At 38.0% G+C, this 72,089-nt stretch overlaps 1 protein-coding gene across 1 annotated transcript; it reads right to left on the bottom strand.

Moving 5' to 3' along the window:
* Positions 1 to 11,844: 11,844 nt before the first annotated feature.
* On the bottom strand, positions 11,845 to 50,612 carry UPRT (uracil phosphoribosyltransferase homolog). Its single transcript, XM_004480887.4, has 7 exons — positions 50,070 to 50,612; positions 31,259 to 31,301; positions 19,155 to 19,224; positions 18,012 to 18,074; positions 16,161 to 16,322; positions 15,411 to 15,509; positions 11,845 to 13,026 (listed from the first exon to the last, which is right to left on the bottom strand). Exons 1-7 carry the CDS (start codon positions 50,444 to 50,446, stop codon positions 12,920 to 12,922), a joined length of 921 nt encoding a protein of 306 aa, XP_004480944.1. The 5' UTR covers positions 50,447 to 50,612; the 3' UTR covers positions 11,845 to 12,919.
* Between the last annotated feature and the right edge of the window lie 21,477 nt (positions 50,613 to 72,089).

Here is a 72,089-nt window from a genome sequence, read left to right as displayed (position 1 = left end):
GATTTCTGGTACCTTGCATCAGCACCCCTTTGGCTGACTAATGCACATACAAATATCATTCAAAGGAAAGTTGAAATGTTTATATTAATGTCAACAAATATTGTCAGGGGCAAAACGGTATATGTCACAATGAAAAAGTCAATCCTTCAAGAGGACAGATCAGTCATAAAAGTTTATGCACCTAACAAAAGAGCTTCAAAACAAGTGGACTTGGCCCAGTGGTTAGGACATCCATCTACCACATGGGAGGTCCGCGGTTCAAACCCCAGGCCTCCTTGACCCATGGGGAGCTGGCCCATACGCAGTGCTGATGCGCACAAGTAGTGCCATGCCACGCAGGGGTGTCCCCTGTGTAGGGGAGCCCCACACACAAGGAGTGCGCCCCATAAGGAGAGCCACCCAGCACAAAAGAAAGTTCAGCCTGCCCAGGAATGGCGCCGCACACACAGAGAGCTGACACAAGATGACGCAACATAAAGAAACACAGATTCCCATGCCGCCGCTGACAATAACAGAAGTGGACAAAGAAGAAGATGCAGCAAATAGACACAGAGAACAGACAACCAGGGTGGGGGGGGGGGGGGAGAGAAATAAATAAATAAATCCTTAAAAATAAATGAAACAAAAACTGATAGAACTGAAAGGAGAAACAGACAAATTCACAATTTGTCAGAGACTTCCACACTTCTCAATAATTGATAGAACAAGAAGACAGAAAATCAGCAAGGAAACAGAAGACTTGAACAACATTAACAACCAACACGATGTAACTGACATTTACAGAACACCAAAAGGCAACTGGACACACAAACTTTTGAAGAACACTCATAAGATTTACCAAGAGACCATATTCTGGGCCACAAAACGAGTCTTGATAAACTTATATGGATTCAAATCATATAAAGTATATTACACAATGGATTTAAATGAGAAATAAATTTGTGAAATCCTATAAATATAGGAAATTAAGTAACACATTTCTAAATAAACCTGGATCAAAGAAGAAATCAAAAAGGAAATTAGGAGGACTTCTGGGAAAATGGTGTTGAATAGGTAGGCAGACTCTGACCCTTGCACAAAAAAAGGAGAGGGAAGGAAGGGGCCTATCTAAAAGAGCTGCTTTCGATATATATAGAATGGGTGGGCGCTCTGACTCATCTAGGAGGGTAATGGAAAGATAAAGAAGCCAAAGGAAAACTAAGTTGCTTGCCCCTGCAGTTGGAAACAGCACATATACCTTGCCCTCGGGACAAGTAGCCTTTGTGCCCCTGGCTCACTGCTGCCCATGTACTGGGAAGGGGCATTCCCTGTGAGGAAGAGGCATCTGGCAGAAGGTGGAGAGGAGTTTCTTTGTAGTGTTTCACCAGCTGAGCCTTCTTTGAATCTTGGAAGGGATCCCAAACCGACTCCGAGAGAAGAGGGGAAATCAGCCCCCGAAGGCTGTCACACCCAGCCACCCAGGGAGATAAAGCAATTACAGAGGGTGTGGGGACAGGCACCTAATCAACAGGACTCTAGCAAGCTGTAGAAGTATAAAATACCTGGGGAAAAGGGGGCAGTAGCTCTCTCAAGACTAATTAACCTAAGGAGACAATTTAACTCACTGGAGGAATTCCTGACTTGCATATATGATTCCCCAGGTTTGATTCCCAGGTTGGTTAAGAGAGCAATCCATCTGGTAATGAGGCAACCAGATGATACTTTATGACAGGGAACATATACACATTCTTCTTGTTTTAGGCTTTCTTGGATCGTTAATTTTTTTAAAGGTTCCTTATTTTATTTTCCATTTTTATGTTAATTGCCAAAATCTGCAGAGGTAAGGCTGCATGGTGATTGAATGATGAACACGTGTAGCCTAAGAAGCATCTTAGGGTCTTAGGGGTCTAAGAGGGAAGACTGTTTTTGTGTTTTTGTTTTTTTTTTTTTGCTGTTTTATTTCTTGTATTTTCTTTTACCAATTGTTTTCACCTATTTTCTTTCCTTCATTTTTCTGTCTTCTGTTTTCTGTTCTTTTTCAGTCATTCCACCACTTTTTGTTTGGTGTGCAATTCTTTTTTATTTCGGTCACTTTTTTCTCTTCTTTTTCCTTTTTCTCTTCTTTTTTTAAATTTTCTCTCTTCTCATCATTCCAGTCTTTTAAGCCATTCTACATATTTTTCTCTATTTTGTTTCTCATTTCATTTTTTTCTATTCCATTTTTTTGTTCTTATTCCTATTTTTCCTTTAATTTTTTTACTCATATGAATTATTTCACTAGATCTTGTACAGCTCCTCTTTTGCCATTCTTTATTATTTTTTTTTTCTATTCTTATGTCTTTCCTTTTCTCTGTTCCTAAATTCTTTTCAAGGGACATAGACAAGAGCAAGGAAATAGGATAAGAGAATGAAGTGTCAAAGTGAAACCATACCACACACACAAAAACAACAACCAAATAAAATCCTAGAGTAGAAAGAGTAGTGAACCAATCAAATAAACCCATCAAAATAAACAGATGCCTATACAACAACAAAAAATTACAAGCCAAAAGAAAAAACAGGAAGACAGGACCAGGTATAACAAACTAAAAAACAAGAGGAGATGCAGAACACAGAACAACTAATCAAGAGATGTCCAAACAAATATCATGAATCAACTTAATGAATGAAGGAAGAGACTAAGGATATTAAAAAGACACTGAGAGAACATAACAAAGATATTGTAAACATACATAAAAAGATAATGGATATGATGGTGATGAATGGCACAATCCAAGAAATACAAAATACACTGGAAACAAAAAAAGCAGATTTTAACAGGCAGAGAAAAGCAGCAGCAATGTGGAAGACAGTACATCTGAAATCGGATAGTAGAATAGATAGATAAAAAGACAGAAAAAATCCAACAGGGATTTAGGGACTTGAATGACAACATGAAACATGCAAACATATGCATTATATGCATCCCAGGGGGAGAAGAAAAGGGAAAGGGAGCAGAAGGAGTGTTTAAGGAAATAATGGCTGAAAATTTCCCAATTCTATTGAGGGACATGGCCATACATGTCCAGGAAGCACAGCACACACCAAACAGTATAAATCCTAACAGGTCTACCACAAAACATATAGTTGTCAAACTGTCCAATGCTCAAGACAAAGAGAGAATGCTGAAAGCAGCAAAGGAAAATAGATCCATCACATACAAGGTAAGGTTGCTAAGATTAAGAGCTGATTGCTCATCTGAAACCATGGAGGCAAGAAGGCAGTAGAATGACATAGTAACGGTACTAAAAAAAATTCCAACCAAGAATTCTCCATCCAGCAAAGCTTGCATTCAAAACAGAGGAAGAGTTCAAAATATCAACAGATAAATTATAATTTAAGAGAGTTTTTCAATAAAAAACACTGCCCTTCAAGAAATAATAATAGAGTTCTGAAGGTTGAAAGGAAAAAAATAGGTGAGAAAGGGCTGGAGGAGCATGTAAGAATAACTAAAAAGAAAAAAAGCAATAAAAACTCCTTGACAGTACTAACACTGAATGTTAATAGCTTAACTTCTCCAATCAAGAGACAGAGATTGGGAGAATGGATACAAAAATATGACCCATATGCTGTCTACATGAAACTCATCTTAGACACAGGGACACAAGGAGGTTAAAAGTGAATAGTTGGAAAACAATTTTACATGCAAACAGTAACAGAAAAAGGGTGAGAATAGCTATACTACTATTGGACAGAAATAGACTTTAAATGCAAAACTATTGTAAGAGACAAAGAAAGCCACTATATACTAATAAAAGGAGAAATCTATCAAGAAGAAAGAAAAATCATAAACATTTACACACCTAACCAGGGCACATCAAAATACACGAGTCACACAACGAAAAAACTAAGAGGAGAAACAGATGCCATTACAGTTATAATGGGGAGATCTAATACTCATTTATAACCATTAGATAGAACATCTCAACAGAGAATCAATAACGACAGCCCTTGAATAATACATTAGAGGATCTGGACCTGATAGACAAGTACAGAACATTATACCCAAATACAGTGTGATATACATTCATCTCAAGTGCACATGGATCAATCTTCAAGATAGACCACATCCTAGGTCATAGAACAACTCTCAACAAATTCAGAAAGATTGAAATCAGATGAAGTAATTTATCTGACCACAATGGAATGAAGCGGAAAGTCAGTAAGGGGCAGAGAAGCAGAACTAAGCACAAAGATATGAAAGTCAAACAACACACACTTATATAATCAGTGGGTCAAGAAGAAAATTCCAAAAGGAATCAGTAACTACTTGGAAACGAATAAAAATGACAACAAAACGTATCAAAACCTATGGGATGAAGCAAAAGCAGTGCTAAGAGGGAAATTCATATTCATAAATTCCTACATTAAGAAAGAACTAAAATCAAAGACCTAACTGCGTACCTACAGGAAATAGTAAAATAACAACAAACTAACACCAAAGCAAGGAGAAAGAAGGAAATAAAAATGATTAGAGCAGAGCTAAATAAAATTGAAAATAAGAAAACACTAGAAAAAATAAACAAAACCAAAAGCTGGTTCTTTGAGAAGATTAATAAAATTGACAGACCCTTAGCTAAATTAATAAATAAAAAAAGAGAGAAGGTACAAATACATAAAATAAGAAATGAGGAAGGGGATATCACCACTGACCTCAATGAAATAAAGAGTATCATAAGAGATACTTTTAAAAACTGTATGCCAACAAGATGGATAATTTAGAGGAAATGGAGAAATTCCTAGAAAAATACAAGCAGCCTACATTGACGAAAGAAAAAAATTGATGAATAGAGCAAACACAAGTAAAGAGATTTAATTAGTTATCAAAAATTTCCAAAATAAGGAGAGCCCAGGACCAGACTGCATCAAAGTTGAATTCTACCAAACATTTCAGAAAGAACTAACACTGATCATGCTAAAACTCTTCCAAAAAATAGAAGTTGAGGGAACATTGCCTAACTCATTCTTATGATGCAAACATAACCCTAATACCTCAACCAAAGAGGCCATGAAAAAGCAAAACTATAGACCAATCTTTCTAATGAACCTAAATGCTAAAATCCTCAACAAAATACTTGCTAATCATGTTCAACAACACATCAAATGAATTATACACCACGACCAAATGGGTTCATCCCTGGTATGCAAGAATGGTTCAACATAAGAAAATCAATCAATGTAATATATCACATAAACAGATTGAAAGACAAAAAAAAATCATATGACCTTCTCTATAGATGCAGAAAAAGCACTAGACAAAATGCAGCACCCTTTCCTGATGAAAATACTTCAAAAGACAGGAATAGAAGGAAACTTCCTCAACATGATGAAGGGTATCTATGAAAAACCCACAACTAACATCATATTCAATGGTGAAATCCCAAAAGCTTTCCCTCTAAGTTTTGGTACAAGACAAGGATGCCCACTGTCACTGCTCTTATATAACATTGTGTTAGAAGTACTTGCTTGAGGAAATAAAGGGCATCCAAACTGGAAAGGAAGAAGAAAAATTTCAATATCTGCGGATGACACGATCTTATACCTCAAAAGCTCTAAGAAATATACAGCAAAGTTTCTAGAGATTATAAATGACTACCATAAAGCGGCAGGTTATAAGATTAATGTACAAAAATCAGTAGCATTTCTGTACACCAATAATAAGCAATCTGAGGAGGAAATCGAGGAAAAAATCCCATTTACAATAGCATCTAAAAAAATCAAATACCTAGGAATAAATTTAACTAAAGATGTAAATGACTTGTATGTAGAAAACTATACAAAACTGAAAAGGAAATCAAAGAAGACCTAAAAAAATGGAAGAATATTCCCTGTTCATGGATAATAAGACTAAACATCATTAAGATGTCTGTCTTACTCAAACTGATTTACAGATTTAACACAATCCCAATAAAAATTACCACAGCACTTTTTCCTGAATTGGAAATTCTAATGATGAAATTTATTTGAAAGGGCAAGGGGCCCAGAATAGACAGACATATTGAAAAGGTGAAATGAAATCGAAGGACTCATATTACCTGACTTTAAAACATACTACAAAGCTACAGTGGTCAAAACTGCATGGCATTGGCACAAGGATAGCCATACTGACCAATGGAACTGAATTAAGAGTTCTGATATAGACCTTCACACATATATTCAACTGATATTTGGCAAGGCTACTAATCCCTCCAAAGTGGGAGAGAATGGCCTCTTCAATAAATGGTGCTTGGAGAACTAGATATCCATATCCAAAAGAATGAGAGAGGAACACCATCTCACACCTTATATAAAAATTAACTTAACATGGATCAAAGATCTAAATATACGAGCAAAGACCATAAAGATCTTGAAAGATAATGTAGAGAAACTTCTACAGGATCTTGAGTTAAGAAATTCTTTCATGAACTTTACACCAAAAGCACGAGCAACAAAAGACAAAATGGGAACTTCTCAAAATTAAAAACTTTTGCACCTCAAAGGAGTTTTTCAAGAGTGAAAAGGCAGTCTATTCAAAGGGGGAAAATATCTGGTAACCAAATATGTGATAGAAGCCAAACATCAAGCATATATAAAGAAATCATATATGTTGAAAATGAAAAAAAAATTAAAAATGGATATTTGAATAGACATTTTTTCAAAGAATAAAGACAAATGGCTAAAAAGCACATGAAAGATGCTCAGCATCACTAGCTATTAGGGAAATGCAAACTACAATGAGATATCATCTAACATCCATTAGACAGGTGGCTATTTAAAAAGAACACGGAGGGCTACAAGTGATGGAGAAGATGTGGAGGAATGGGAACCCTTATCCACTGCTGGTAGGAATGGCGAATGGTGCAGTTATTGTGGAGGACATTTGGCAGTTCCTCTGGAAGCTAACTATAGAACTGCCATATGATCCAGCAATCCCACTGCTGGGTATATACCGAGAAGAACTTAAAGCAGGGACATAAACAGATGTATGCACTCCAGTGTTCATAGTGCCATTATTCCCTATTGCCAAAAGTAGGAAATGGATAAATTGTGCTATATACATACAATGGAATATTACTCAGCTGTTAAGAAGGAATGCAGTATTAGTACAGGGGATAACACGAATGAATCTTGACATTATGTTGAATGAAGCAAGCCAGGCACTGAATGAGAACTATTACATGACCTCACTGAAGAATTAAGCAAATTGAGCAGACTCGCAGAGCTAGAGTCTGGAAGATAGGTTTACAGGAGACAGAAAGGCAGAAGGTTGTGAGCCAATGCCCACATGGACAAAACTTATAAGGTGGAAGGGCATAATTGGGCAGTGGACGGACATGACGGTGGTGCTGGTTTGTGAGGGGTTAGGGTGGGGAGGGTGGGTTGCACTGCCCTTGGAACTGGGGGAAGTTTTGGAGGAGGGAGCAAGTGAACTCTGGGTATTTGTGGGTATGTGGTTGAAACAACTTTGTGAATGTTCTTTTGGCAAAAATGGCAGGGCAGGGTTATTGGATTAGGGTGTTGGATATGGGGGGCATTCAGAAAAGTGTGCACCAGGGGCAGTCTTCTAGAGCGTGAGTGTTCATCTTTGTCATAATGTGTTCTATTAGTGGGTGGAGACCCACATAATGAGCAGGAAGGTGTTGGACTCCCATCCTGGAGAGTCATTAAGTTCTCAAATAGAACAATGAGAGTCTCTTGACAGCATAGGCAGTGCCTAATAGGGGAGGACAGGCCAGTATGTCAAGCTCTCAATGTTGTTGCAAGGAACTATGAATCATGTTCTTCAAGGAGTGAAGCTTGGTGGTTGCTCTGGGTCCCGAGGGGAGGAGTAGGAAGGACTAGAATAGATGGAAAATGGGGCATTTTTGGAGCAATGGAATTATTCTACATGATCTTGCAATTATGGACACAGGCTATATTAAATTTCATCAACATTTGTAAAAGTGTATGGTCCAAAATATAAACCAGAATGTAAATCATTGAACATGGCTAGTATCAATGTTTCAATATTTATACATCAGTTGTAAAAAATGCAGCATCCACATGTAAAATGTTATTAATAGGGGAATGGGGAAAAGGGGAATGATGTTGGGTATACAGGAATCCCCTATATTCTGTGACTTTACTGTAATGTAAGCTTCTTTGAAGACAAAATGAAAAAAAAAACAAGATGCTGGGGATATAAATGGAAGAAAATGTCAGTGTGCATAAAATACAACAGATCTACAGTGATGAAAGACATAATGTCAAAAAAATTTCATATATTTTTTATTTCAAATTTATTTTTAATTTTTTCTTATTTTTCTTTAAACCATTCTACATTTTCTTATTAATTGTATTTGGTTATTTTGTTGGCTTCATTTTAAAAGAAGTTTTGGATTACAGAAATGTGACAACTGTGGCAGGGGAGGATCATTGGTATGCAGGGTCAGAGATGGGGGATGCATGGGAGGAGGTTTACCTGGGGAATACCTATGAGGCATATGAATGTTTTCAAGTGTTCATGGGCATTGTCACTATGTGTGGAGGGTCACACAATAACCCTAAGAATATTGAATTCCCATCATGGGGAGCTGTATTAGTCAGCCACAGGGGTCTGATGTAAAATACCAGAAGCCTGCTGGCTTTTATAAGGGGTATTTATTTGGGGTAGGAGCCTAAGTTACTTCCCTCAACAAAGTATTTTCACATGTTGGAGAAAGCCGGCTGCCAGCATCTGCCTGGATTCAGCCTTCATGGGCTCCTCTCCTCCCAGGTCTTGCTTCTGTCCAGGCTCAGGTCCTCTGTTTTCTCCACAAGGTCAGCTGAAGACTGTGAGGCTCTCTAGGCTTTGTCTCTCTCCACAAGGTCAGCTGTAGACTGTCAGGTGAATAGCTCTGTTCCTTTCCCTGGGGTTCCTGCCATGTCTAAGGAGCCATCTCTATTCCTCTGTGTTCTTCTCCTGGCTCAGGGTTCCTCTCTTCATGGGGATTGTTTCTCTTTCTTTTGTGTACTTACTTCCCTAGGTTCCAGCTCAAGACTCCAGCATCCAACTCCAAATCAAAACTCCAACATCAAAATCTCCAGCATCAAAAAGCTCCAACTCTGTCCTTTGCCATAATTTTTATCTGTGAGTCCCTGCCCAAGGGGACTCACACTCTACTGATGTGGCCCAATCAGAGCCCTAATCATGATTTAATCATGCTCAGGTAGAGATCAGTTTACAAACATAATCCAATATATATTTTTGCAATTCATACCTATATAAAACTTCTACAGGAGCTCTGCCACATTCTCTAATGGAACAGCAAGTATCCCCTGAGTACAAGGGGTCATTTCTAATGAAGGAGGTTGGACCACTGACAGTCCCTTGACATTTATGACTGTACTTGTGAACCTTTAGGAAATAGAAACTTAGCCTAGTACTGTAGGGTGCCTTAGAGTTAACTCCTGAGAGCCTCCTTGTTGTTCAAATATGGCCTCTCTCTAAGACAAACTCAGCATATAAATGCATTATTTTCCCCCCAGCATGGGACATGACTCCTGGGATGACCCTCTCTGGCACCAAGGTATTACTACCAACTAGCAATGTAACTAGAGAAAGACCTTGACCAAAAGTGGGAAAGGGTATAGACAAACGAGTTTATAGGTTTAAGAGACTTCAAAGTGAATCGGGAGATCATTCCAGAGGTTATGCTTATGCATGTCTCAGCAGGATCTCATTGATTGCCAAAGTAAATACTACCCCAAATAGTGGGGCTCCTGAGGGCTCTGGCGACATCCAGATCCTATAGTAAGAGAAGACAGCTCAGGAGTTTGGCACCCTGCCAGTGTGCCCTACTTTGGAATTTATTCTCCCCAGTGTGACTGAGTAGACTCAGTGGTTTCCCTACACATGGCTCTTCTGACCTTTCTATTTGAACCTATAGTTAGTAATAGAGTTGATAGATACATGTCAAAGAGACTTACATCTTTGGGTTGTTCATGTGCCAGCTGGCCCTGAATCTCAATAGACTTGCAACACCTACTCTCCAGTTCATTGGATTTGCATAGGACAACTAACAAGGAGATGATGATGGATAACAGCCATCCCAAGGAACAGAGGGTCTGGAACTGCAAGCAAGATAGTCCCATCCATCTTTCCCATGGGACCTAAGCCCCCTCTGAATTAGAGGTGGAGTGAGCATCACCATCCCAGAATCCTCAAGATTGGGGAATGAATGAATGGACTAGAGTAAACTTACTGTTATTCTACTATAGACTGATTGTGATTCTAGCAATGGAAGAACTCTTATCATTGATGTGGAGTCAGTGCCCACTGGAGGTTCTGAGGGCATGGAGAGGGAAAAATCGGTGTAATATGGGGTCATTTTTGGGACTTGGGAATTGTCCTGAATGATACAGCAACGACAGATATAGGCCATTATACATCTTGTTATAACTTACAAAATTGTGCAGGACAGAATGTAAACTACAATGTAAATTATAATCCACACTTAGTGGCAATGCTCCAAAATGTGTTCAATTGTAACAAATATACCACACTAATGAAGGATGTTGTTAATATGGGAAAATGAGGGAGCAGGGCATATGGGAATCCTCTATATTATTCATGTAACATTTATGTGATATAGGTATCTTTTAAAAAATATACAAAAAATTAAAAAAGGAAATGAGATTATTTTGACATGAATGAAAATTAAATATATCAAGAAATGTCTGAAATCAAAGAATAGTTCCCAGACCAGCAAAATAAGCATCACCTGTGAACTTCTTAGAACTACAAATCCTCGGGCCCTATCCCAGACCTACTGAATTAGAATCTCTGTGGGTGAGGCTCAGCATTCTGTAACTTCACAGAGTTCACCTGCTCCCTCCCCCAACTCACCCCCCATTTCCATAGACAGGGCATCCCACCCTCTCCACCCTAACCCCTCACAAACCAGCATCACCCAACCCAATAGTATCACAGTATCAATGTCATGCCCATCCACTCCACAACCACACCCTTCCACCTTATCATAGATTTTGCCCATATAGGCATTGGCTCACAACCTTCTTCTGCCTTTCTGTCTTCTGATGCACACTCAGTTTTGCAAATCCCTGGTTTATGCTCATATTTGAGTGTCATTTTTATTGCATTATGGTTTCTTTCCTCAATAAAGAAAATATACAGTTTACACTGCTTTGAAGTTCATGTCATTAAAAACAATCTTGTTTGAATATTCTGTTAATCTTTTGTCAAGATTAGAAAATTTAGAAAGTTTCCCAGACTCAAAGGCAAATGATTGCAATTGCCCAGGCCCAGGCAAATGATTAACACTACAAATAATGCTTCATTTTCTAAAAATATGTAAGTTTCAGAAGACACAGTAGTTATAATTATTCTTAAAACCTACAGTGGGGTAGAGGTCAAATATTAGTGGGGACTAGGACTATAGTGAATAATTTCTACTGTCTTTGCTAGGACCTCAATGGGGGAACCAACTGTAGTCAATTCCCAATCATGTTCACTGATAAAAAGGAACAGAGACATTAAATCCAGTATGATTAACAATATAAAAATAATTTGCTTGAAATGCGGTTTTGTACCTACCTTTGAATAGGAAGGTTCAGGAAAGTCATTTCAAACAAAATAATGAAGCCCTAGCATAAGTAGTAAAGTTGTTCTTCATTCCTAGGCTTCAAATGGAAAATGTAGTCCTAGAAGCACAGGCTTTCCTTCCTCTTCCTCAATCTTTGTTGACTTTCTTCAGTTTTGGTTCTTCCTAAAACACAGCCTTCTGTTCTAAAAGAACAGACACACACAGCAACTGCCTATGGTGCTATGAGGGTATAGTTAAGCAAGTAATCAGACAGTCCAGCCACCACTGTTAAAATGTTTTAATATCAATGTAAAATAAGATCAGGGCTTGCTATACAAGCAGGTTTCAGAATACAAACTTTGGTTTCTAAAATTGTTTCTCTCCCTTTCAGAAACCTAAATATGAACACATAAACCACAATAATTTTTAAAGCATAGTTTTCTCATTTTAATAAATCTACAGTTGACAGATGTGCAAAATAATTCCAAGTCAAAGGCTTCTCTAGTCAAAACATCCAAATAAAAATGGGCTTTTAAATTTACTTATTGGCCATCAAACCCAGCTGAAACCACCCTGTCCCGAAAATCTCAGAAAAATCACCATGAATTCCTTTCCAGAGGATTGATAACATTATAGTACTTAGCTCTCACTTCTCAGCATCCTGGCATCCCTCGTTCAATCTCTGTAAACTAGTGTTACAGGTCCAGTTCCTGAAAATGCCCCATCTTCAACTTCACAGCAATGTAGTCTGGCAAGGAACCTACCAACAATGCATCGTTTGAAAAATGAGCCATGAAGAACACAATGTCTGACTTTGAAGAGTTAATCATACATCCTGACAACTGAATTAATGGAAATATAAAATTCCAAGAGTAGAAAATTCCAAGTTACTGGTATGTACAGTACTGGAAAGGTACAGAGGAAAGTGACAACAGCCACATGCAAATTACCTAAAAGAGTTAAAAGCAAACTAAACAAAATGCAAACTATATTGGACAAAAAACGGATTCTCATTTAGGTTTTATTTGTAGCTGCAAGCAAACTCTAAACTGAGCAGTTCACAGATTAAGGAACAACTTCAATGCAGTGGGGGGTCTGCAATTGGCATAACCATATTATTAAAATTTTTCTTTTTTCTAAGAGTTCTGTATGGTTCACTGAATGTAGTGCCAATGATCAAGAAATAACTAAATAAAATAAGCCTCATATATTTCCTTTTTATTCTACCCACTTCCAAAATTAAAAAGCATCTCTAACAATTTTCTCTGCCATTCCTCAACCAAATGAGTAAAACAAGAAGAAACTCAGAACATAACTATAATATTAAACAAGATGATAATTCATTTTCCTTCAAAAACTTAGTCTGTTCCAAAGTATTTCTGTCCAAAATGTGTAGGTGCAACAGGATGAACTTCAGTAGTTAAAATTGTGATCTCTGGAAACTCCTGAATGATTGATTTGGCACCTTTAAAAAATAAAAGAAAAACTTTTGTTATGCTAGGAGTGTTTGCTAGCACTAATTGAAATTCAGGAATTTTATGGTCAGTCACTAGGTCTAATATTGACAGAGGACAGAGAGCAATGACCTTTGGATACCTAGTTAGTCTCAGTTAATCTGCACTTAGTTTTATTTAATGCATGTGAAATGCTTTGATAGTAGACTACACCTACTCACTAATAAATATTTAGAATCAAATTTATATCTAAGATTTGAAAAATATAGTTATTTAATTATAGCAACGTTATCCCTGAAGAGAGTATTTTTGTTTTGTTTTATTTTAAAGATGGCTGGAATAGAGAAAATACAGTTCTTTCTGGAAACAGGATCATACACAGGATGATGGTTTCCCAGCAGGAACAATGAAACAAGCATAAAAACTTCTTTACATGCTAGCTTTTTAGAAATCATGACTCCAGCTTTGGGAAGGGAAGTAGGAAGGAAGAGAATTACGGTTAGCAGGGATCTCAGTCAAACTGAAAAATCACAGTAAGACTGCCACCTAATAAGATTTTTTCAGCTAAATGTCAGAGAATAGTATACTATTGAAGGCAAAAGGAAGCCTTCTCATCCAATATTAAAAAGGCTACTTTCCTACTCCCAAAGGCAGAAATCTCTAAAATTGTTTGGTTGTCTCAATGTTTTCAATACCATCTATGTTACATATAAATGGAAATTGGCAACTCACCCTTTGTTAGCATCAACATTTGAACTACAAGTAAATTTGGTTATGACACAGCAAGTAATCAGAAAGGCCACAATTTCTATGCAAAGGCTTACTGAAAGCAGCCATCTCAAGGAGATACTATGTACCCTCTTCAGGGTTGGCTGAGACTTAGAACCTTTGGACACGAGAAAACACCTTGGCTATAAGTCATATATTTCACTCTATTCTCAATTATAAAAGAAATACAAATTTGTCATAGAACATTTTGAAAATATTTAAAATTTTTCACAAAAATGAAAATAAACTGGGATCCCACCATCTAAAGACAACCACTATTAATATTGTATGTGCTTTAAAAATAATAAAATAATTTCAATAAAATTGAAATAATATTTTACATCTGTCTAGTCTTTCATTCTGAGGAAGGCTTTATTTGGCTCCACGTTAAATCCAAATTTGATTTTGCTAGTCACAAAAGTCCTAATTTATATTTATAATCTCTTAGTATGGATAATATTTTACACCATTCTAACACTGTTATTTTTATCCTGCTTTTTATTTTTACATTTGCCACATATATTTTTGATGTTACTAATTTTCAAAAGTATTATTTAATATTTACATATTACATCCTTTGAATATATATAATTTAACTATTTCTTGTTGTGGGTCACTTATACACATTCCAATTTTTTCTTAAACTAAATAATTCTACAATGAACAACCTAGAATCTAAATTTATACATGTATCTAGGACTATTTTCTTAGGATATGTTCCAAAGAGTATATAAACTCGTAACAATATTCCTAGATTATATGGCAAAGAACTAAGGTCTTAAATTTGACATACCTCTCTGAGAAAACAGAGAACACACAGTTCTACTACCATACCCTTTGAGCAGATGTCTACCTTAATGAACTGCAAAGCTTACTTCATGAAGACCATAGGGCTAACCAGAACCTGGAGTTTCTTGCTATTTGGGAGCAGTTATCAGGCACAAGTGCAGAATGAGGAGAAATAGGAATATTTCAGCTATTTGCATGCCCTATCCAAACAGGGCCACTAGGAAAACAATTGCAATCCCTTTCAATGGGGTCAATTCATACATTTCCATTTAAAATTTAAAAGACCACTGGAATGGTGTGAAATATTACCACCAAGCTTAGAGATGACAAACATAATTTATAACTACCAAAATTAGATTTTAAACAAATATGGAAGTGAATACATTTTTCTTCAGGATGAGAGGCTAGACTAGGGGTTCTTAACCAGGGTTCCATGGAAGGTTGTCAGGGGGTCTGTGTCCTTGAATTGAAAAAAAATCAAGTTATTATCTTTATTTTCTCTGACCTCTAACTGAAATCTAGCACTTCTTTCACTTATGAATGTATGCAATAAATTACAGTAGTATTCATTTCCTATCACATTACAGTTGTTGCATATCTTGAAAAATTGCTTACAATCATCCGTACTTTGAAATTATGGTAGTTGATAGTCCCGATGTTAGTTAAGTATCATAAAACTATCTGCTGCTACATTCTGATAAGGGGTCCATGGTTTTCACCTGACTGACAAAGGGGTCCATGGAACAAAAAAGGTTAAGAACCCCTGGGCTAGACAGATGTATACTCATCCATCCCATGATCACCTGGAGCCCCAGTTACTGCATCATGCTGAACTCACCATGAGGAGTGGAGAATAGACTGAGTAGGATGATAACATTAGGTTGAACTCCATGTTCTATAAGAACTTTTACAGCTTCAATTACAGTATTTCCTGTGCCTGAAATAAAATTATAACCAAATGCATTGCCAATGTAAAAGTTTATATCAAAGTGTTTTTGAAGTAGGGATAGCTTAGTAATCTAACATAAAACAACACAAGGCAAAGCTTTGTTTGAAGATGTCTGTTCCTTATTAATAATGTTATTTTCAGTAATGGATATGACACATATACTTTTCAGTTATCAAGGCACAAGTCCTAAATTAATGCAATATTTGAGATATCAAAATTAAATCCCACCTTGGGAGAACGTACCATTGTGATCTGAGTAACTTATTAAACAGAACAGACAAGGAAAAAAATATTACCTCCAGAGAGGATAAATCCTTGAGAAAATCACTGCTCTACTCATTTGGTTAGAGAGGGGACATATTTCAATATTCTGTATCCTACATATTTTGCCTCAGTAGATACTTGAATCAATGCATTCATTGCAAGACAGAGTTCTTGAGGCTAATAAATTTGACTAATGTATATTCTCTTATCACACAATAAAAATTCTCCAGTGAAGCACCCAGGGCACTCTAAATTGAAGTGAGAAAAACACATTTAGAAACGTTTTTGCCTTTATATAAGGATATATAGGAGATAGGTACTAAGTTGAGTTTAAATGCTAACCAAATGATTATAAATTAAACTCAAGCCACTCACTGAGAATTGGATACATCAGAAGGACTTTTCTCCGGTAAATGTCTGGGGGGAACTTGGCATAATACACTTTGGCTCTTTGTGTCTCCTCATCACTCTGAATCAGGATCTTTCCAATTCGTATTGATCGACAACAGTCCCGTAAACCTTGTTCCATTGCCTCACCTTGCAGGAAAAAAAAATTAGAAAAAAAGGAAAAAAAGGTTGGTGGGAGATAGAGTGAAAGTCCAAAAATGGACCAAAGCAGAGTCCATGACTATTATTAATACAAAAAGGACATTGTCAAGAAGGCTGCAATTAAACAACTTTAACTTTTGATATGTTCATGCTTATACTTAGGGCTGAACTAGCTCAAGGAATAGCCAATGAAACTAGAGTAAGCTATTTTTATTGCTGGCTCACAAGTTTAGAGTTGTTATACTTTCATGATTACAGAAAAAAAAGTGTTTTATTAAGCTATTCCCTGAGGTTTTAAATATCAGCAATAGTTTTACTCCTATTATTTTAAAGAAGTTTTGGAAAAACTTTGTAAAGAAGCTTTGTAACCACCTAAATTTGAGACTCAATGTCCCTTTCATGTGAAAAATAAATAAATAAATGATTTGTGGAAGAATAGGGGCTTGAAGACCAAAGGATCTCCTTTTAGATCAAGATGGCATCATAAGACTTCACTGAGCTCAGCACTGAGTTCTATGGCAGGGGCTTTGCTGGCAAACAGCAAAAAAAAATGTAGCATATTGTTCTCTCTCCCTATGGTAAAGAATCACAACCACCAGCGCTACCCACTTTGTTTCTGAACCCAGAGCTATTTTTGAGTCTGAATTCCTTTAAGGAAGTGTCTTTAAGGAAGTGATTCTCATACCATCTCCTAGATTTTAGGCCACATCGGAATTCTACCTGTACTATTATTTACTTTAAATTAACCATTTTACTTTAAATTTAAGAGGAAGCTTTATAATACTACTATAAACATAAAGCCAGTTTCTTTCTAATAAATGAAAAGTAAGTAACTATTAAGGTTAAAAACAACTCTGTGCATCACCCTAAGTCATCTGGTATACATTAGGGATGCAAGGACCACCATTTGAAAAAGCTGTTTTTAATAAAAAAGAATTCATCTGTTTCTAGTGCAAGAGTGGGGCTTCCATCTTACCTTAAAACTTGTGTAAAATTAATTAAATTGTTAAATGGAAAAAATGGTCCCCATGTAAAAGGTATAGGCCCTAATTTCAGGCGTGTGATTTGACTGCACAAAGGGTGGTCTAGGAGGGTAATCAGTTGGACTCGAACACAAATACATTTATAAGACCAGACATTGGAAATACCTAGAGTTAATCAGAGCTAAGTGCTTTTGCCTACATGGTCACATAGATATCAAATATAAAATGGAAAATTACTAAACAAGTCATATCCAGTCTAGCTCTTGTCAGGATAGGACTGTTCCCTACAACAGAAATGAAACAAAAACAAAACAAAACAAATATCTACTCCCATTAGATATTCAAAGTTCTGCAGGCCTGAGTTTATGCCATATTTCCTCAGTCTTCAAGCTTTCCCATTCTCCCCCAGACAGCATCATCGCATCCTCTTATCCTCCTACCCTACCCTGTAGGTTTTTGAAAGCTGGCTTGCCAAAGGGGGCAGGCCACTAGGAGAAGATGCTCTGTAGTCGAAATTAGCCAAACTCAGCAACACACCAGCTATGATTCCAAGGCACTATAAGGACAGTCAACATAAGTGCTAAGATTTAAACTAAACCGTGCTGCAAATATGACAGATAAGGTTGCCTCCTTCCTGAAAACAGCATTGCTTCTATGCATGCAAAGAGACAAAATTACACATATGCAAACTTACCACTTCTCATTATGCTGACGCCACAATTTCCCTTCTCAAATTTCACTCCTTCATACTTGTACCCTGTTGAGGAGAAATAAAATGACAAACTTTATCCATCACTGGAGTAACCTACTTATTTTATAAGGTGCCTATGGTTTCAAACAGATGAGTACAGAGCAACCCTTCTCCATACAGGCTGCCTTAGGTTCCTTGTGAAAGAAATGAAATTAGCCATGCGTTTTCATAGCTATTTCTTAATTCTTCATAAGAAACCTGTGGAGATAATTCAGAGAGGGGACTTTAAGTGGAAACTGGACTTAACATAAAATGATATTCACATACACTCTCTTCAAATTGAATTCACTGGAGAATTCCAAGAATGCTATAAGCCCCATCAATTCAAAATGGGGCCCCACTGTGAGCCACAGCAGAGAGCTTCCTCATTCTATCCCTTTTTATGAACCTCAGTACTCCCTTAAAAACAAAAGGCAGAGGGTGAAGTAGTTACCAAGACATGCTCAACCTTTGGTCTCATCATGAATTTGTGTATATTTTGATGCAGCAAGCTCAGGCCTCAATTTTCATAAAGTCAACATTTTGAATAGAACAGATTTCAATTATTTACTAAAGAACAAATGAAATAGAGATCTGTCTTAGTTTGCCAGAGATGCTGTAACAAAGTACCGCAGTCTAGAGGGCTTAAATAAAAGTAAATTATTGACTTATAGTACTGGAGGCTCTAACTCCAAAATCAAGGTGTTGGCACGGCCATGCTTCTTCTATTAAAGAGTAAAACAAAACACCTCCAATTCTCACTGAGTTTGGTTTTTTTTTTCCTGCTTCAGTCCTCATATTTTCACCTGGCATTTCAATACCAAACCAATAAGCTGTCAGCAGTTCTTAACTAGTCCTAATGGATCATCATCAGAGGCAACACCAACATGCTGAATAATATCATTAACCTTTAACTGAATTGACAAGCAAGCCATTAACAAAGAGTCACCCACAAAGATTGCCTTACTGTTTCGAGTTTAAGATGTCAAAAAGAACAGCTCCACCTAGACTCCTTCATTTGCACATAGATTTTACTCAGAATGCTTTTCTCCCAGTTCCATCTCAAAATCTTTATGAAGAAAATATGACAGTAATGGTTCTGGTTACCTGTTGGAGTGACCACCATACATTCCTTATATGGCAGCTGATTCAATCCCTCTTCCACAACAAGTCTGATCTGGAGGATCAAAGGAAGAATAAATCAAGAACCTGCTGAGAAGATCCTGTAAGCTGTTAGTCTTAGGAGCTGAACATTAGGCAGAAAGTCAGTGCTGTGGTTTGATATAGTTATGAATTCCAAAAATACATATGGGATTATGTTTGTGATCTGGTCTGTACCTGGGTGTGACTGAGTTATGACTGGGGCTTTGATTGGGCCACGTCATTAAGGTGTTGAGTACCCACGCCTTGGTGCATGGGGACTCACAGATAAAAGACATGTCAAAGGACATACCTGAGGGTTTCTGATGTCGGAGTTTTGATGTTAGAGTTTGATGCTGAAGCCTTAAGCTGGAGCCCTGGAAGTAAGCTCACAGAGAAAAGAGAAGCCAGCCCCAGGAAGAGATGAACCCTGAGTCCAGGAAGAAGCAAGCCCTGGGAAGGAAGGGACCTTAAACCCAGAGAGATGCAAGACCCTGGAAGGGAGGAATCCAGGAAGCCTGAACCCTTGCAGCTATCTGCAGCCATCTTGCTCCAACGCATGAAAATAGACTTTGGTGAGGGAAGTAACTTATGCTTTATGGTCTAGTATCTGTAAGCTCCTACCCCAAATAAATTCCCTTTATAAAAATCAACCAATTTCTGGTATTTTGCATCAGCACCCCTTTGGCTGACTAATACAGAATTTGGTACCAGGAATGGGGTAATGCTTTTGCAATTACCGAAATGTGGGAACAGTTTTATAAATGGGAAAGGGGTATTTTTTGGAGGAATTGTGAGATCCATGATGGAAAAGCCTACATCACTTTGAAGAGAGAGACTGTTGATAGCAATAAGGATGCTAAAGAGACTTTTTATGATGTCTTAAAGTAAATGATGAGCTATTATTGGAAATTGGAGGAAAGGCAATCTGTGTTTTAGAGCTGCAGAGAACTTAGCAAGATGAACTTCTGGTGTTTTATGGAAGGCAGAATTTGAAAACGGTGAGACTTGGCATTTAGCTGAAGAAATTTCAAAAGTAAACCCAGAGAATATGGCTTGGCTTCTGCTTGCATCTTATAGCAAAATGCTAGATGAGAGAGATATACTGAGGACTGAACTGTCAGGTACAAAGAAAAGAGAAACTGATTCTGGAAATTCCTAGTTTCTGGAAATCAAGATCCCAGATGAAAGTGCCCCATTGGAGGACTTAACTAAACTTGGAACTTGTAAATCAGGATTGAAGATGCAGTTATCTCAGAAAGACTTATGGAAGCTTACTGTCTGATGGCTTGGACCCCTGCTTCTTACATGCTAAACCAACAAGGTTTTTGAGAGAACTGTATGAACAAAACCAGTCAGCTTGGACTAAAAGGGACATGGAAAAGAGAGATTGAAGGAGAACAGCTTTAAGAGAAAAACCATGTAAACTGAGATCTGGAATTAGGACATTACCTTGGGCCAAGGGAGGAAACCCACCCATGTGTAGAGAGAGGGTGTGTTTGCCCTAGCAGTTTAAGAGGGTGGACATTCCTCTCTATGTTCTGGGAAAGTTTTGCTGCCCCAGGGTACAGAGAGGGTAGAGCACATTCCCTAAAGATTAGCATGGTTAAGGTCAGCACCCCACAGGTCTGAGTAGGGTGGACCTGTCTCCCATGGATTAGGGAAGGCCAGGTGGTCAACTTGTTGCTCTGAGAGGGTTGAGCCTGTATGACAAAGGTTAGGGAAGGCCAGGTGGTCAATTCATTGCTCTCAGTGGGTTGAGCCTGTTTGCCAAAGGTTAGGGGGGATGCTGTCTTCATGTCACTGTACTAGGGGGGTTAAGACTCTAACTCAAAGATTGGGTAAGGTGTTGCAATCACCCCAACACTCTTGGAGTGTGAGGTCTGGAGCTTGGTCGACACCCAGATGCTTGATGAGGGTAGAACCAAGAAAATAGCCATTGGGCATTATCAGTATCTGAAAAGAAGAAAATGGAAAAGGGGCAGAAAGAATATGACTGAAAACATACCTACCCTATGAAAGATATAAACGCAACTATCAAGGACAATGTACCCCAAAGAGAATAAATCCAAATAGACCTACCACAAAACACCTACAATTCAAATGACAAATATCAGAGATAAAAGGAAGATTCTGAAAGCAGGAATAGAAAAGCAAAGCATCACATACAAGGGAAACTCAGTAATATTAAGTGCCAACATCTCATCAGAAACCATGGAGAAAGTGGTAAGATGCATTTAAGGCAATGAGAGAGAAGAACTGCCAGCCAAGAATTTGATATCCAGCGAAGGTGTCCTTCAAAAATAAAGGGTAATTCAAAGTCTTCACAAACAAAAACTGATAGAATCTGTTATCAAAAGGCCAGAATTACAAGAGATATTAAAGGGAGTGCTGAAGCATGAAAGGAGAAGCACAGGGGCAAGAGATTTAGAGAAGTGTATACAAATGAAGATTATTTTTGTCTTTATTTTTTTAATGATACATTCAAAAAATATGAGGTGTCCATATACCCCCCCCCCCTTACCCTACTCCTCCCATAACAACAACCTCCTCTATCATCATGGGATATTCATTGCACTTGGTGAATACATCTCTGAGTACTGCTACACCAAAATGGTCAATGGTCCACATTATAGTTTACACTCTCCCCCAGTCCACCCAGTGGGCCATAGCAGGACATACGATGTCCAGTAACTGTCCCTGTAGCACCACCCAGGACAACTCCAAGTCCTGAAAATGCCCCCACATCACATCGCTTCTTCCCACTCCCTACCCTCAGCAGGTACCATGGCCACTTTCTCCACGTCAATGCTACATTTTCTTCAATTACTAATCATAATAGTTCATGAACAGAATATTAGTAAGTCCACTCTAATCTATACTCTATTCCTCCGTCCTGTGGACCCTGGAATGGTTATGTCCACTCCACGTCTATATCGAGAGGGGGCTTAGATTCCACCTGGATGATGGATGCAATTCTCCTGCTTTCAGTTGAAGGCACTCTTGGCTCCCTGGTGTGGTGGTTTAGAAAGTGTAAATAAAAGGGTAAAAAGATAAACAATAGTATGATATGAAAACAGAACAGCACAGGTCAAAATGGATGAGTAATTAATGCCTTTACATTAATAACATTGAATATTAATGGCTTGAACTCCCCAATCAAAAGATACAGACTGATAGAATGGAAAAATATATATATAAGCCATTTATATGTTGTCTACAAGAGACTCACCTCAGATGTAAAGACAAAACCAGGTTAAAAGTGAAAGGATGGAAAAAGATATTTCAAGCAAATAGTAACCAAAAAGAGCTGGAGTAGCAATAGTAATATTGGACAAAATAATTTTAAATGAAACTGTTGTGAGGGATGAAGAAAGTCATTATATATTAGTAAAAGGGGCAATTCAGCAAGAAGATATAACTATACTAAGTATTTATGCACCTAACCACATTGCCTCAAGAAACATGAGGCACAAACTGACAAAGCTGAAGAGAGAAACAGATGTCTCAAAAATAGTAGTTGAAGGCGGCGGACTTGGCCCAGTGGTTAGGGCATCCGTCTACCACATGGGAGGTCCGCAGTTCAAACTCCGGGCTCCTTGACCCGCGTGCAGCTGGCCCACGCACAGTGCTGATGCGCACAAGGAGTGCCCTGCCACGCAGGGGTGTCCCCGCGTAGGGGAGTCTGACGCACAAGGAGTGCACTCTGTAAGGAGAGCCGCCGGGGCAAAAGAAAGTGCATCCTGCCCAGGAATGGCGCTGCACACAAGGAGAGATGACACGGCAAAATGATGCAACAAAAAGAAACACGGATTCCCGTGCTGCTGACAACAACAGAAGAGGACAAAAGAAGATGCAGCAAATAGACAGAAAACAGACAACCGGGGTGGGGGGGGGGGGAGGGAGAGAAATAAATAAATAAATCTTTTAAAAAAATAGTAGTTGAAGAATTCAATACACCACTCTCACTTCCGGGAAGAACATCTGGACAGAGGATCAATAAAGAAACAGAGAGGTTGAATAATATACTAAATGAACTAGGCAAACAGACATCTATAGAACACTGCACCCCAAAATACCAGGATTTTTATTATTTTCAAGTGATCATGGAACTTTCTCCAAGATAGATCGTATTTTGGGTCAAGGAACAAGTTGCAATGAATTTGAAAAGGTTGAGATTGTACGAAACACTTTCACTGATTATAATGGAATGAAGCTAGAAATCAATAATGGATGGAAAAGGGGAAATTCAGAAATGTATGGAGATTAAACAACACACTCTTAAATATTCAGTGGGTCAAAGAAGAAACTACAAGGCAATTCAGGAAATATCTTGAGATGAATGAAAATAAGAACACAACATATAAAAATCGATGGGATACTGCAAATGCAGTGTTGAGAGAAATTTATAGCCCTCAATGCTTACATTAAAAAAGATCAAAGAGCTAAAATTGAAGACCTAACTGCACACCTGGAGGAACTAGAAAAAACAGCAAACTAATCCCAAACCAAGCCAAATAAATGAAATTAAAGATAAAGTTGAAATAAATAAAATAGAGAACAACAACAACAAAGAGAGAATCAACAAAACCAAAAATTGTTTCAGAAGATCAAAAAAATCAATAAACCTTTAGCTAGACACTCAAAGAAAAGAAGAGAGAAAATGCAAATAAATAAAATCAGAAATGAGAGGCTGGACATTACCACTAACCCAGAAATAAGAGAGATCATAAGACGATACTATGAACAACTCTATGCCAGAACACTAGAAAATGTTGATGAGATGGACAAATTCCTATTAACATACGAACCAACTACACTGACCCTAGAGAAATAGAAGACCTCAACAAATCAATAAGAAGTGAAGAGATTGAAACAGTCAACAAAAACCTCCCAAAGATGAAAAGCCTGGGATGAGATGGCTTCACAGGTGAATTCTACCACTCATGCAAAGATGACCAATCTTCAAGTTCTTCCAAAAACCTGAACAAGAAAGAATTCTCCCAAATTCATTCTATAAGTCAATATCACCCTAATACCAAAACCAGAGAAAGATATTACAAAAAAAGAAAATTACAGACCAATAACTCTAATAAATATAGATGGAAAAATTCTCAACAAAATACTTGGCAAACAGAATCCAAAACACAGTAATAGAATTATATACCATGATCAAGTGGGTTTTATCCCAGGTATGCAAGGGTGATCAACACAAGAAAATCAATTATTGTAATAAACCACATTGATAAATTAAAGAAGAAAAATCACAGGATCCTCTCTATTGATGCAGAAAGGCATTTGACAAAATAAAACACCCTTTGTTGACAAAAATACTCCAAAAGATAGGAATAGAAGGAAGCTTTTTCAATATGGTAAAGTGCATATATGAAAAACCTACAGCTACCATTGTACTCAATGTGGAAAGACTGAAAGCTTTCCTGCTGAGATTAGGAATAAGACAAGGATGCTCACTGTCACCACTATTATTCAATATTGTGCTACAAGTTCAATTTAGAGCAATTAGGCTATACAAAGAAATAAAAGGCACTCAAATAGGGAAAGAAAAAGTAAAACCTACACTATTTGCTGATGACATGATCCTATATCTAGAAAATCCTGAAAAATCCATAACAAAGCTACTAGAATTAACAGATGAGTTCGGCAAAGTGACAGGATACAAGATTAATATGTACAAATCAACAGTGTTTCTATACACTACTGATGTGCAAACTGAGGAGGAAATCAGGAAACAATTCCATTTATAATGGTGATGAAAACAATCAAATATTTAGGAATAAACTTAAGCAAGGATATAAAGGACCTGTATTCATAAAACTACAAAAACGTTGCTAAAAGAAACCAAAGAAGATTTAAATAAATGGAAGGGCATTCTGTGTTCATGGATTGGAAGAATAAATATCATTAAGATGTCAATTCTACCCAAAATGATTTACAGATTCAAAGCATTCCCAATACAAACCCCAACAGCCTTTTTGTAGAAATGGAAAAGCCAATAATCAAATTTATTTGGAAGGGTAAGGGGTCCCGAATAGTCAAAAATATCTTTAAAAAGGAGAACGAGGTTGGCCAACTCTCACTTCCTGACTTTAAAGCCTATTACTTAGCTACAGTGGTAAGAACAGCATGATGCTGCCATAAGGACACAGAGATTGACCAATGGAATCAAATCAAGAAGTCAGAAATTGATCCTCACTTCTACAGTCAAGTAATTTTTGACAAGGCTGTTAAGCCCACCCAGCTGAGCCAGAACAGTTTATTCAACAAATGGTACTGGGAGAACTGGATTGCCCTATACAAAGGAAAAAAAGAAGACCCTTATCTCACACCTTATACAAAAATTAATTCAAAATCGTTCAAGGACCTAAATAAAAGACAATCATCATAAAACTCCTAGAAAAAATGTAGGAAAATACCTTCAAGATCTTGTGGTAGGCAGTAGTTTCTTAAACTTTGCACCTAAAGCATGAGCAACAAAAGAAAATAGATAAATGGGACTTTCTCAAAATTCAACACTTTTGCACCTCAAAGGACTTTGTCAAAAGGGTGAAAAGGCAGCCAACTCAATGGGAGAAAATATTTGGCAATCACATATCTGATAAGGGTTTAATATCCATGATATGTAAGGAGATGATATAACAGTAGGAAGACAAACTATCCGATTAAAAAATGGGCAAAAGCTTAAAAAGACAATTACCCAAGGAAGAAATACAAATGGTGGAAAAACACATGACAAAAATGTTCAACATCATTAGCGAATAGGGATATGCAAATCAAAACTACAATGAAGTATCATTTCACACCTATTAGACTAGCTGCTATTAAAAAGTAAGAAAACGGTAAATATTGGAGAGAATTTGAAGAGATAGTAACACTTATTCACTGTTGGTGGGAATGTAGAATGGTACAGTTGCTGTGGAGAACTGTTTAGCAGTTCTTAAGGAAGGTGAATATAGACTTACCATGGGAACCAGCAATACCATTGCTAGAACTGAGAGCAGTGATATGAACATCTGCACACCAATGTTCTTAGCAGCATTATTCAACATAGACAAAAGTTGGAAACAACCCAGGTGTCCATCAATTGATGAATGGATAAACAAATTATGGAGTATACAAATGATGGCGCTATTATGCAGCAGTAAGAAGAAATGAAGTTGTGAAATATATGACATGGATAAATCTGGAGGGCATTATGTTGAGTGAAGCAAGCCAAAAACAAAAGGACAAATACTATATGATTGCACTATCATGAACTAAATATATTATGTGAAATATAAATATATTATGTGAAATATGAATATGGATATAATTGCATATATAAGACCATTTTCTTTGAAGCTGAGCAAATGTAGGTTAATACTACAAAATGTTAATATCAGACCAAAAAAAACCCATTATACTAAGTAAAGGAGAGCAGACATAAAGTACTACATATTGTATGATTCCATTTATATAAAATGTAAACATAAATCAATTCATGAAGATGAAATGAGATTAGTGGTTATGGAGTGCTGAGGAAGGAATTCTAAGTGGTGTGACGTCTTTCTTTTTGGAGTAGTGAAATTGTTCTAAAAGTTTTGAAATGATGAATGTATAACATTGTAATTATACTAAAAGCCACTGATTACACTTTGGATAGATCATATGGTATGTGAATATATCTCAATAAAATGGCTTAACAAACAAATAAATAATTTTATAAGAATAGCCAGAAATAGCAGATATGTACAGCAGGGGAAAGAGAGAAATTGAGAGATGAGGAATCTTATTTGTTTGTCTGTTTTTTGTTGATTATTATTATTGAAATAATGAAAATGTATTAAAAATTATTGAAGTGATGAAAGCATAATTATGCAATTTTACCAAATATTGATTGTACACTTTGGATGAATTGTATGTTTTATTAACATGTATCAAAAAATTGACTTGTTTGAAAAATAAAGAAGGAAACAAAGTGCTTACCCTGGAGACAAACAAATTTGGCTTGAGATCCTCTAGATTACAATGGCTAAACAGAATTATGCTTGGTCAATCCTTAATAGGTAGTCCATGAGGAAAAAATAGGCAGTCCATCTTAGTATTTCATATGTCAGAACAGTAGAGAAAAAAGAAGACAAAATAAGCACACCCACACTTCCATGTGAATCACAGGAAAGGATCCAGTCTTTGTGCATTAGCAGAGTACAAGGGAAACTACTAGGTCTCTTTACATATTTGCTTTTCTTTTAATGCATACATCAGTGATCTAATATGAGGCATTTAAGAGTTGCTGAGTATCAGGGAAATACGAATCAAAACTACAATGAGATAGAATCTTACTCCCATAAGATTGGCAGCTATGAAAAAAACAGAAGACTACAAATGCTGGAGAGGATGTGGAAGAATGGGAACACTCATCCACTGCTGGTGGGAATGCAGAAGGATCCAACCATTCTGGAGGACAGTTTGGCGGTTTCTCAAAAAACTAACCATAGATTTGCCATATGACCAGCAATTCCACTGCTGGGTATTAACCCGGTAGAACTGAAAACAAGGGAACAAATCAAGATATGAACACCAATGTTCATAACAGCATTGTTCACTATTGCCAAAAGTTGGAATCAACCCAAATGCCCATCAACAGATGAATGGATAAATAAAACGTGGTATATACATACAATGGAATACTACTCAGCTTTAAGAACAAATACACTATGAACACACGTGATAACATGGATGAATCTTGAGAACATTATGTTGAGTGAAGTAACCCAGGCATTGAAGGACAAATACTACATGACCTCAATGATATGAAATAAGTAAACAAAGCTGCCTCAGAGAGCTAGAGACTGAATGATAAGCTTACAGGAAATCAGGGGGTGGAGGAAGGATGTAAGCTGACACCTACATGGGTGAAATCTATGATAAACTGAAGGTAAGTATTTGTACAAGGAAGGGATAAAATGGGGGCATAGGGTTACCTTTGGGTGGGGCTTTGTGGGCTTGAGGGGGGCTAGGGATGGGAGGATGGGTAATATTGACCAAGAAATTGGGGGGAGGGTGGGGCAACATACGAATATGGGAGATTGTCAGGTATTTGGTTGAGAGTATAATGCTGAGAAAACCTTTTCATAAATATAATAAGGAAAGTTACCTGTTTAAGATACTTAAAGGGGATAATCTGACGCAGGACAGCTTCCTTGGGAATATGAGAGTGCTCATTTTGCCAGAGTGGGTTATATCATTGGATAGAGACCCATATAATGAGAGTGAAGGTATACCCACATCCTGGGGAGGACTGATGCCCTCATACAGGGGGAATTGTATCTCTCAAGAGAAATGGTGGCTCCCAGGGCATTAGGGCAGTTGAGCATGTCAAGCCCTCAACACGGTTGCAAGTATCTCTGAACATGGCCCTTCAAGCAATGAAGATTGACTGTCACTGTGGGCCCTAAGGGGAGGGGGAAAGAGGTATTGAATAGATGGAAACAATGTAACTGTGTGGGCAATAGAAGTGTTTCACAAGAGTATGCAAGGATGGATATAAGACATGTAAAATTACACCAAAAATATATAGGGGCTGATAAAATGTAAATCATAACGTAAAACATAAGATAACTAAAAATTTAGAAAATTGTATATTCTAAAATATAAACCACAATGTAAATACAAATGTTTCCTTGTTTGAAAGCTATTGTCTCAATATCTGTACATCAGTTTCAGTAAATATAGTATGAATATGTAAAAAAGATTATTGCTGTGGAAGGGAAAAGATTTTATGTTGGATAGGTGGGACTACTGGATATTGTATATATGAATTACTGTGATCTAAAACTCTTATGAAGGTAAGCTTAAGAATTAGAAAAAAGAAAAGAAAAAGATAGGATGCAGATACTGAGGAAAAGATGGAAGTAGTTGCCCTACCAATTTGCATACAGGGCAACACTTATTGCAGTGATGGAAGCCAATACATCAAAAACAAAGCTTTTGCATTTTTTATTTTTTTGATACCCCAATTTATTTTTACTGTAATTTTCCCAAATTAATATGTATTCTATAGCTAACCTTTAAACTTATTGCTATACTCCACTTTACTATTAAGGGAACCTGGCAATATTTTGGGCTCCACTTTTCAGGAAGTTTTGGATCACAGGTTCAAAAATGGCAGGGGAGGAATACTGGTGTGGGATGTTATTGACAGGGGACACATGGTTGGCAGGGAATTCTAGAGGGCATATATCCAGTGTACATAAAAATATTTGGATATTTTCATAGTGGATACAATTAAAAACAACAACTGAGGGAGTGCTGAGTTCCTAGCCAGGGGAGCTCTATCACAGTCCCTAAAGGAAAAGCAACAATCCCCCAAGTGCAACGGCAAAGACCAAAAAAGAAGGAAGGTCCAACAATGAGCCCTTGATACAAATGACTATGCTTGTGAGCCTGTGCTTCTGAAATAAGAACAAGGTCTAGAATTGCAGGGTGCCTAAGAGTTGCCTCCTGAGAGCCTCCATGTTGCTCAAATGTGGCCAGTCTCGAAGCCAAACTCAGCATGTAAATGAGTTGCCTTCCCCCCAGCGTGGGACATGACTCCTGGGGATGGGCCTCCCTGGTGCCAAGGGATTACTACCAAGTACCAGCTGATAATGTAACTAGAAAATGTCCTTGAATAAAAGGGTCAACTCGGGCCAGCAGAATATCTCAGTCTACATATAATACCAGGAGTTAAAAATGTTTTTTGACCTGAATCAAGGGGGAAATGGATAGGACAAATGAGATTATATGGCTATGAGTCTTCAAAAAGAGCCAGGAGGTTATCAGAGGGGTTGCCCTTATGCACACCTCAGCAGAGTCCCAGAGACAGATAAAGTAGATACAACCCCAGGTATTGGTTCTTCTAAGGGCTACAGAGACCCACAGGTTCTATGGTCATGGCAGATGGAGTTCAGTGCCATGTCAGTTGGCCCTTCTTTGGAGTTTGTGTTTCTGTGTGATGGAGCTGGACTCAGATGTGATCTTTTTTCACAAGCCTCTCCTGTTAATTTTACCAGAACTGTAGTTGGAGCTGGGGTTTAATGTATACCCAGGGAATCTGAATCTCTGGACTGACCATATGATAGCCAGGCCCTGAGCCTCAACAGACTTCAGCTCCTACACTCTGGTTTATTGGACATATCCCGCTCAGCTAACATGGAGTTGAAGAAGGTCAACCACCACACCATGGAGCCAAGAGTGCCTATAACTGAAAGCAGGAGGACTGCACCCAGCATCCATGTGGAATCTTAAGCCCCTTCTTGATATAGATGTGGAGTGGACACAACCAACCCAAGGTCCACAGGATGGAGGAATAGAATATGGATTAGAGTGGACTTACTGATATTCTATTCATGAACTATTGTGATTAGTAATCGAAGAAAATGTGGCATTGGTGTGGGGAAAGTGGCCATGGTTGCTGCTGGGTATGGGAATGGGAGGAAGAGATGAGAGTGGAGGCATTTTCGGGACTTGGAGTTGTCCTGGGTGGTGCTGCAGGGACAATTACTGAACATTGTATGTCCTCCCATGGCCCACTGGATGGAACATAGGAGAGTGTGGGCTATGATCTGGACCATTGACCATGAGGTGCAGCGGTGCTCAGAGATGTATTCACCAAATGCAATGAATGTGTTATGACAATGGAGGAAATTGCTGCTATGGGGGCGAGGAGTGGGGTGAGGGGGGGTGGGGGATATATGGGGACCTCATATTTCTTGAATGTAATATTAAAAAAATAAATAAAGACAAAAAAAAACAGTTGCTGAGAACAGGTTACCAGTGTCTAATTGAGAGGTAGTGTTACCTCAGGACTGCAGGGAATGAGTTCATGAGCAATGCTTTGAAGAGAAAAGGATTGAGGCAGAGTTTCATTGTAACAGTGTAAGCAACATTTCAGAAACCTAGCCAAGATGATGGTTTCTTGATATAATCTTTCTCACCCTTAGAATGCTCTAAAACAAAATAAAACAAAAGCTCCTTGACTTACTACGTCACTAGGTACAACAATGAAATGAAAATGGAAAGACTCAACTTACCAAACGATCTGCAGAAAACATGAAGTCCCCTCTACTGGCTGACCTAAAAAAAAAAAAAAAAAGCAGTTCAAGTTTTAGTCTAAATTAGAAGTTTAAGGTAATATATTACTTAATACATATAGTTAACAGTGATATTAAGATCTATCACATACTAAAAGCTTATATATACAGACTATTACTAAGACAAGGTATTTTTCATTAGGACATAAGAATCTACATGGCATCACTGCAAATATTATTGGAAAATGTTTAGTAGATATCAACACTTAATAGGTAGGATTTGAAAAGATCATGTAGTCTCTCACTGACCTACTTAAGTATATATTATTCAACCAAGAGATGAAATAAAAACTCTCCTTGGAAGATGGCAGCAAGTCCACAATTCAAGTTAAGAGGTCACTTACCAGTAAGAAAATCAGATTCTCCCCATCCTCCTCATCCATTCACCTTGATTTAAAATCCATATTACCAAGATAAGTAACCCATTCACTTTGTCCTTAAGCTTCTTTGGAATGGGAATGGGTACAAATGAGCAAATAAATTGTCCACTTTTGCCATTACTTTCAAGAACGGGTAATCTAATTTCCAATACCTCTTTCTCAAAATATTGATAATTTGTTTCTTTTGCCTGTTTTCCATTCAAGTACTTAATTCCCTAAATCTATCTGTCATTTTCCTGTACATTTCCTTCTGGTCAATACCTTTATATCCTGAGGTACCAAAGTAATAATAATCCAGTATAATAATAATACCCACAGGGAAGCAGACTTGGCCCAATGGATAGGGCGTCCACCTACTACATGGGAGGCCCCCAGTTCAAACCGCGGGCCTCCTTGACCTGTGTGGAGCTGGCCCATGCACAGTGCTGATGCGAACAAGGAATGCCCTGCCACGCAGGGGTGTCCTCCGCGTAGGGGTGTCCCACGCGCAAGGAGTGCACCCCGTAAGGAGAGCCGCCCAGCGCGAAAGAAAGTGCAGCCTGCCCAAGAATGGCACTGCACACATGGAGAGCTGACACAGCAAGATGACGCAACAAAAAGAAACACAGATTCCTGGTGCTGCTGATAAGGATAGAAGCGGTCACAGAACACAAAGCGAATGGACACAGAGAGCAGACAACTGGGGGGGGGGGGAAGGGGAGTGAAATAAATAAAAAATAAATCTTTAAAAAAAATAATAATAATACCCACAGGCTGTTAACCAGTCAAAAAGGGAATGTTAAAAGGCTAATGCTTCTTCTGTAGGTAAAAATGTAGTATTGTTCTTCTTCCTTATCCCATATAAATTAAATAATCTGACTCACAGTATTGATTTACAGCTTGCGTATTAAAATCTCCATCTTCCTAGCCACAGCAATCCTAAAACATTCCACAACACTGCATCAAAATGGCATATGCAAGCACTCATTATCTTAGTATACACATTAATCACTTTTTTTCCCAAGCTGCATTCAATTTAACAAAGAAAAGCAATGAAATATCTGACACAAATGGCAACAGATTTCTTAGAATAACCACATTTCTACTGCATTACAGATATAAACTCTAAAATATGGACCATAATTGAGCAATAACACAAATATAGACCTGTATTCTGTGATTCAGAAAGCTATCAACACACAATTCTACAGGGAGAGCCCATTTAAAATTACCTGTAGCCAATGTATTGTGTTTCAAAAAGAGACTACACTATTCCACCAGTACTTTCCATTTCTATAATCTTCACTACGTGCTTTTCAAGGAATTAAAAGACAGTGAACTACAAAAACTATTGAATCCTACTGCTCTGTTTTCTAGACCTACACAAACTTGTCTAAGCAAATGGAAAACAGTTTTTATACAGGGGGAAAAAATGTCCAGATTTGTCTTAAAGAAATATCCAGTAATATATTTTGGGAACATATCTTAAATAGCTGTTTTTGTTTCTGTGTCTGAGATCAGGGCTGATGCTTTTATTTTATTTTCAAATAATGTTTGCCATTAAAAAAATTAAGTTATAGATTTACAGAAAAATCATATGGAAAGTAGAGTTCCCATAAACACCACCCTCAAACACATAATTTTCCCTACTAACATATTACAGTAGTTAATGTAATAATAAGTTTATTACTTAACCAGTATTATTATAATTACACCATTAACTATAGGTCATAGTTTACATTAGGGTTCACTCTTTGTGTTCTACAGGTCTATGCTTAAAATTTTTTCTATTCTGGTTTTATATATATATATATATATATATAAAACAAAGTTTCCCATTTTAACCACTTTCAAATATATAATTCAGTGTTGTTAATTACACTCGAAATGTTGTGCTACCATTACCACTGTCCATTACCATGACTTTTCCATAACTCCAAACAAAAACTTGGTATCAACTAAGCATTAACTTTCCATTTCCCTCTGCCAACCCTTGCCCTGGTAACATGTATTCCAATTTCTGACTATATGAATCTGAATATTTTAATTATTTCATATAAGTAAGATCAAACATTATTTCACCTTTTGTGTTGGGCTCATTTCACTCAATACGACATCCTCAAGTTTCAATGATGTCATAGCATGCATCAGAATTTCATTTCTATTTACTGCTAAATACTATTCCATTGTAAATATATACAACATTTTGTTTATACATTCTACATTCATCCATTGGTGGATACATGGGTTGCTTCCATCTTATAGCAACTATGTATAATAACACTATGAACATAGGTGTGCAAAATAGCTGTTCAAATCCCTGCTTTCAGTTCTTTAGGATATATCCCAATAAAGGATCTGTCAGGTCACATGTTAATTCCATCTTCAACCTTCTAAGGAACCACCACACTGATTTCACTAGTGGGTGCACTGATTTCTCTGCATCTGCAATAACACATGTTATTGTCTGTTTCTTTACTAATAGCCATCCTAGTAGGTGTGAAGCGGCATCTCACTGTTGTTCTTGATTTATATCTCCTTGATGACCAATGATGTTGAGCATTCTTTTTATAGTCCCATTAGTCATCTCTGTATCTTCTTTGGGGAAATGTCTATTCAAGTCCAATTCTCAGACTTTTTTTTTACTTAAATAATTTTTATTAGAAAAGTCAAAGGTTTACAGAAAAATCATGCAGAAAGTAGAGACCCCATATACCTTCTCATATCTTTTTTCTTTATTATAGAAGTTGTGGGTTTACAGAACAATCACGCAGGAAATACGGGATTCCGATGACACTCCACCCACAAAACCCTGCATTGATGTGGATCATTTGTTACAACTAATGATAGCCCATTTTTATAATTGTACTATTAATTAAAGTCCATGGGCTCACTTTTTGTGTAGTGTAGTTCCGTGGATTTTTAAAATATGTTTTGTTACCATATATATATAATCTAAAATTTCCCCTTTTACTTATATTCAGTTATATATTTCAGTGCTCTTAATTGCATTCACAATGTTATGCTACCATCACCACTATCCATTAACAAAATATTCCTATTGAAATGATGGACATTTTAAGCTTTAACTTCCCATTCTCCACCTCACCCTATCCTCTGGTAACCTATATTCTAGATTCTAACTATGTGAGTTTGCTTATTCTAATTATTTTTAAAAAGTGACTTAATACATGTTTGTCCTGTTGTGCCTGGCTTATTTCACCCAACATGATGTTTTCAAGGTTCATACATATTGTCGCATGTATCACTACTTCATTCATTTTTATAGCTAAATAATATTCCATTGTATGCATATACCACATTTATACAGTCACTGGTTGATGGAAACTTGGGTTACTTCCATCTTTTGGCAACTGTGAATAATGCCACTATGTACATCAGTGTGCAAATATATGCTTGGATTCTTGCTTTCAGTTCTTTGGGGTACATACCTAGTAGTGGGATTGCCGGGTCATATGGTAGTTCTGTACTTAAATTTTTGAGGAACCACCAAACTGTTTTCCACAGCAGCTGAACCATTTCACATTGCCAACAGCAATGAATGAGTGCTCCTATTTCTCCACATCCTTGCCAACATTTTTATTATTCTCAGTTTTTAAAATAAATAGCAGGCATAATAACAGGGGTGAAATTGTATCTCATCACTGTGGTTTTGATTTGCATTTCCCTAACGATAAAGGTGTTAAGCATCTTTTTTCTCTTTCTAGCTATTTGTAAATCTTCTTTGGAGAGATTCTGTTTAAGTCTTTTGCATATTTCTTAATTGGGCTGTTTCTCTTTTTGCTAAGTTGAAGAATTTCTTCATATATTCTAGATATAGATCCAGAATATATAAAGAAATTTGGGGGAAACGGACTTTGGCCCAGTGGTTAGGGCGTCCGTCTACCATATGGGAGGTCCGCGGTTCAAACCCTGGGCCTCCCTGACCCATGTGGAGCTGGCCATGTGCAGCGCTGATGCGCGCAAGGAGTGCCGTGCCACGCAAGGGTGTCCCCCGCGTGGGGGAGCCCCACGCACAAGGAGTGCGCCCGTGAGGAAAGCCGCCCAGCGTGAAAACAAAGAGCAGCCTGCCCAGGAATGGCGCCGCCCACACTTCCCATGCCGCTGACGACAACAGAAGCGGACAAAGAAACAAGACGCAGCAAACAGACACCAAGAACAGACCCCCCCCCCGGGGGGGTGGGGGAAGAATTAAATAAATAAAAAATAAAAAATAAAAAATAAAAAAATAAAAAAAAAAAGAAATTTGGTATATAAAAATATTTGGTTTCCAAATATTTTCTCCCATTGTGCAGGTTCTCATTTTATCTTCATGATAAAGTCCTTTCAGAAACAAGAGTTTTTAACTTAGACGAGGTTGCATTTATCTATTTCTTCTTTTGTTACTTTAGCTTTGGGTATAAAGTCGAAGAAACCATTGCCTATCAAAATATCATGAAGATGTTTTGCTATATATTCTCCTAGGTGTTTAACAAATCTAGCTTTTATATTTAGGTCTTTGATCCATTTTGAGTCGATTTTTTCATATGGTGCAAGGTAGGGGTCCACATTTTTTTTTTTTGCAAATGGAGATCCAGCTTTCCCAGTACCATTTGTTGAAGAGACTGTCCTTTCCCAATTGAGTGATCTTTGCCATCTTGTCAAAAATTAGTTGCCTTAAATATGAGGATTGATTTCTGAACTCTTAATTCTATTCCATTGATTTATATGGCTGGCCTTGTGCCAGGACCATGCTGTTTTGATTACTGTGGCTTTATAACATAATAAATTTTAAGATCAAGATCCTGTGAGAGTCCTCCAACTTCATTCTTCTCTTTCAAGATGGCCTTAGCCACTGACAGGGAGAAAATATTCACAATACTTACATCTGACAATGGAATTGTACCCAGGAAAGATAAAGCTCTTACAACTCAATAGGAAGACAGCATCCTGCATCCTAATTTTTAATATTTTAATATTTAAACATCTTAATTTTTTTAAATGGGCAAAAGACTTGAACAGACACATCACAAAAGAAGATATATGAGTAGCCAATGGCACGTGAAAAGATACTTGATATCATTAGTCATCTGGGCTCTATAAAACAAAACCACAATGAGATCGCACTTCAACACCCACTAGAGAGATTATAATTAAAAAGACTGACAATAGGGAAGCAGCTGTGGCTCAATTGATTGGGCTCCTGTCAACCACATGGGAGGCCCTGGGTTCACATCCCAGGGCCTCCTTGTGAAGGCAAGGTGGCCCACACCCCACATGGAGAGCTGATGGCCTGCACACCACACAGAGAGCTGGCGCAGCAAGATGATGCAGCAGTGAATGTACACAGAGAGTAGACAGCAAAAACAAGTCACAAGGGGGGGGAATTTAAAAAAAGACTGACAATAACAAGTGTTTGCAAGGATATGGTTCAAGGGAAACTATCACACTTTGCTGAAGGGAACATAAAATGCTGCAACCACAATGAAAAAAGTTGTACTTTCTGGTCAAATTAAACATACACTTACTATATGACTCTATGTCTGAATTTTATTCTGCTTGTAAAGGACTTCAGTAATCCAGATTGGTCCACACCTTACCTGAAGTGGCATCTTTAAGAGATTCTATTTATAAATGGGTTCTAGCCACAGGACCAGGGGTTGGGACCTGAAAATGCCTTTTGTGGGGAACTTGATTCAATCCCCAACAGGTATTGACCCAAGAGAATAAAAACACATATCCTCAAATAACCTTATGCATGAATATTCATAGCATCATTATTCAGAGTGGCCCAAACCTGGAAACAGTCTAAATGCCCATCAATTATGTCAATGGCTGTACAAATCGTGGTATTTTCATATTGCAATAGTACTCAGCAGTAAATCAAAATAAGTTACTGATACAATATTAATGAAAGATGTTGTCAATATGGGAGAAGTGGGGGGTATGAGAAGTGTGATATATGGGAAACTCATATTTTTTAATGCAATATTTTGTGTGATCTATGTATATTTTAAAAAGATTAAAAAAACCAAGTTACTGATATACACAACATGAATGAATCTCAAAAACACACTGTATAAAAGAAGCCAGACATATTAAAATAATACCACATGGTTCCATTTATATTAAGTTCTAGAACAGGCAAATCTAATCTATAGTGATAAAGATCAAACCAGTATTTGCCTAGGATGGTGGTGGAAGAGAGACTGCTTGCAAAGGGGCATGAGGGAATTTTCTGGGTTGATAAAAATGTCCTATATATCACTGGGATGGTGGGTACACCAGGGTATTTTATGTAAATCATGTCTTAATAAAGTTGATTTTTAAAAAGAAAAAAAAAACAAAAAATAAAACAAAACAAAAAAAAGATGGCCTTAGTTATTCAGGGCACTTTACCCTTCCATATATATTTGATCACTGGCTTTTCCATTTCTGCAAGAAGATTGTTGGAATTTTGATGGTAATTGCATTGAATCTATGAATGGCTCTGGGTAGTATGGATGTCTTAAGGATATTTAGCCTTTCAGCCCGTGAATGTGGAATATCCTTTCACTTATTTAGGTCTTCAATTAAAAACAATGTTTTTTTTAGTTTTCTGCATACAAGCCCTTTACATCTTTGATTAGATTGTTCATTGATATTTGATTCTTTTAGTTGCTATAGTTTTTTTTTTCTGGATTTCTTCTTCCAATTGTCACTGCTTATGTATACAAACACTATTGATTTTTGGGGTGTTGCTTTTGAACCTAGTCAATTTGCTGAATTCATTTATTAGCTGTAGAGGTTTTATTGTAGATATTTCAGGATTGTCTGAATATAGGATTATATCATCTGCAAATAGGGTAAATATTACATCTTCCTTTCCAATTTGAATGTCTTTTATTTCCTTTTCTTGCCTAAATACACTGGCAAGAACGTCCAGTACAAGTTTGAATAACAGTGCTGATAGTGGGCATCCTTGTCTTGTTCCTGAAAGTTTTCAGTCATTCACCACTGAGTATAATATTAGCTGTGGGATTTTCATATATGCCCTTTATTATATTGAGGAAATTTCCTTCTCTTCTTACTGTTCTAAGTGTTTTTATCAAGAAATGGTGCTTTATTTTTGTCAAATACCTTTGCTGCATCAACTGAAATGATTATGTGTTCTTTCTTCCTTCATTCTGTTAATACGTTGTATTATATTAAAATCATTTTCTTATGTTGAACTAACTTTGCAAACCAGGGATAAATCCCACTTGATCATGGTGTATAATTATTTTAATATGCTGTTGGAGTTGGTTTGCTAGTATTCTGTTGAGGGCTTTGCATCAATATTGATAACAGCTATTGGTCTACAGTTTTCTTTTCTTGTGTCTTTACCAGGCTTTGGGATGAGGCTGATTTCGGCCTTGAAGAATGAGTTGTGGAGTGAAACCTCCTCTTCATTTTTTTTTGGAAGAGGTTGAGCAAAACTTGAGTTTCAAGTCTTTTTGGAATGTTTGATAGAATTCCCATGTGAAGCCTGGTCCTGGGCTTGCTTTATTGGGTGGTTTTTGATGACTGATTCAATCTCTTTACTTGTAATTGGTCTCTTTAAACTTTCTATTTCTTCTTGAGGCAGTGTAGGTAGCTTGTTTCTAAGAATTTCTGGATTTCATCTAGGCTTTCAAATTTATTGGCATACTGCTATGAATAGTATCCTTTTAGAACACTTTTTATTTCAGTGGGATCAATAGTAATGTTCCCTTTTTCATTGCTGATTTTCATTATTTGCATCCTTTCCCTTTTTTTCTTTGTGTTGCTAAACATTTCTTGATGTTTTTGACTTTATTCATTTTTTAAAATATTACATTCAAAAAATACGAGGTCCCTATATACCCCCCAAACAGCCCACCCCACTACTCCCACCACAGAAACACTCTCCTCCATCATCATGACACATTCACCGTACACGGTGAATACATCTCTGAGCATCACTGCACCTCATGGTCAATGGTCCACATCATAGCCCACACTCTGCCACGTTCCAACCAGTGGGCGATGGGAGGACCTACAATGTACGGTAATTGTCCCTGCAGCACCACCCAGGAAATTCCAAGTCCCAAAAACGCCTCCACATCTCATCAATTCCTCCCATTCCCCGCACCCAGCAGCCACCATGGCCACTTTCTCCACATCAATGCCACATTTTCTTTGATTACTAATCACAATAGTTCATGAATAGAATATCAGTAAGTCCACTCGAATCCATATTCTATTCCTCCGTCCTGTGGACCTTGGATTGGTTGTGCCCATTCCACATCTATGTCGAGGGGGCTTAGATTCCACATGGATGCTGGATGCAATCCTCCTTTCAGTTATAGGCACTCTTGGCTCCATGGTGTGGTGGTTGACCTTCTTCAACTCCATGTTAGCTGAGTGGGGTAAGTCCAATAAACCAGAGTGTAGGAGCTGAAGTCTGTTGAGGCTCAGGGCCTGGCTATCATATGGTCAGTCCAGAGATTCAGATCCCCTAAGTATATCTTAAACCCTAGCTCCAACTAAATTCTGGTAAAGTAACAGGAAAGTCTTGTGAAAAGAGATCATAGCTGAGTCCAGCTCCATCACACAGAAACAACAACTCCAAAGAAGGGCCAACTGACATGGCACTGAACTCCATCTGCCATGACCATAAAACCTGTGGGTCTCTGTAGCCCTCAGAAGAACCAATACCTTGGGTTGTATCGACTTTATCTGTCTCTGGGACTCTGCTCAGGTGTGCATAAGGGCAACCCATCTGATAACCTCCAGCTCTTTTTTAGAGACTCACAGCCATATAAACTCATTTGTCCTTTCCATTTCTCCCTTGATTTAGGTTTTTAACTCCTGTTATTATATGTAGACAGAGATATTCTGCTGGTCCGAGTTGAACCTTTTATTCAAGGTCATTTTCTAGTTACATCATCAGCTGGTACCTGGTAGTGATCCCTTGGCGTCAGGGAGGCTCATCCTCGGGAGTCATATCCCATGCTGGGGGGAAGGGAATGAATTTACATGTTGAGTTTGGCTTCAAGACTGGCCATATTTGAGCAACACGGAGGCTCTCAGGAGGTAACTCTTAGGCACACTGCTGCTCTAGGCCTTGTTCTTATTTCCAGTGCACAGGCTCACAAGCATAGTCATTAGTATCAGGGGCTCATTGTTGGACCTTCATTCTTTTTTGGTCTTTGCCATTGCACTTGGGGGATTGTTGCTGTTCCTTTAGGGACTATGACAGAGCTCCCCTGGCTGGGATCTCAGCACTCCCTCAGTTGTTTTTTTTTTAAATTGTTTCCACTATGAAAATATCCAAACATTTTTATGTACCCTGGATATATGCCCTGGAGAACTCCCTGCCAACCATGTGTCCCCTGTCAATAACATCCCACACTAGTATTCCTCCGCTGCCATTGTTGAATCTCTCTGTGATCCAAAACTTCCTGCAAAGTGAAGCCCAATATATTGCCAGGTTCCCTTAATAGTAAAATGGAATATAGCGATTAGCTTAATTTTTAGATATAGGATACATATTAATTTGGAAAAATTCTACATCCTACCTTTTTCTTTTCTTTTTTCTAATTTTGAAGCTTATCTTCACAAGAGTTTTAGATCACAGTACTTCATATATACAATATACAGTACTCCCACATATCCAACATAAAACCTATTCCCTTCCACAGCAATAATCTTTTTACATATTCGTACCATATTTACTCAAACTGATATACAGATATTGAGACAATAGCTTTCAAACAAGGTAACATTTGTGTTTACATTGTGGTTTATATTTTAGAATATACAATTTTCTAAATTTTTAGTTATCTTATGTTTTACATTATGATTTACATTTTAGCCTATCAACCCCTATATATTTTTGGTGTAATTTTACATGTCTTATATCCATCCTTGCGTACTCTTGTGAAACTTCTATTGCGCATACAGTTACATTGGTTTCATCTATTCAATACCTATTTCTCCCTCCCCTTAGGGCCCGCAGTGGCAGTTAATCTTCATTTCTTGAAGAGCCATGTTCAGAGATACTTGCAACCATGTTGAGGGCTTGACATGCTCAACTGCCCTAATGCCCTAATGTTGTCCCACCCTCCCCACAATTTCTTGGGCAATATTACCCATCCTCCCATCCCTAGCCCCTCTCAAGCCCACAAAGCCCCACCCAAAGGTAACCCTATACCCCCATTTTATCCCTTCCTTGTACACATACTTACCTCTAGCTTATCATAGATTTCACCCATGTAGATGTCAGCTTATGTCCTTCCTCTACCCCACGATTTCCTGTAAGCCTATCATCCAGTCTCTAGCTCTCTGAGGCAGCTTGGTTTACTTATTTCATATCATTGAGGTCATGTAGTATTTGTCCTTCAATGCCTGGATTGCTTCACTCAACATAAGGTTCTCAAGATTCATCCATGTTATCATGTGTGTTTGTAGTGTTTGTTCTTAAAGCCGAGTAGTATTCCATTGTATGTATATACCACATTTCATTCCTTGATTTTATTGATCTTTTCACAGAACAAATTGGTTTTGCTGATTCTATTTTTTTTTCTATTTTATCTCTGCTCTAATCTTTGATATTTCCTTCCTTCTGCACTCTTTTTAGTTTGCTCTTCTTTTTCTAGTCCTTCCAGTTTCAAAGATAGATCTCTGATTTGAAGTCTTGTGGCTTTTTAAATGTAAGCATTTAGAACTATAAATTTCCCTCTCAGCACTGCCTTCACTGCATCCCATAAGTTTTCATATGTTGTATTTTCATTATCATTTGTCTCAAGATATTTCATAATTTTACTTCTGATTTCCTCTTTAACCTATTCGTTGATTTAGAATATGTTTTTTAATTTTCAGGTATATATGAATTTTCCATTTCTTTTTAGTTCTGATTTCTAGCTTGATTCTGTTGTTTTCGGAGACTATACATTGCATCATTTCAGTATTTCTGAATTTTCTGAGACTTGTTTTGTGATCCAAATATAGTCTATCCTGGAGAATGATCTATGTGCTCTCAAGAAGAATAAGTACTCTATTTTTGTTGTGTGCAGGGTTCTATATATGTCTGTTAGTTCTAGTTGGTTTATTGCAGGAGTTCTTTACAAGGGATCCATGAGCTTGAACTGAAATTCGAAAAAAAAAACATTACTCTTGTGGGGATCTGTTGGTGTAGGTGTGATATATTTGTTAAATAATACACAGTATTGTGTGGACTTGGTAAGAGGTCCATGGTTCTTACCTGACTGGCAAAGGGGTCCATGGAACAAAAAAAGCTAAGAATCCCTGGTTTAGAGTATAATTCAAGTCCTGTCCTTCCTTACTGAACTTCCCACTAGATTTTCTATCCATTATAGACAGTGGTGTGTTAAAGTGTCCTATTATTAAGGTAGAACTGTCAATTTCTCCCTTCAAATCTGTCAGTATTGCTTCATATAATTTGGGCTCTGCTATTAGCTGAATATTTTTAATCGTTTTTTTCTTCCTGTTGAATTGTTCCCTTTATATATATATAATGATCATTTTTGTCCCTTGTAAATGTTGTTGACTTTAAGTCTATTGTATTCAATATTCGTATAGCCATCTCAGCTCTATTTTCGTTACTACTTGCATGTTATATTTTTTTCCATTCTTTCACAGTCAAACTACTTGCATTATTATTTTAAGGTGAGTCTCCTACAGACACCATATATTTGGGCCATGCTTTGTTATCCATTGTCAATCTCTGCTTTTGCCTGGATAATTTAAACCGTTAATATTTAAGAGTCACTACTGATAATACAGGACTTTCTTCTGCCATTTTGCTATTTAGCCTTTGTAAGTCTTATACCCTTTTTGTCCCTCATTTCCATTAAAGTCTACTTTTACAGGTATTTGTTTGTGTTGTACCGTATCAAGTGCCTTCTCAGTTCTATCTGGATATATTTTTCATCTGTTTTCCTTGTAGTTACCATGGGGTTAAAATGTAACATCCTAAATATATAACAATCATATTTGGTTTGATACCAACTTAACTTTAATAGACTGCACATATATTTTCCCTATAACCCCTTTTCCACCCATGATTTTTTTGTCTTGTTACCACTTATATCCTTGTACATTATATGTCCAAAAACTTAGATTTATAATTACTTTTTATACATTTGCATTTTATCACCTGTGGAAAGTAAGTAGTGGAGTTATATACCAAATAGTACTACATAATAATATTGACATTTATAATTACCTAATTGGTTACCTTTACTACAGGTCTTTAGTACTTTACGCTTCTTTGAACCACTGTACAATGTCCTTTCCTTTAGGTCTGAAGAACTCCCTCTAGCATTGCTTGTAGGGCAAGTTAATAGGGATCAATTCCTTCAACATTTGTTAATCTGAGAATGTCTTAACTCTCCCTCATTTTAGAGTCTCAGCAGATATAAAATTCTTGTCTGGCATTTTTTTCCTTCAGCATTTCAATTATTTCAACCTACTGCCTTCTTGTCTCTATGGTTTCTGATGAGAAATCAGCACTCAATCTAATTGGGACTCCCTTGTATGTAACACATTACTTTTCTCTTGCAGTTTTCAGAATTCTCTCCTTTGCATTTGATAGTGTACTTAATATATGATGGGAAGTATTTTTGGTCCCTGGGTTTCTTGGATATGCCCATTCATGCCTCCTGCTAAGTTTGGGAAGTTCTATGTATTTATTCCTTTGACTATTCCTTCCACCCATTTCTTCTCCTTCTGAGACTCTCATAATGCATATATCAGTGTACTTGATGACATAATTTTCTCAGGCTACTTTCACTTTTAATATTTCTTTTTTTTCTGCCCCTCAGCCTTACCCACTTCAAGTGTCTTGTCTTCAAGTTCATTTTTTCTTCTGCCAGCTCCAATCTGCTCTTGAAACCTTCCTGGGCATTTTTCATTTAAGTAATTGTGGTCTTCTACTCCAGGAGTTCTGTTTGGAACGTTTTAAAAATTTCTATCTCTTTACTTAGACTTTAATATTGTTCTTTTTTGTTTTCCTACCCTGAAGTTCTTTCCTTGTACTTTCCTTCAAATCCTTGATCATTTTTAAGACCATTTTTAAAGGCTTTGTTTGGTATGCCCATATTCTCATATTCTTCATTGGTGTTTTCTGTTTTTTTTTCCACTTCCTTTGGAAGGGTCATCATTTCTTGCTCTTAGTCTTGTACTCTTTCATTGCACACTGAACCTTTTAGTATTTTAAAATGTTAACTCTGGAATTTACTCCATGGGATGTCTTTTCCTTTTTCTTTTTAACCATCTGGTAAGAAAACAAAGATTTTTTTGAGCTTCAGCTCTCTGATCAGGAAGGTCTGCCTAATGCAAACACACTTTGCATGGCTTTCCCTGTCTTTCTGGACCTGTGTCTTGTGCTGGGCTTTTTTTTTAGGAGGTACCAGGACTCAACCCAGGACCTCATACATGGGAAGCAGGCACTCGACCACTGAGTTACATCTGCTACCCAATGAGTTGTTCTTTGTTTTTTGGAGGTACCAGAGATTGAACCCAGGACCTTGTATATGGGAAGCAGTTGCTCAACCACTTGAGCTACATCTGCTCTCTCATGCTGGGTTTTTGCTTGTTACTTGTTTTGTTGTTCCCCTGTTTACAAGAGTTTGGTGTCCCAGCTGTTTCCAGGAGTCAAACCTCCTTCTCCCAAGTATTTGAAACCAGCAGGCCTTTGTCCCAAAAAGTCCACTTCTCTAATTTTTTACAGTCCTTTTGTTGGCTTATGCTGCTTTTGCCTGGAGCACAAATCCAGGGAGCAGGGTCATCCCAGAGAGGACTTTTCCAAGTCAGTATTTTCCAACCATAATAGGTCCAGGGATCCATGAGAGGGATATATATCAGCTCCAAAGTGCCCTGGGTAGGGGATCAGGTAAGCTGCCAAAAGCTTCTCAGATGGCTCCCCAAAGCTATGCTTTTCTTGGCCTATCTACAAATGAAACCCTTCAGCTAACTGTCCTCTATAGCCCTGAGGAAGTGCTGCACTTCACATCTCCACAACCCCTGCTTCTATCTGGGTAAGGTTGAAACAATGACCACCATTGCCTTTGTCGCCAGCAGCCTTGTAAAAATGGCTGCCACCTTTATCTGGGGAAGGTTGAAACGATAGCTGTCCTCAGAGCTGGGTCCCAGCAATCTGAATTCACTAATACAAAGTTTGATCACTGATTGGTCATGCCCCATCCCCATTCTTGGGGAAGAGGATTTTTACATCACTTTCTGTAACTAGCAGCTATCTGGGGACTAGACTCTATGGTGGCTTGCTGTGAGAGTGAGGAATGTTTTGTAGTAGTCGCTCCATGTGGAGAAAGCAATTTACTGTCTTTTCCATAATTTATCAGCCTCTTCCTCCTGATCTTCCCTGGATGCTATACAGTGTTCTTCTGGCCTCTTAAGTTTCTAAATAGAAGTTTCAGACAGTTCCTGCCTGCTAATAGTTGTTTTGGTTGAAGGACATGACTGAGTCCTGAAGCTTGCTATTTTGCCATCTTCCCCAGAAGTCCCCCCTTAAACATTTGTTTTTAATTTCTAAAGTTATACCACAATTTATTGAATAGAAAGTTATATTAAGTCAAGTAATCAAAGCTGTCCAAATCTGCTTTTTAATTTGTAGTCCAATATTTAAACACCATTCATACTCTCCAAAAAAATATCAGCCTCAGATGATAACCTGTGCATAAAAAGCACCTTTTCTGCATTCAAAAAAGGTACACACTCAGAGAACCTAATATGAACTGTCATCTCACCAGTTATTTCACCTCCACTGAAAGCACTCACTATTCCAAATCATCCAGTGACAAACAGTTATTACTAACCTATCTCCTGCTACTTTGGATGATTTCTGATCCATAGTGTTTAATTTAAACCAATATAAAAATTAAAAACGGCTAGAATTTAAAAGTTGATTGCATTTTTAAAAAATCTTCAATGGTCTTCAATATCCACATTTATATCCTTACCATTATTAAAACTAGAATTTCATGAGGTAGATATTTACATGTCTGATCAATCAAGCTACAGATAGTCTCTGAGCCCATATTTTAAGCCCAAATGCTGAGCTAAATTATTTAATAAAGATGTTTTGAAGTAAACCAGATATCAGGTCTTATTTGTTCCATACCATTAGTTTCAAATCATATCTCTAATCACTTTTGTATCAAAACAATTAAATAAACTCTCCTCCTGTAAAAAGAGAATTATGAAAGACCTTTTAATCATCTATCTAATACAAGTCCCAAATTAAATACAATGCAAAATTATCACAAAGAAATACACACACACCTGGAATATTTCAAAGCATATCCACATTCAGTATGAGTGATATCGACACATTCATAATTCAGTGCATGGAAATCTTATTAAATGTAAAGCTGAGCATCTATTAAAATATACAAACCCCAAATAGGTTATCAGTGCAGATCTAGCCATTTATGTGAAATACGTTTCTTGACACCCTCATGCACAAATGTGTCATACACATGTAACAGCGAAATGATCTTCATACCAAATCAAGTCCTCATTTTAATGTAGATTGGTAAAATTTACTCCCTACTTGTTAAGTAACACTGTCTTTAAAGAACTTTAAAATTTCCAGAGAGGCCACAGCAGTTGTGTTTATTTAAAAGCATGTATGCCTCATAGCAAACCCAAACCCAGATGAAACCTCTTAAGAATATCACTGACCTTTCTTTCCAAAGGCTCATAGGTATTTACTTAGCATCCATAAGATATAGAAATATATACAGGATTTTAAAAATATTTAAAAAATTAATACTTCAAGAAGAGCTCTTCCTTCTTCTCACTAGGCTTTATTACTACTACTACAACTACTGGAGGGGTTCTTTAGTATGTTTGAGGAGGACTACCTCCCCTGGGACAATTACAACTCCATTTCCCAGGAAAATGCCATCTGATACCAAGATTCATTTATACCCAGGCTTTTATGTGTAATGCAGTATAATCAAATAATGATACTTTCATCTGTGAATCCTGAGTGCTATGCCTTCTCTAAGATATATAGCAATGGTTCTAAACCTTTACATTGTCATGGAGACCTCTTTGTAAGATCTAATGAAAACTAAGGAATCCTCACCCCATAAAAATGCACATATGATAGTGTTCATAACAGTATTATTAATAGCCAAAAAGTGGAAACCATCCAAATATTCATCAACTGATGAATGAATAAAGAAAGTACAATATATCCTGACAATGGAATATTATTCAGCTGTAAAAAGGAATACATGATACATGCTACAGTATGGGTGAACCTTAAAAATATGATGCTAAATGAAAGAAGCCTATCACAAAAGGTCACATACTATATTACCCCACTTATATGAAATGTCCAGAATAGGCAAATACATAGAAGGAGAAAGTAGATTAGTGGCTGCCTAGGACTTTGGCAGGGGGTAAGGGATGGAGGGAAATTGGGAGTGACTGCAAATGGGTATAAAGTTTCTTGTTAATAGTGATGAAAATGTTCTAAAATTTATTGTGGTGATGGTTAACAGCTGTGAATATACTGAAACCCACTGAACTATACACTTTAAATGGGTGAGTTGCATGGTATGTGAATTATATCTCAATAAAATGTTATTTTTAAAACTACCATTAAAAACTTATATGCAAGATGCAACTTTCTGCTTGGTGGGTACAGAGTATTTGTAAGTTAAAGTAATAAATAAAAAGAAAAAATAACATAGAAATAAAATTTCCCAGACAATTTCTGAGGGTTCATCAAGTCTTGAAACCCATCTACAGGAGCCAGTGGGTCCAAGATGCAAGATTAGGAAATTCCTGCTTTACAGAAACAAGAATCCTCATACTATTTCCTTTGTTTCACAGACAAATTTTATTTTATCTTCTCCCTACCACAATTACCAAGCCTATACCTCCTATTTTTTAAGCTCACTAGTTCATCTATTAGATCATATGGCCACAGTAATTTTCAATATTCATTCATTAAAAGTTAAATAGTACATTTTTTGTAAGTACGATTTTGGGAACTAGAGAGAACCATGGTAATTGAGCATCTATTATTTGGAATATAGTTTCTGCCCTCAAAGAGCTTAAAATATAATAGGAAGATAATTAACAATAAGCAAATAACAATATACAAAAAAGATGGTGAATATTGCATTTAAAAGGCCCAAGATCAGCAGGGAAACCTTCTTGGCAGAGGAGGACTTCTAATGCTGGGTTTGAACTTGAATAATAAGTAGGATTTGCACATGCAGACATGGGGTAGAAGGGAATTCCAGATGAGTTCAGATGAAGGGATATTTCAGAATGATTCCTAGGAACCATGAGTAGGGGTTTTCAAGCTAAAGATCCTGCACTTTATTTGATAGGCTGTGAAGAGCCAAAGTAGGCTGCTAAGCAAGGCGTTACCTAACCAAAGCAGTATGTTAGGAAGAGTGTATAGTAATGTGTGAATCATGTGGAGGAGAAAAAGGCTGGTGTCAGGGAAATAGGTCAAAGAAAAAGTTATTAGAGCCTATTTTATTTATTTACAGTGGCATCCTAACTTCAGTAGCAATTTTTAAATGATTGAGGCATGTCTCCTGCTGAAAAATGGGTGTTTTTGACATAATCTTTATTTCAAATGCTGCTGATAAGGAAACCAGCTGTAGTTAATCATGCAAAATGTTTCACTTGAGAAAACCCATCTACAATAGGGGTTTGGAAACCTCCTCCTATTTCGCATTTTAACATGAAGTTTTGGTCAAATTGGTTTGTGAGATTAGGAGGGGCCAAAAGTTCCTTTAGGTTACCTTTGGTCAGTAAAACAATCTTGATAAGAGTTGGATGATAAATTTTCCTGTAACCAAGTAAACCTTAACTCTAAGACTAGAAAAAACTTTAGACAAAATGACATATTTGCAGTAGCAGACACTTAAGAGTCAGCGTGCCTCTTGACAATAGCATTTTCCTTGAAATTGCGTTAATTCCGTTTGTGAGTCTGAGGTGATTAGAGGTTGAGCATAATCTTGGGTAGTAACCATTTTAGGGTTATAGATTTACCACGTGGTCGGGTACTGGGCAGGTACGGCAGACGTGTTTACTTGCCAGGAACAGCAGACGATTTCTCATCCCTCAGAAGAGGCCACCAGAAGCTACCTAAAAGGCTTCCTCCCTACTCAAAAGGATGTTAAACAATGGAAAGAGAGACGTGGAGGCCACAGTCACAAGCCACGTAACCTCCTCCCCCAGAAAAAGGTCCTCCCACCCTGCCCCAATCTCCACAGACCTGTTTGCCAGGGTCAAGGACAAGAACACTACCCACTCATCCCTTTTACTTCAAATTCCAGCCTACCTCCTGCGAGACCCTCCAACTCCCTTTCCCCTTCCGCTCTCCTACTCACTTGTCCCGGATGATGGTCTGTAGTTCCCGGATCTGATCATTCATAGGCAGCAGCTTAAGCTGCTCCCCCATTTGCGGAGAAAGTTCGCAGTCCCCTATGAGGGTTTCGCCGACTGATACGTCATAGTTGCCGCTGCCGCCGTTGCTCTTAGAGTTGAGGCTGGTGCCGCCACAGGCCTGAGGGTCTCGTCCCGCAGGTAAACTGGAAAGGGTGTGCCCCGTGAATACAGTTAGCTTGGATATGGTGGCGCTGTTTACCTCGGCATGGTCCGGGATCGGGTCGCCAAGTTCTGGTGGCTCCGGGTTTGAAGAAGAGGCAGAGTTTACTTGCTGGTTGTGACAACGCATGGAGTCCAGACACTGTAACTCCGTGGCCATACACTGGACCCCGGGCTGTCCCCGCCGCTTCCTACACCTAAGAATAAAGGCGAGCCAAAAAAGGGGCCCTTGCTTCCTGTACCGTCCCTCTTATGCCCGCCTCTGCTGAACCTCTAACCTCGGTTGCCCTCTCACCCCGAGGCTTGCTGGGTTCCCTTCTGTAAGCTTTATCCCACTTCCGCCCACACCAGATGTACTGCCTTCCTGGGCATCTTATTGGCTTCTCTCCCCGTCACTCGGCGACGAACTGCTTGTTAACCCTTTGAGTCATCCCTGCTAGGTGTGTGTTCCTACATCTAGCCAGGCAAGGGGAAAGAGGCCAGGAGTGCCTGGTTGCAGGTTTTCCCAGGGGTCTCTAAGGCTTCTGCATGCAGAAATTTGGGTGACGGGTAAAGCTAGGAAAAACTGGGGGTGGAGGGTGATGAAAAATGCTTCAGGACCTTATTTTCAGACTTTGTGTCTAGGCTCAGAGATTATAACACCCAAAACTGCATTGTCCATTAGTTTGTGTAACTGAAAAAGGAGTTAACATTCCCAAGCAGGCTGCTGAAGAACCTGTCCTCCACAAAGCCGGTCTACAAGCTACAGCTACCCAACTGTGCTTGACTACTAGAGCTTTTCTCATCTCTTTTGATTGGGTCCTATGGCGTACACGTTTAGTACTGTGGAGATTTTGACAACAAGCATTTCAGGTACACTACCACTTTGTTTCTTTTAAATACATGGAAAGACACTTTGTTTTAGTGTGTGGAGTTAATATAAAGGCCTGAGTTAAGGGTGTCTAGGGCAGAGCTTTTCAATCGTCAGTGTGTATTTGCTCCAGGAAACAAAGGACTGCAGTAATAGAGTGAGCACAAATCAGGAAAAAAGGGTACTTGAAGTGGTAAGATTTCATGGCACCCTGGCTGGCTACTCCCCCACTCATCACCTACTTGGTATAGAGCCGGCCTGTGCTTCCAGTGCAAATTCCTGTTCCCAGTTTTAGAGAGAGCAACATAACCCTTGTGTACAACTGGGAGCATGTACCTCTGGTCCAATCCGACTGGTACCCTTGTAAAAAAAATCCGTTGGTGATAAATGTGAAAGCTTATTACTTTTTGTAAAATATATTTTTATTAGAGAGATTGTGAACTTACAAAACAATCTAGCACATGTGTGGAATTCCCATACAACACTCCTCCACCAAAACACTACATTATTGTGGAACATTTGTTACAGATTGTGAGATGATATCATCAGATTATTATCACTACTATGGTCTATAACATATATTTGGTATATTTTTCCATACTCCCCTGTTATTAACACAGTACATCCTTGGCATTGATGCAAGAATACTACAGTATTGCTGTTAACTATAGTTCATAGGTTACATTAATTGTATTTTCATATGCTTCTCCACACTCTTACTGCCTTGCAATAGTGACATTCATCTGCTCTAGCTCACGGAAGGACACACTTAATCTGTATCATCAGCCACAATTCTCATCCACCTCTGGGTTCATTGTGTTATTCAGTACCTAGACTATTCTATAGCTTTCTTTCAATTGACAGTTACATCCCTAGACTACCCTTTGCAGCCACATTCCTATTTATAAACCAGGTGCTACTCACTAAAATGTGTTACCATCAACTCTATACATTTCTGCATTTTTACAGTCAGGTTAATTAAAACTTCTACATATGTTAAGCATCAGTAGTACTTCTCAGCCCTCCTCTTATCTCCTAATAACCTATGCTCTACGTTTTAACTCCATGTGTTTAGTCTTCATATTTACTTCATATTAATGAGACTATGCAATATTTGTCCTTTTGTGTCTGAATTACCTCACTTAGCATAATGTCTTCAAAATTCATCCATGTTATCATGTGTCCCAATTTCACTAATTCTTAATACAGCATAATATTCCATCATATACCAAATTTTACTTATCCATTAATTGGTTGATGGACACCTGTGTTGCTTCCATCTTTTGGCAATTGTGAATGATGCCACTATGAACATTGGTGTGCAGATGTCTGCTCATGTCGCAGTTTTCAGTTCTTCTGGATATATTTCTAGTAGAGGAATTGCTGGATCATATGCAAATTCTGTATTTAGATTCCTGAGGAACTGCCAAACTGTTTTCCACAGAAGCTGTACCATTTTATAGTCCCATCAACAGTGAAGGAGTGTTCCTATTTCTCCACATCCTCTCCAGCACTTAGTGTTTTCTGTTGTTTCTTTTTTTAAATAATGGCCATTCTATGTGGTATGGGATGATATCTCATTATCGTTTTGATTTGCATTTCCCTAACAGCAAGTGATATGGAACATTATTTCATGTGCTCTTTGGCATTTCTGTTTCCTCTTTGGGGAAATGTCTGATTAAATCTTTTGCCCATTTTTAAATTGCATTTCTTGCTTTTTGTTGTTGAGTTGTACTATATCTTTATATAGCATGGAAATCAAACCCTTATTGGATATGTGGCTTCCAAATATTTTCTGACATTGAGTGGGCTGCCTTTTCACTTTCTTGACAATGTCCTTTGAATCACAAAAGTGCTTAAGATTGAGGAGGTCCTAATTTATCCAGATTTTCTTTCATGGCTCGTGCTTTTGGTGGAAGGTTTAAAAATGCACCACATATCACCAGGGCTTGAAGATGTTTTATTACATTTTCTTCTAGAGACTGTATGGTTCTTGCTTTTTATATTTAGGTCTTTGATCCATTTTTTTTTCCACAAGTTAAATTTTATTTAGCTATATGATGGGCGATCGGGGAATAGAACACATGTGTTAACCACCAGAAGACTGTTTCTCTTTTTTTTTTCTTTTACCATTTTATTGATTTATTTTTTATTACATTCAGAAAATATGAGGTCCCCATATACCCCCCACTCCCCTCACCCCACTCCTCACCCCACAGCAACAATCTCCTCCATCATGATGAGACACCCTCTGCACTTGGTGAATACATCTGTGAGCACCGCTGCACCTCATGGTCAATGGTTCACATCATAGCCCACGCTCTCCCACATTCCATCCAGTGGGCCATGGGAGGACATACAATGTCCAGTAATTCTCCCTGCAGCACCACCCAGGACAACTCCAATCCCGAAAATGCCTCCACATCTCATCTCTTCTTCCCATTCCCCACACCCAGCAGTCACCATGACCATTTTCTCCAAACCAATGCCACATTTTCTTCGATTACTAATCACAATAGTTCATGAATAGAATATCAGTAAGTCCACTCTAATCCATATTCTATTGCTCCATCCTGTGGACCTTGGATTGGTTGTGTCCACTCCACATCTATATCAAGAGGGGGCTTAGATTCCACATGGATGCTGGATACAATCCTCCTGCTTTCAATTGTAGGCACTCTTGGCTCCATGGTATGGTGGTTGACCTTCTTCAACTCCATGTTAGCTGAGTGGGGTAAGTCCAATAAACCAGAGTGTAGGAGCTGAAGTCGGTTGAGGCTCAGGGCCTGGCTATCATATGGTCAGTCCAGAGATTCAGATCCTCTGGGTATATATTAAACCCCAGCACCAACTACAGTTCTGGTAAAATTAACAGGAAAGGCTTGTGAAAAAAGATCACATCTGAGTCCAGCTCCATCACACAGAAACATAAACTCCAAAGAATGGCCAACTGACATGGCACTGAACTCCATCTGCCATGACCGTAAAACCTGTGGGTCTCTGTACCACTCAGAAGAACCAATACCCAGGGTTGTATCTACTTTATCTGTCTCTGGGACTCTGCTGAGGTGTGCATAAAGGTGACCCCTCTGATAACCTCCCAGCTCTTTTTTGGAGACTCATAGCGATATAAACTCATTTGTCCTTTCCATTTCCCCCTTGATTCAGGTCAAAAGCATTTTTAACTCCTGGTATTATATTTAGACAGAGATATTCTGCTAGTCCAAGTTGACCCTTGTATTCAAGGTCATTTTCTACTTACATCATCAGCTGGTACTTGGTAGTAATCCCTCGGCGCCAGGGAGCCTCATCCCTGGGAGACATGTCCCACGCTGGGGGGAAGGCAACTCATTTACATGCTGAGTTTGGCTTCGAGACTGGCCACATTTAAGCAAAACAGAGGCTCTCAGGAGGTAACTCTTAGGCACCCTGCAGCTCTAGGTCTTGTTCTTATTTCAGGTGCACAGGCTCACAAGCATAGTCATTAGTGTCAAGGGCTCATTGTTGGACCTTCATTTTTTTGGTCTTTGCCGTTGCACTTGGGGGATTGTTGCTGTTCCTTTAGGGACTGTGATAGAGCTCCCCTGGCTAGGAACTCAGCACTCCCTCAGTTGTTGTTTTTAATTGAAACCACTATAAAAATGTCCAAACATTTCTATATACCCTGTATATATGCCCTATAGAACTCCCTGCCAACCATGTGTCCCCCAACAATAACATCCCACACCAGTATTCCTCCGCTGCCATTCTTGAACCTCTCTGTGATCCAAAACTTCCTGAAAAGTGAAGCCCAATATATTGACAGGTTCCCTTATTAGTAAAATGTAATGTAGCGATGAGTTTAGAGGTGAGATATAGAATACATATTAACTTGGAAAAATTAAGGTAAAAATAAATTGGGGTATCAAAAAATTAAAAATTTCAAAAGCTTTGTTTTTGATGTTTTGCCTTCCATCACTGCAATAAGGGTTGCCCTGTATGAAATTTGGCAAGGCAACTACGTCCATCTTTTCCTCAGTGTCTATGTCCTATCTTTTTCTTTTCTTTTTTCTAATTCTTAAACTTATCTTCACAAGAGTTTTAGATCACAATAGTTCATATATACAATATACAGTACTCCTACATATCCAACATAAAACCTTTTCCCTTCCACAGCAATAATCTTTTACATGTTCATACTATATTTACTGAAACTGATGTAAAGATATTGATACAACAGCCTTCAAACAAGGTGACATTTGTGATTACACTGTGGTTTATATTTTAGAATACACAATTTTCTAAATTTTTAGTTATCTTATGTTTTACATTATGATTTACACCTTAGCCTATCAGTCCCTATATATTTTTGGTGTAATTTTACTTGTCTTATATCCATTCTTGCATACATTTTTGAAACACTTCCATTGCCCACACAGTTACATTGGTTCCATCTATTCAATACTTCTTTCCCCCTCCCCTCAGGGCCCACAGTGACAATCAATCTTCATTGCTGAAGGGCCATGTTCAGAGATACTTGCAACAATATCGAGGGCTTGACATGCTCAACTGCCCTAATGCCCTGGGAGCCACCCTTTCTCTTGAGAGATACAATTCCCTCTATTTGATGGCATCAGTCCTTCCCAGGATGTGGGTATACCTTCACTCTCATTTTATGGGTCTCTATCCAATGATATAAACCACTATGGCAAAATGAGCATTCACGTATTCCCTAGGAGCCTGTCCTGCATCAGATTATCCCCTTTAAGCATCTTAAAGAGGTAACTTTCCTTACTATATTTTTGAAAAGATTTTCCTCAGCATTATACTCTCAACCAAATACCTGACAATCTCCTATGTTCGTATGTTGCCCCACCCTCCCTACAATTTCTTGGGCAATATTACCCATCCTCCCATCCCTACCCCCCCTTAAGCCCGCAAGGCCCCATCCAAAGTTAACCCTATGCCCCCATTTTATCACTTTCCTGTACAAATACTTACCTCCAGCTTATCATAGATTTCACCCATGTAGGTGTCACCTTACATCCTTCCTCTACCCCACGATTTCCTGTAAGCCTATCATCCAGTCTCGAGCTCTCTGAGGCAGCTTGGTTTACTTATTTCATATCATTGATGTCTTGTAGTATTTGTCCTTCAATGCCTGGGTTGATTCACTCAACAGAAAGTTCTCAAGATTCATCCATGTTATCACGTGTGTTTGTAGTGTATTTGTTCTTAAAGTCAAGTATTATTCCATTGTATGTGTATACCACATTTTCTTTATCCGTTCCTCTGTTGATATGCATTTCGGTTGATTCCAAATTTTGGTGATAGTGAACAATGCTGCTATGAACAATGGTGTGCATATATTGGTTTATGTCCTTGTTTTCAGTTCTACTGGGTATATACCCAGCAGTGGAATTGCTGGGTCATATGGCAAATCTATGGTTAGTTTTTTGAGAAACCGCCAAACTGTCCTTCAGAATGGTTGGATCCTTCTGCATTCCCACCAGCAGTGGATAAGTGTTCCCATTCTTCCACATCCTCTCCAGCATTTGTATTCTTCTGTTTTTTTCATAACTGCCAATCTTATAGGAGTAAGATGGTATTTCATCGAAGTTTTTATTTGCAGTTCCCTAATAGCTAGAGATATGGAGCATTTTTTTCATGTGCTTTTTAGCCATTTGTATTTCTTCTTTGGAGAAGTGTCTGCTTAAATCTTTTTTCCCATTTTTTAAATGGCTTGTTTATCTTTTTATTTTCAAGATATAGGAGTTCTTTATATATGCAAGTTATAAGTCTCCTATCCGATATATGGTTACCGATTATTTTCTTCCATTGTGTAGGCTCTCTTTTCATTTTCTGACAAACTCCTTTGAGGTGCAGAAGGCTTTATTTTTGAGGAGGTCCCATTTATCTATTTGTTCTTTTGCTGCTCATGCTTCTGGTGTGAATTTCATGAAGCCATTTCCTATTACAAGGTCCTGTAGATGTTTCCCTACACTGCTTTCCAAGGTTTTTATGGTCTTGGCTTTTATATTTAGGTTTTTTATCCATCTTGAGTTGATTTTTGTATAAGGTGTGAGATAGTAATCCTCTTTCATTCTTTTACATATGGATATCCAGTTCTCCAGGCACCATTTGTTGAATAGGCCATTCTCTCCCAGTTGAGAGGATTTGGTGGCTTTATCGAATATTATATGTCTATATATAAGAATCTATATCAGAACTCTCAGTTTGATTCCATTGCTCTGTGTGTCTTTCCTTGTGCCAATACCATACCATACTGTTTTCACTACTGTAGCTTTGTAGTACGTATGATGTCAGGTAGTGTGATTCCTCCAATTTCATTTTTCTTTTTCAGTATGTCTTTGGCTATTTGGGGCCTCTTTCCTTTCCAAATCAATTTCATACTTAGTTTTTCTAGTTCCTTAAAGAATGCTGTGTTGATTTTTATTGGGATTGCATTGAATGTGTAGATCAGTTTTGGTAGTATAGATACCTTAAAAATATTTAGTCTTTCTATCCATGAACAGGGAATATTCTTCCATTTATTTAGGTCTTCTTTGATTTCCTTGAACAGTCCTGTGTAATTCTCTGTGTATAAGTTTTTTACATCTTTAGTTAAATTTATTCCTAGGTATTTGATTTTTTTATTGACTATTGTAAATGGTATTTGTTTCTTGATTTCCTCCTGAGCTTGCTCATTATTGGTGTACGGAAATGCTACTGATTTTTGCTCATTGATCTTATAACCTGTGGCTTTACTAAACTCATTTATGAGTTCTAGATGCTTTGTTGTAGTCCTCTCAGGGTTTCCTATGTATAGGATCATGTCATCTGCAAATAATAAAATTTTGACTTTTTCCTTTCCAATTTGAATGCCTTTTATATCTGGTTCTTGCCTCAGTGCTCGAGCAAGTACTTCTAAGACAATGTTAAATAGAAAGGAAGAGAATGGGCATCCTTGTCTTGTTCCTGATCTTAGAGGGAAGGATTTTCCGATTTCACCATAGTAAATGAATGATGTTGGCTGTGGGTTTTTCACATATTCTCTTTACCATGTTCAAAAAATTTCCTTGTATTCCAATCTTTTGCAGTGTTTTTATCAAGAAAGAGACCTGTATTTTGTCAAGTGCTTTTTCTGCATCTATAGATAATCATGTGGTTTTTTTCCTTCAATCTGTTTATATGGTGTATTACATTGATTGATTTTCTTATGTTGAACCATCCTTGCATACTGGGAATGAATCCCACTTGGTCATGGTGTATAATTTGTTTAATGTGTTGTTGAATATGGTTAGCAAGTATTTTGTTGAGGATTTTTGCGTCTAGGTTCATTAGAGAAATTGGTCTGTAATTGTCCTTTCTTGTAGTGTCTTTGTTTGACTTTGGTACTAGGGTAATATTGTCATCATAGAATGAGTTAGGTAATGTTTCTTCTGTTTTGATTTTTTGGAAGAGTTTCAGCAGGATTGGTGTTAGTTCTTTCTGGAATGTTTTATAGAATTCACCTGTGAAGCCATCTGGCCGTGGGCTCTTCTTAGTTGGGAGTTTTTAAATTTCTGATTCTATCTCTTTACTTGTGATTGGATTGTTGAGATCATCAATTTTTTCTTTTGTCATTATACACTGCTTATATGTTTCTAGGAGTTTGTCCATTTCCTCTGAATTGTCATTTTTGTTGGAATATAGATTTTCAAAGTATCCTCTTATGATAGTCTTTATTTCTGTGGGGTCAGTAGGGATATCTCCTTTCTCATTTCTTATTTTGTGTATTTGCATCTTCTCTCTATTTTTCTTTGTTAGTCTCACTAAGGGCTTGTCAATTTTATTGGTCCTCTCAAAGAACCAGCTCTTGGTCTTACTTTTCAATTGCTTTCTTATTTTATATTTCATTAAGTTCTGCTCTTATCTTTGTTATTTCTTTCTTTCTTCTTCCTGTGGGGTTACTTTGTTGTTTTTTTTACTAATTCTTCCAAATGAGCAGTTAGTTCTTCAATTTTTACTCTTTCTTCTTTTTTGATGTACGAATTTATGGCTATAAATTTCCCTCTCAGTACTGCTTTTGCTGCATCCCATAAGTTTTGGTATGTTGTGTTATCATTATCATTATTTTCAAGTTAGTTATTAATTTCTTTTGAGATTTCCTCTTTGATCCACTGTTTTTCTAAGAGTTTGCTGTTTAATTTCCATATCTTGGTGTGAAATCTGGGCCTCTGGCCCTTGCAGATTTCCAGCCTCACGCCACTGTGGTCAGAGATATTATTTTGCATGATTTCGATCTTTCTGAATTCATCGAGCCTTTCTTTGTGCCCTAGCATATGGTCTATCTTGGAGAATGATCCATGTGCACTTGAGAAAAAATGTATATCCTGCTGTATTCAGGTGTGATGATCTGTATATGTCTATTAGATCCAGCTCCTCTCATATACTGTTCAAATATTTTCTTTCTTTAGTGATTCTCTTTTGAGATGTTCTGTCCAAACTTGATAGTGGTGTATTAAAATCTCCCACTATAATTGTAGAGGCATCTGTTCTTTCACTTAGTTTTTCCAGTGTTTGCCTCACGTATTTGGAGGTGCCCTTGTTAAGAGCATAAGTATTTATGATTGTTCGTTCTTCTTGAGAGATTGTCTCTTTCACAAATATGTAGTATCCTTCTTTGTCTCTCACAATTATTTCGCATTTAAAGTCTCTTTTGTCTGATATTAATATAGCTACTCCAGCCTTTTTTTTTGGTTATTGTTTGCTTGTAAGATGGTTTTCCACCATTCACTTTCACCCTCCATGTATCCCTGGCTCTAAGATGTGTTTCTTGTAGACAGCATATAGATAGGTCATATTTCCTTATCCAGTGTCCCAGTCTGAATCTTTTGATAGGTGATTTTAATCCATTGACATTCAGTGTTATTACTTTCAAGGAATTATTAATGTTAGCCGTATTTTGATTGGACTTGTGTTTGTCATATTTTGTTTGTTTTTTCCTTCTCTTTTTGTCTTTTTTGTTGCTCTTACACTCTTCTCCAACTCTGCCTCTCCTGTTTTTTCTTTTCTTCCTGCAGAACTCCCTTTAGTGTTTCTTGAAGCGGAGGGATCTTGTTCGCATACTCTTCTCATTTTTGTTTTTGTGAATATTTTGAAGTATTCCATCATTTTTGAATGCTAGATTAGGTGGGTAGGGTATTCTTGGTTGGAAATTTTTTTCTTTTAGTACCTTGACTATATCATACCACTGCCTTCTTGCCTCCATGGTTACAGATGAGAAATCAGCTCTTAATCTTAAGTAGCCTCCCTTGTATGTGATGGTTTTCTTTTCTCTTGCTGCTTTTAGAATTTTCTCTTTGTCTTGACCATTGGTTAATTTGACAATATATATCTTGGGGTGGACCTGTTGGGATTTATGATCTTTGGGGTGGGTTGTGCTTCCTGAACATGTATATCCATCTGTCTCAGTAGATTTGGGAAATTTTCAGCCATTATTTCCTGCAAAATTCTACGTCTTACAGGAATCTTCTCTGTCACCGTCCCACTAAATCGACGTCCTAACACCTCCTGCCCTGCAAACACCCGAAACAGCCCAGTCCAGCAGGACTCCAACCCTACTCAGCCCCTTCTTTGCAGGAGAGATTTTAAGGTGCACTCACTCAGACGCCATCTTGCCCCACCTCTCCTTTGATCCATTTTGAGTTAATTTTTGTATAACATGTGAGATAGGGTTCCTCTTTCTTTATTTTGGCTATGGATTTCCAGTTCTCCTAGCACCATTTGTTGAATAGACTATTCTGCTTAAGCTTGGTGGATTTGATGGGCTTGTCACAAATGACTTAACCATAGATGTGAAGGTCTCTTTCTGAACCATCAATTTGTTTGAATTGCTCTATGTGTCTATCTTTATGCCAGTACCATGCTCTTTTTACCACTGTTACTAGGTAATATGCATTGTCAGTCTAGCTAAGGGATTGTCAGTTTTGTTAATCTTCTCAAAGTTATCCTCTTGGTTTCTGGTGCAATGTTCTGTATATGTCTGTTAGGTTTAGTCCATTTAACATACTATTCAAACTCTCTGTTTCTTTATTGATCCTCTCCCAAGATGTTCTATCCAATACTGAAAATTGTGTGTTGGAGTCTCCAATTATTATTGTAGAGATATCTATTTCTCCCTTCAGTTTTACCAGTGCTTGCCTCATATATCTTGGTGCATCCTGGTTAAGTGCATATACATTTATGACTGATAACTTCTTCCTGGTTCATTGTCCCTTTTATTAATATATAATGTCCTTTCTTTTCTCTAATAACAGTTTGGCTTTTAAAGTCTATTTTATCTGATATAAGTATAGCTTCTCTGACTTTGTTTCTTAGTTACTGCATGCATGGAATATCTTTTTCCAGCCTTTCACTTACAATCTATTCGTATCTTTGGGTCTAAGTTGAGCCTCTTGTAGAGAGCATATAGATGGCTCATATTTTCTTATCCATTCAGCCAGTCTACATCTTTTGATTGGAAAGTTTAATCCATTAACATTCAATGTTATTACTGTAATGGCAGTTCTTATTTCTCCCATTTTGACCTTATGGTTTTATCTATCACGTTTTATTTTCACCATTCTTTTGATACATTTAGTTACTTTTACTGATATAATCTCCATTTATAGACTCTCTTCAAAGCCCCTCTCTCCTGTCTTTTTTTCAGGCTGTAACACACCCTTTAGTATTTCCTGCAAAGCTGGTCTCTTTTTTATAAATGCTCTCAGTTTCTATTTATCTGTGAATATTCTAAACTCGCCCTGATTTTTGAAAGACAATATAACCAGATATAAAATTCTTAGCTGGCACTTTTTCTTTTGCAGTATCTTTTTTTAAATTATATTTTATTTTTATTTTTTGTCTTTGTTTTTTTAATATTACATTCAAAGAATATGAGGTCCCCATATACCCATTGTCTCTCTTCCTCAGTGTATCTTCTCTGTGTATCCACTACTCAGTGTATCTACTTCTGTGCTCTTGATTGAGCATCCATTTATAAAGCCTACCAAGTGGGCAGAGACTCAACCCTACATGTACTAATGATGTAATCTAATCAAAGCCCTTATCTTGATTTAATCAAGTGAATGTAAACCCTTTGAATTTAAATCAATCAAAGGGTATCATGCCCAGAGGAACACACCAGTGTACAAACATAATCAATCTCTTTTTGGAATTTATAAATATTCTCATACTGCTGCAGTATGCTTTCAAATGCTTCTTTATGCTCATCCAATGTCTTCTTAATATCCCTAATTTCTTTAGCCATCTCATTTAATTTATTAAGGAGATTATTTGAACATCTCTTATTGGGGTTCAGAAGTAGGAAGAGTCTTGTCCAGAAGACTCAGATGCATAAAGAAAGCACATGCATACAAAGCAGTTATATGCTTAAAGAAGAAGCTCCCTTTATTAGGTTTTTTCCCATTATATATTTCTTTTGATTCTAACCTTGATGCAGAATTAACAATGAAATCATAACTCATGAATCTGTTTTCCTGGTTATTCATATACATGTCTAACCTAGTGCAGGTCATGATTAAATGTCTCATTGTGTGTTTCAAGCAGGCTATGTTCCAAAACTTACAGTTGCCTTCATCCCCTTGTGTACTCAATAAATTTTTCTGGGCACTACAGAACTTACAAGGTTTCCTATGAAGGCACCCATACTCTCTAGGCTTTTCTGACAGCCAGGATTAGCTATCTCAGCCGAGCTGTTAGGCCGTTACAGAGGCAGCCTGGTTTGCCACATTTCCCCCTTTTTTGTTTTTTAGATGAGTTAGTAACATAAGAAATATATCATCTTTTGATCTTTTCTTTACAAATTTATAGCACAGATAAAGAATGGCTGCAATCACTAATATAATGGAAGCAGATTGTATCCAATTATGTGTATGAAGATGTGGAAGCCAATTGGAAGGGGAGAAGCATTGCAACATGGATGTAATCATATTAATGTATCTTTGTCTATGCTCGTGGCAATTATGAGACAAATAGGTTTGTAATAAGGCAAGCTTTTGCGATGTATTGGAGAAAACGCAGTATTAAGGTTATGCTGAACAGTTTGCCAGGTTTCATTCAATAAATCTTGTGAAAGGGGAGTTACACAAATATGAGAAAAGTTATAATCACATGACAACTTAATTCGCACAGCTAAAGCTTCTTGTCATTGTCCTATCCACATAACAGCAGCTTCTAAAGCACCTAATCTAGACATAATTTCACTATCTATATTTGTTTGAGTCAACAGTTTATTTGTTACGTTGTCCATAAATGAATTCTTCAGCGTTTGAATTTAAGTAGTTAGAGCAACAGCAGTAGTAGTGCCTAATGCAGCAATGGTTACGATGGAGATTATGGTGGCTATCAGTGTGCCAAAGAAGTGCTTCACTCGTAACTTGTCAAAAGCTTCGGCTAATAGGGAAAGTCCTGTAGGAGGTTGCCATTTCCATATGAGGTTAACGGGTACTCACTGTTGTGCCTGTCACTGAAGAATAAACAAAGAAGTAATATTTAAATTAGTAACATTGTGATGAGTTAAGCAACTTAAATAATATATAGGAGGTTTAAGTGTGACATTATAAACAGCTCCTTCAAAGGTTAGGGAGTGATCAGTAGCTGCAAGGAAAATGTAAGGATGGGTAGTACAAACAGTAACAGAATCTACAGGAACTTTAGCTGCAATAGTGGTATTACATCAAGGATCATTGAGACAGGACACAGTACCCTTAACTAAATTGTACAATCCAATGTTCTCTAGGGAAAAAGGGCAATCCTAGTCTCCAAAGGTTTGGATGCCATGGAGATTTTAGCAGGTTAAGCAATTGAACTGATGGACTGCCACTACTGTTGCCACTCCATCTGGTTGTCTTATTAACAGGAAGAGTATGGTAAGTAATATTCTCTACATAAACTTTAAACCCAGGTCCCCAAGAAACAAAGCTAAAATTACAACTATGAGAGATGAGAGAACAAGTGTTTTGACATGGTTTCCAATATAGTAGTCCATCTTAAGATTGTTCACAGCATTTATAACCTGGTGCAGAAAGATTAGCAGAGAAACAGGGAGATGGGGCTTTTCCATTGAAGTCAACAGTACGGATAATGGAGAAATTTACGGTTTTAACAGGAACATTAGAATTCAACCTACCTTTCCAATCATATGCTTAAAGGGTTTTACAGATAGGTAGGCAACTGATGTTGAGTGTTTTAGAATGACAAATAGATGGATTAGTAGACATATAAATAATAGTATTAAGCATAAATTTCTGGGTTGGAGAATCTAAAGGTTCAATAGGAGAAAGCCAATAGCCTCCAGTATAAAAACTATCATTAGAAGAGATAGGAGGATCTGGGTCCATCCAGGAAACTAGGGAGAAGGTAGGTGGATTAAGCACATGAGCCTAGTAAAGTGTAGTGGATACAAGTGGACAACAAATTATCAGTAGTAAAAGACAGGCAAATAATTTGGTGGTATTGTTAGACACCACAGCAAAGTATACTAGAAACTGATTTTCTGGGGTATCATCTTTATCTGTTTGTTGTAAAAGGCCTGTTATTTGTTGATGTAAAATTTTTAAGTCTCCCCAGGTAATTCCTGAAGGCTTGTTTTCTTTTTTCTTACAGCATCTTTGAGTGCTAATTTTCACTTGTTTCATGGGGACTGCTAGGGCAACCAGGGTTGTAGTTATCTCCAGTTTGCAGGTGGGAGATCAGAGACCCACCTTGGAGAGGTCCATGATATGGCTGTACCTTTCAGGTTGGCAGCCAGCGGATTCCTGTAGAAGTGTAAACACAAGCATACCCCCATCCCCATGTAATGAGAGAGGTGGGTCTCTGCCATTCAGGGCCCAAGTTAGGCTCTTTATACGAAACCAGTGGATGTGAATGAGGACAGAAGGGGCTAGAAAAATGCCTTTCTACAGCAGAATGGGAATGAGCATCACAGTTTTAAAAATTTAAGGTATATAAGACTTTTTGTAACTGATCCCGTGGGGGGAGATACATATTCCCCCTTGTTTTGTTTGTTAAGATAGGTTTTCAAAAGATGGTGTGAATTTTCTACAATACCTTGTCTTTGTGAATTTTGAGGAATGCCAGTAATACACTGAGTATTCCAATCTTGTAAAAAAAACGTTGAAGAGCCTTTGAAGTATAAGCGGGACCATTATCAGTTGTCAGAGTGCGGGGATGATGGAGAAAGCTTGAAGAAGATGTGAACGCACATGAGAGGAGCATTCCCCAGTGTGTAAAGAAGCACATAAATAATGTGAGAATGAATCGATAGTAATATGAATATATTTCATTCTACCCAAAGAGGGGTAGTGAGTCACATCCACTTGCCATAATTCATTAGGTTGTAAACCGCATGGATTAACAGCCATTGCAGGTTGCGGTGAAGTCACTGCTTGGCAATCAGCACAGCTGTAGACAATTTGTTTAGCTTAAATAGGGACAAATGAAACTTTCATGAGAGCTCTGGCATTCTGTTGAAAGAAATCATGAGATAAACGAGCCTGTTGAAAAGCAAATATAGAAGTCATGACTAGGCGGTCAGCTTCAGCATTTCCTTCTGTTAATGGTCCTGGTAGAGAAGTGTGAGAACAGATGTGACTAATATAAACAGGTTTAATTCAAGCATCTAAGAGAAACTGGAGGATAAGAATAAGCGGGTGTAAAATGTTGTCATCCGAAGGTTTAATAAGTGCAGTTTGAATAGTACAAACCACATAGACAGTATAAGCAGAGTCGTTAACAATATTTTGGGGCTGTGAAGAAAAATATTGTAAGGACGCAATGACCACTGCGAGCTCAGCTTTTTGAGTAGATGAATAACCCTGTAAAGTAAATGATTGCCAGCCCTCTGGTGTTTTCCAGGTAATAGATGCTTTACCAGTTTTTCTAGATCCATCAACAAAAACAGTGAGAGCTTGAGAAATTGGCTGATGAGAAATAACAGTAGGGAGAGTAAAGGGCAAAGTATTTAGGTGTTGGGGAAATTTATCAGCAGGAAGGGAGAGGTTAACATTCCCATAAAAATCTATTAAAGCAATTTGAAAGTCATGAGAATGCTGCAGCAGTGCTTTGAACTGTGAGGTGGTAAAGAGAATGAATAATGATGAGGGTTCCTTTCCCCTTACCTGCAAGCAGCGATTCCATCCCTTTATGATCGAAGAGGCAACAAGTTGAACGTATGAAGTAAGGGATTTCTTTGGGGTATAGGATAAATAAACCCACTCGAGAATTTGATGTGCTGGAGTCAATTGGCCTATTAATCCCGTTGGAGAATGTGGTGTAAAAAGACAGAAAAATATATCGGGACGTCAGGGTTAAGACGATGTAAGTACATTTGTGAGATGACTTGTGACACTAAGTTCAACTCGGTTTTTGCTTCAGCAGTTAGCACATGTTTGGAAGTCAGATTTGTATCTCCTTTAATGGTGTTAAACAGAAGTTGTAGTTGATACATAGGAATACCTAATGTGGGTCTTATCCAGTTTATGACTCCCAAAATATTCTGTAAATCATTCAAACTAGGTTCAGATGGAATGGTTAAGTTAAAGGCTGATGGCTGCACATTTCTATTGGCTAAAATATAACCTAAATACTGCCACAGTTCAACTCTTTGAATTTTTTCTTGAGTAATATGTAACCTATTAATTTGGATAATGTGAAGGACTTCATGTAAAAGAACTTATAAGTTTTTTCTGTATTAGCTGTGAGTAAAGTATCACCCATATAATGATAGAGAATAAATTTTGGATATTTTTCATGAATAGGCTGTAAAATTTGGTGAAGTAGATATTGACAAATGGTAGGACTATTAACCATACCTTGGGGAAGCACAGTCCATTGATAGCTCTGCATGGGAGAAGAATTGTTAATAGCTGTCAAGGAAAAGGCAAACCGAAGGCAGTCTTGCATAGCTTAGGGAATAGTAAAGAAACAATCTTTCAAGTCAATAATAATTAGAGGCCAATTTCCAGGGATTAAAGCAGGGTTAGGGAGACCTGGTTGTAAGGCTCCTATGGGTTGAATAATTTTGTTAATTTGTCTAAGATCATGAATACGTCTCCATTTTCCAGATTTCTTTGGAATAACAAATATAGTGTTCCAAGGACTGTGGGGCACTTCTAGGTGAGCAAGGGCTAATTGCACTTTCACCAGCTGATGTGCATGATAAAGGTTCTCCTCTGATAAAGGCCACTGATCCACCAATATAGGCTTGTTAGAGATCCATGTAAGGGGCAGAGTAGTTAAATGATCAGTGACCATCATTAAAAATGTGGAATGGTGATTTTGGCATTCCATTGGGATAATAAGTCTCTTCCCCACAAATTAATAAGGATGGGGACAACATAAGGTTGAAAATGTCCCTGCTTTTCCTCTGGCCCATTTACCGGTAATAGCATAGAACTGTGTTGTGTAGTTGTTGAGCCTCCAATTCCTTGCAAAGGAAAGGAGCAGGATTCTTTAGGCCAGGCAGACAGCCAAAAGGATTCTGAAATAACTGATACATCAGCTCCCATATCAACTAGCCCAGGAAACTCTATTCCATTTATGGATATTCTTAGCATAGGTTTATTCTGTTGTAGGGCTTGAATCCAGAACTGTTGAACGGTGGCACTGCCAAAGCCCCCAGCTTGATCCTCAGATTCTGATTTGATAAGAGGCATAGGAAGCAGCAAAAGTTGCATGATATGGTGCCCCTTTGGAACAATTTGAAACACTTTGAAACTAAGCATAATTTTTATTTCTCCTGTATAATCATTATCAATAACACCAGGGTGAACAGTGAGCCCATTAATAGTAGCACTGGATCATCCTACAAGAACACCAAAGGTATTTTTGGGTAGAGGAACCAATTCAATCTTATTCTGTTCTTTTAAAATTATTTCTTGGCTGGAGCAAAGGTCAAGTCTGGCACTTCCTTGGGTGCTTGCTCTAAGGTCAGAGATTGAAGACTGGGCATTTCCCAAAATGCCTGAGGTTTGCTCTGGTATATTTTGGGAGCACCGGAAGCCCCATTCCTCTGGGCGTTTCCCGATAGGGGTCACCCTTGATTGTCAAACTGGGATTTGCATTGATTAGGCCAATGCTTTCCTTTTTTACATTTAGGACATACTTGTCCTCTGAACATGTCCTATTTTTCCCTATTTAAAGCAAGTGACATTGATATTAACAAGAGCAGCAAGAACTTTTGCTTTATGGATCTCAGTACCCACTTTTTGACAAGCCTTCAGATAATCTTCTATGGCAACTGTGGTGGATTTGATAGGTAAAAAAACCTGTTGACAATCAGCATTAGCATTTTCATAAACCAATTGCATAAGCAATGTATCAGCAGCCTGAGTATTATCTATTTGCCTATTAATAGCCTCTTTAAGTTGATCTATGAAATCCATATAAGGTTTATGGGCACCCTGTCTAATGGAAGCAAATGATTTCTAGGGGCAATTACCTTCTGGTACAGCCTTCCATGCCTTTTGATTAATTTCAGAACATTGAGTAAATATCCTCTGATCTGCTTGAGTCTGAGCCTGAGGATTAGCAAATTAGCCTATACCAAGAAGAGCCTCAAGAGTCCTCCTGTCCTCCTGCTTCATGATGATAGTTCAATTTCTCACCCACCTTTTTCCAGTCTTGGAAATCTAAGCTCCCCTCATTGGGAAACCAAGGACAATAATCAAAGAGACACTGGAAAAAAGACATAATTTGCTTCTGTGCTACATTAGCTCCAGCAGTATTGAGTAGCTGCTGCAAAACCTTAAGAAATTTTGACTGTTCCTTAGATAGCTGTGCTCCCATAATTACAATGAGTCATGGACATGAATTGTCCTGCTTCCCTTACCAAGAATGTATGACTGGTCCGTATCCCTCCTTGTTCTCATCTCTGTGTCAGTTCCCTGTTTGGGCACATCTTGTTGGGGTTCAGAAGTGGTAAGTGTCTTGTCCAACAAGACTCAGAGCCATGAAAAAAGCACATGCATATACGTCAGTTCTATGCTTACGGAAGAAGCTCGTGTTATTAGTTTTTCCCCCAATATATATTTCTCTTGATTGTAACCTTAATGCAGAATTAACAGTGAAATCATAACTCATGAATCTATTTTCCTGGTTATTCATATACACATCTAATGTAGTATGGCTCATGATTAAATGTCTTATTGTGTGTTTCAAGCAGTCTATATTCTGAATGTTACAGTTACTTTCATTCCCTTGTATACTCAATAAATTTTCCTAGGTACTATATAACTTACAAGGCTTCCTATGGTGGCGCCCATACATTCTAGGCTTTTCCAACAGCCAGGATTAGCTATCTCAGCCAAGCTGTTAGGCCCTTAGAGAGGCAGCCTGGTTTGCCACAATCCCTGATTAGTTGTCTCAACTTCTTTATGTCATCTGGAAGCTTATCTTTTCCCTTTAACCGGGCCATGTCTTCCTGTTTCTTGGTATGGATTGTAATTTTTTGTTGTTGTCTTGGCATCTGGCTTACTGGATATTTTTATTCCGGCTGCAGTTTCTCTCTTTAGTTTAGGGCTTTCTTGCTCTTTATCCATTGCTGGTTGTGTATTAGGAGCTGAGGATGTAGTTGGTGCTGTAAGCTGTGGAGGCTGAAGGTACCCACATTGTCCCTGGGACTGATGAAGCTTCTTTCACTTTCTCCTTTGCCAGGGGTAGGGAAAGAGCCACAGCCAGGTATAATAATCCAAGTTATGCAGGCCAAGACCATCTGAGGTTGCCCAGAGAGATTGATGAAGCTTCATACCCCTTCCTCCCGTGCCTGGGGCAGGGATGGTGCTGCAGGGATGGTGGGTAAAAATTTGACCACAGTTGCACAGGTATACTGATGGAGCATGGCCCCCCTCCATGCCAGGGGTGGGGATGGGCCCTCTGGACTGCCCAACAATCTAATTCATCTGGACTGAATGTGACTGCAGTTTCCCTGAGGCTGAGGGAGTACTGTCCATTCTTCACTTCCGAGGATGGAGACGGAACCACTAACACACAAAAGTTTAGTCCACGTAGGCCAAAAGTGCGTGCCATTGCTCAGGCTGAGGAAAGCCAGCCCCCTTCTATACTATTGGGGGATGGGGATGGATCCACAGGTATCCACCAATCCAGGCCATACAGGCCAAAATCTTTGCCATTGCTCAGAAAGGCTGAGGAGAAACAGGTCCCCTTCTACTTTACTTTGGGACAGGGATTGAGCTACAGGTGCCTGTGTATCCAGTTTGTGTGGGCTGAAAGTGCCTGCCGTTTCCCAGAGAAGCTGATGAAACCCCAGCCCTCTCCTATCCTATAGGGTTGGAAGGGTGGAGATGGACTTGAAGGCACTCAACAAGCCAGTTTCTGTGAGCTGATAGTGCCTGCAGTTGCCCAGGGAGCCTGAGGAAACATAACTCCTCTCCTCTCTTATTGGCATACATGGATGGAGCCCCAGGTGTCCAACGATTCAGTCTGTACTGTCTGAATGTACCTACAGTTATCCAGAGAGGGTGGTGCAGGTCTCACCAGCTTCCTCCCTGCTAGAGGTGGGGCTGGAGCATTGACTAGAGCTTTAGTCTGATCTTGGTGGAAAGAAGCCAGTCCCTACCTTCACTGTGATTTTCAGTCAGCCTGCTTCCCCTCATACCAGGGGCAGAGGCAAAATGTTGGCTACTTCTTTCTGATTTGGACATGTTCAGTCTTCACCTGTTTTTAGGCTTATACTTTAGCCAGCTGAATTTACTAATCAGTAGCTGAAGTCAGTGTCCAACCATCTCTTCCTCCCCTGTGTTTGGGAAGTGGAGCCTCTAACTTCAGCTACAGAAGAGCTCCTGAAGCAACTGTGCCAGTATTGTAGGATGAGCACTGGCCTTCGTGGCATGGCATGTAATTTCCCAGAGAGGCTGGTGAAGGTCCCCCCAGCTTCCCCACCAGAGGTGGGGCTTAGGCTAGAGTGGCACCCCGATCTGGATGGAAAGAAGTCAGTCCCTACCAGCACTGTGATTTTAAGTCGGCTCTGTTTCCCCTCATGCAGGGGGCCAATATAAATTGGCAGTTATCAGTCTTTCTGACTTGAACAAGTTCAAACTTTAGCTGTTCTTAGGATTATATTTTATTCAGTGGAACTTACTAATTAGTAGCTGAAATTGGTGCCCAACTCTTCCTCCCCCATTTTTGAGAAATGGAGCTTCCAATTCCAGCCATGGAATCCTTCCCAAGACAGCTTGTGCTGCCAGTGGAGTATGGGCACTGTCCTGCTTGGCATGGAGTGCTCTACTCACGAATCTTCTCTGTAGATGGATGATCTCCTCCTTCCATTCTTTCAAGAATGTTTCAGGATGCTCTTCTGGTCTCCTGGAGCCCCCAAACAGGTGCTTCAGATAGCTCTTGGTGATTAGTAACTGCCCTGTGGAATGAACTGACTCTTGGAGTTCCTTACTCTGCTACCATCTTGGTTGTCTCTCTCTGATTTCTTGTTCTTTTATTGTTGAGTTGTATGGCCTCATTACATAGAATGGAAATCAAACCCTTATTGGATATGTTGTTTCCATAGATTTTCTCCCATTGACTGGGTTACCTTCTCACCTTCTTGGCAAACTCCTTTGAATCACAAAAGTTTAAGTTTGAAGAGGTCCCATTTATCCATGTTTTCTTTTGTTGCTTGTTTTCTTTTGTTGCTTTTGTTTGCTAAGATTCCAAAACCTACCACCTGGTCTTGAAGATGATTCTCTACATATTCTTCTAGGTGATTTATGGATGTAAATTTTATAGTTAAGTCTTTGATCCATTTTGAGTTATTTTTTGTGTAAGGTTTGAGATAGGAGCACTCTTTCTTTTGAATATGAATATCCAGTTCACCCAACACCACTTGTTGCATAGACTATTAAGACCCATCTTGGTGGTTTTTTTTTTAAAGATTTATTTTTATTTATTTAATTCCCCTCCCCTCCCCCGGTTGTCT

Source organism: Dasypus novemcinctus, chromosome X (genome assembly GCF_030445035.2).
Source record: "Dasypus novemcinctus isolate mDasNov1 chromosome X, mDasNov1.1.hap2, whole genome shotgun sequence".
Lineage (NCBI taxonomy): Eukaryota > Metazoa > Chordata > Mammalia > Cingulata > Dasypodidae > Dasypus > Dasypus novemcinctus.
This window is presented reverse-complemented; position numbering and strand designations above follow the sequence as displayed.

Bases quoted from the DNA above. Each gene is read 5' to 3' on its own strand.
- UPRT (XM_004480887.4), bottom strand. From the start codon at position 50,446: ATGGCCACGGAGTTACAGTGTCTGGACTCCATGCGTTGTCACAACCAG. The intron at 19,225-31,258 runs GTAAGTTGAGTC...TTGATCCTCCAG, and splicing joins TGTTTTCTGCAGATCGTTTG to ATCAGACTTGTTGTGGAAGA. The intron at 15,510-16,160 runs GTGAGTGGCTTG...ATTTTATTTCAG, and splicing joins TCTGATGTATCCAATTCTCA to GCACAGGAAATACTGTAATT.